Raw genomic sequence first — 72,089 nt, forward strand, 5'->3', positions numbered from 1 at the left:
CTCCTAGTAAATTTGTGGAATATGGTAACTTACTTTTCTGAGAGCAGCACTGGGCCCATAGTTAGTGAAATACTGTTGAGGTTTTAATCTCCCCAAAATGAGAAAACTCAGGGTTAAGATTTGCATTGTGACAGTATATTTACCTCCTATACTTGTGCAATATTGCAGCTTTTAATTACATGAAGGTATAAGTCAGGAAATGTAACATAGTAGCTGCAAGTATTTATATTAAAAGTATAAGTCAGTAATGCAGGTTCAGAAATTATCACTTGAAGGATGAAATCTTGAAATGGCTTGAAACTTTCAGTAATATTGAAGGGCTGTATATTAAAAATTTGCTATATTTATAACTGCAAATATTTAGCCATTGTTTTCTGGTAAAATATAACTTCCTTTGGTTTCAGATAATGAATAATATAACATTGATTGATTGTAAATTGTATAGCTGTTACTGAATTGAAATGCATGACAACTTAGTTTGAGATAAGCTCCACCCAGAGCCTGCACCCCTGAGCCTCTCCCACCGCCCCAACTTCCTGCTGCAGCCCTGATCCCCTTCCCGCCCTCTGAACCCCTCATTCCCAGCCCGGAGCACCCTCCTGCACCCCAACCCCAGCCTCATCCCAGAGCCCGCACCCCCAGTCGGAGCCCGAACCCCCGCACCTTACTCCCCTGCCCTAGCCCAGAGTCCCCTCCCGCATCCTGAACTCCTCATTTTTAGCCCCACCTTGGAGCCAGCACCCATTTTTTCCACTTAGGAAGGAACAATCAGTTTCACACATACAGAATGGGAAGAGACTGTCTAGGAAGGAGTACGGCAGAAAGGGATCTAGGGGTATAGTTGACCACAAGCTAAATATGAGTCAACAGTGTGATGCTGTTGCAAAAAAAGCAAACATGATTCTGGGATGCATTAACAGGTGTGTTGTGAGCAAGACACGAGAAGTCATTCTTCTGCTCTACTCTGCACTGGTTAGGCCTCAACTGCAGTATTGTGTCCAGTTCTGGGCACCGCATTTCAAGAAAGATGTGGAGAAATTGGAGAGGGTCCAGAGAAGAGCAACAAGAATGATTAAAGGTCTTGAGAACATGACCTATGAAGGAAGGCTGAAAGAATTGCGTTTGTTTAGTTTGGGAAAGAGAAGACTGAGAGGGGACATGATAGCAGTTTTCAGGTATCTAAAAGGGTGTCATAAGGAGGAGGGAGAAAACTTGTTCACCTTAGCCTCTAAGGATAGAACAAGAAGCAATGGGCTTAAACTGCAGCAAGGGAGGTTTAGGTTGGACATTAGGAAAAAGTTCCTAACTGTCAGGGTGGTTAAACACTGGAATAAACTGCCTAGGAAGGTTGTGGAATCTCCATCTCTGGAGATATTTAAGAGTAGGTTAGATAAATGTCTATCAGGGATGGTCTAGACAGTATTTGGTCCTGCTATGAGGGTAGGGGACTGGACTCTGACCTGTCGAGGTCCCTTCCAGTCCTAGAATCTATGAATCTATGTTCTCTGTGTGTATATATATCTTCCTACTGTATTTTCCACTGCACGCATCCGATGAAGTGGGCTTTAGCCCGTGAAAGCTTATGCTCGGATAAATTTGTTAGTCTCTAAGGTGCCACAAGTACTCCTGTTCTTTTTGCTGATACAGACTAACACAGCTACCACTCTGAAAAACCATTAAGTATTGCTGTGTTGTGCCCAGGTTCTACTATTTGCATTAATTTCTAGTTTTATGTTTAATAAATATCCTAAAACACATTGTTTAATCGTCATGAGAAGCAAATCTCTCTTGCTTTCCACCTATCCTGTTCACAGATTAACAAGCTATACAGTAACTCCTTGCTTAACATTGTAGTTATGTTCCTGAAAAATGCGACTTTAAGTGAAATAATGTTATGTGAATCCAATTTCCCCATAAGAATTTGGGGGTTAGGTTCTAGGGAAATGACGATTGTGAAGCTTGGCTGAGGTGGAGGAGTCAGAAGGTGGGTTCTTTCCCAGAGAATGCCTTGCTGCTAAATGATCTAGCACTCGGCTGAGCCCTCAAGGGTTAACATGTTAATATAGTCTCACATTCTACAAGGCAGCACAAATGGAGGGAGGAGAGACAGCAGAGAGAGAGTGTGTGTGCGCGCGCGCATTACCCCTTTATGTACACTGACCCCACCTTAAGTAGATCAGCAAGTTGAGACAGCAGCTGCTGCCAGCAAGCTCCCTCTGTCCTGAGCCCTGTCATGTCCTGTCCCGCCCCCCCCATGCCCTGCTCTGTGGAGATGGGATAAAGGAGCGAGGGCAGGGGGAGACCCTGACATTAGCACCCCTTCCCCCCACCGGCACAGCAAGCAGGAGGCTCCTGGGAGCAGCTCCAAGGCAGAGGGTGGGAGCAGCACAGGGCGGTGGGGGGAGGGACAGCTGAACTTGCCCAGCAATTGATAGCCTGCTGGGCGGCTGCTGCACAGGGAACTTAGGGGAGCTGATAGTGGTGCTGCCGGTCCACCCTGGCTCCAAGCCCCCACCACCTAGCTCCAATGGGCTGCTCTTCCTGCAATCAGTGGACAAAGCAGGTGGCTGTCAAACAACGTTGTAAGGGATCATTGCACAACTTTAAACGAGCATGTTCCCTAATTGATCAGCAACGTAACAACGAAACGTTAACTGGGATGACATTAAGTGAGGAGTTACTGTATAAAGAACTCTGTTGTGATGTGAATATGTAAACAAAAAAACAAGTCCTACCCAATAAATAGATTAATAGAATATTAGGTTAATTAACCCTGGAAGTGCACATTTGCATGTCACAATTAAAGAGATTCCACCATTATGTCAGTTCCTATCTACTGATGTGGCTCTACTGTGCTGACTATGCTTCTTTCTGATCCCACTTAATCTTATAAATGGTAGTAAACACTTAAAGGTTAATCCCCATTAGACCTAGTTGGCAGTGACATAAAATGTTCATACTTATAGACACGTATCCACTCCAGGATCAGCTATTGAAGGACTGTTGCAACTCATCAGTTTCTCTAACTGGATTTTCTCTTGTGACAGTGAAACAGATAATTTTAATTAGCGTCAGATAATGAATTTAAACTGCAGTGAAGTGTTTCCAAAGTCTCAGTTACTGCCCTAAATAACAAACCTGATGGAACCATGTAGCAGCATTTGTGACCGAGTGCTAATGATAGCAATGATGGAATAATAGAAAAGGCTCCTTCAGTCCGATTGATCATTAGCTACTTTCTTCAACAGCCTCACAATCAAAGAAAAACGTCTGGCATATATGAATATTTCTCTGTACGAGAACTTACAGGCATTAGAGTAAATAAGATACCACTAAAGATAACCACTGGTAGATTGAATTGCAAAGTTGTATCCGAATATTTGCTTACATTGTCCTGGTTGGTCTTTACTTTCTTTATTTCCATATACCAGTACCTCTGCCTGAACATCCCCCTATCTTTCTCTCCCCCGCCTCAAAATTATCCTAATGCCTCTAGAACGGATTGCTGTTATTTGATTCATAATTTGATTATATATTTCTCATATCTTGTTTCTCTATCTAGAGACACTTTCACTCAATTCTTTCTCCTGAATTCCTATTAGGTTAGGTTAGGTCCTTTTGTATCCCATGCAAATATGACCACTTGGCTTGAAGCTTGTTTTTGTTTTCGAGTGTTTGGTTTTTATTAGAACGTCTACTGGCAGCTACCAAGGAAAGTTGGAGTACAAGCTCTTTGGAGCAAGGACTGTCTCTTACCAAATGTTTACAGCAGCTAACATAAAGGGGCCTCTGGGCACTGCAATAAAATGTTGTTTTGGTTATGCTAAAATTTCTACTGTTTTCACAAGAGAAACAGGTCAAACTTCTGTTAGTGTCACACAACACCACTGAAAACTGATTGAGATGGGGAGGAAGATTTTCACATCTGTTATGAAAGGGGCTTTTTTGAGGGTTAAAGAACTAGTCATATGGAATATGTAAATCATAACTTATTTATAAAGAAAAAGGATTTGACACTGGGGGAGGGGGGTAATTTTTCCTGATCCCTGGTGAAACTAATTTAACAGACACCATGTTGTTAATTTCCTCGTCTGCTGTGGGACCTCCTTTGTGTGGAGATGGAGATTGATAGACATGGTGATTAAAAGACCTTGAGTATAAAAAGGATTTTGATAGTATTTCCTTGTTCTTCCCTCTCTGAAATATTGTACCTGGTAAGCCACTCATGTTAGATAATGTAACTTACAATATTGCCAATATTCAGTGTGTACTGTTAACAATTGTTTTTCTAATACAGTAGAAGATGGCTTATAACTCACAAGAATATTTCAGGAATTTAGAGCTCTTATTTGTGTTAAAACACCTAGCCAGAGGAAAAATGATTCTCCTTCTAGGTCAGTGACGCTCAGATCTCAGTGGTTCAAGAGCCAAACTACTGATCAACATTACCCAAAAGAGTAGTGTGAATTCATTGTTTCATTTACTATACTACTATACATTCAGATTTAAACAGTATGGTAGGGAAAATATTTAGTTTTATGTTAGAGTTGTCGATAATCGCAGTTAACTCACATGATTAACTCAAAAAAATTAATCGCGGTTTAAAAAATTAATCGCAATTAATCTCAGTTTTAATCACATTGTTAAACAATAGAATACCAATTAAAATTTATTAAGTATTTTGGATGTGTTTCTACTCATTTTCAAATATATTGATTTCAATTATAATCAGTAGTGCAATCTCTTCATCATGAAAGTGCAACTTACAAATGTAGATTTTTTTGTTGTTACATAACTGCACTCAAAAACAAAACAATGTAAAACTTCAGAGCCTACAAGTCCACTCAGTCCTACTTCTTGTTCAGCCAAATTGCTACGACAAACAAGTTTGTTTACATTTATGGGAGATAATGCTGCCCGCTGCGTATTTACAATATCACCAGAAAGTGAGATATGCTACCAGCAGAAGGTTGATTTTCTTTTTTGGTGGTTCGGATTTTGTAGTTTCCGCATTGGCGTGTTGCTCTTTTAAGACTTCTGAAAGCATACTCCACACCTCATCCCTCTCAGATTTTGGAAGGCACTTCAGATTCTTAAACCTTGGGTCGAGTGCTGTAGCTATCTTTAGAAATCTCACATTGGTTCCTTCTTTGCATTTTGTCAAATCTGCAATGAAAGTGTTCTTAAAATGAACATGTGCTGAGTCAGCATCTGAGACTTCTATAACATGAAATAAATGGCAGAATGTGGATAAAACAGAGCAGGGGACATACAATTCTCCCCCAAGGAGTTCAGTCACAAATTTAATTAACACATTTTTTAACGAGCATGGAAGCATGTCCTCTGGAATGGTGGCCAAAGCATGAAGGTGCATACGCATGTTTAGCATATCTGGCACATAAATACCTTGCAATACCGGCTACAAAAGTCCCATGGGAATGCCTGTTCTCACTTTCAGGTGATGTAAACAAGAAGCAGGCAGCATTATCTCCTGTAAATGTAAACAAACTTGTTTCTTAGCGATTTGACTGAATAAGAAGTAGGACTGAGTGGACTTGTAGGCTCTGAAGTTTTACATTGTTTTATTTTTTAATGCAGTTATTTTTGTACATAATTCAACATTTGTAAGTTCAACTTTCATGATAAAGTTATTGTATTACATTACTTGTATGAGGTGAATTGAAAAATACTATTTCTTTTGTTTTTTATAGCACAAATATTTGTAATCAAAAATAAATATAAAGTGAGCATTGTACACTTTGTGTTCTGTGTTGTAATTGAAATTATATATTTGAAAATGTATAAAACATCCAAAAATATTTAAATAAATGCTATTTTATTATTGTTTAACAATGCGATTAATCATGATTAATTGTTTTAATCCCTTGATAGCCCTAATTTTAGCATGGTGTTTTTCCCAGTATAGGCAAGGTCCATGCAGGGATCTGTATCTTAAAATTTATTCCCTAATATGAAATAACTTGAGAGCTTAAACAGATGAAAACATAAATCACACCCAAACTGTGCAGAGGGGCCTAGGGCAGTGTTTTTCAAACTTCGGGTCGCGACCCAGGACTGGGTCGCCACATGTCAGGCACTGGGTCGCTCTGGTCAGCACCACCGACCGGGACGTTAAAAGTCCCATCGGCGGTGCTGCCCAGCTAAGGCAGGCTAGTGCCTACCTGTTTCGACACCGTTCCGCACCCCAGAAACAGCTTCTAGGCTTCTAGGACTCTGAAGGGGAGGATGAGAAGGCTGAGCTTGATGCAGAAGACAAGAGGTAGCCATTGAAAGTGTTCAGAGAGGCATAATTTGTCTGAGCAATGGATGCTAAAAGCACTGCATTTTGGATGCTGGGTGCTTGGGAGAGCAGATAAGAGGTTTACATTAAATCAACACTGTCATAAAGGATTTTGTTCTGCTTCCAGTGCATGGAGACTTACAAATTCATATAGCCCCCATGCAGCAAAATAAGAATTTACCCAGACAGCCAGCTCATTTTGGCTTTCTGATCCACCATTTCATTACAGCCCCTGAGCTTGCCATTTGGCTCCAGCCATATCTTGTTTTAAAGCAGAGAAACACATGTTTGTGATTTTGAGAATGTGCATTGTTCGCTGCCTGTTAATCCCATCAGCAAAAAGATGAAGATTAGTGAAGCTGGTCTAAAGCTTAGTATGTTCAACCTACCATTAAAGTAACTTTAGCTTGTGCCCTCATTCACTGGTCAGTTGTGGTGTTTTTTGTTTCTTTCTTTCTTTTATTAATTGGGTTTTGGCACTTTTTTATGTTATCTACACTTCCTTTTAAACTTGGAAATGTGGACTCTGGCCTTAAAGGAGAAAAATTGGCAGTGAAATTGTAAAAACATTCACTGACCTTTTTGAAACATGCAAGCTGAATATTAAACAAATCCCTGAAGTTCCCTGGGACCAGTGCCTGGAATCAGTGCTGTTTTGTGCAGTGACTTTTGGGAAGTATTTAGGCATTGACATTGTCTTATGCAAGTAAAAAGATTGGGGAAATTCATCTCTGGTGTAATGTATATAGAATTAGACTGAGGGTTCATCTAATTCAGTGTGGTAACAGTGTGGACTTTACAATGCAGGTTAAAAAGTTACTTTTTAGTAGCGTCACCACTGATTGAATAAATATGGAAAACAGAACAGGGACTTTAAGTGGAGTTGCTTTTGGTAAATATGCTCATGTATTTGTCTTCTGTTTTAGCAGGACAGGAGTAGTGGCAGAAGAGGGAAATCAGACACGCTCACCCATTAGCCTTTTGATGACAGTTGTCTACTGTTCTCAACACAAAATACTTTGCCTAAATATTCTCCAGGAACTCCTGCCCTAGCACTTGTGCAATAAGATGAGGATAGCGCCCCCATACCACTACAGTCAGTGTTATAGCTATGTGTACATGATGATAAGATATTATATAAAGCAAATCTTCCTGACCTGTCAGAACATTTTTTCATTTGTTTATCCAGTATATAATAAAATATATAAAAAGGCTGCTATGTTTTAAGCACTGAGGACAGGATCCAGACACTAGATCTACCTGAGCAGACTCTTGCCCCCGCATGGAGTCCCCTTGACTTCAGTGGGGCTCCAGGCAGGCACAGAGATATGATCACATCGATTCTGTTGCAGGCTCTGACCCTTTGGTTATAGCTACACTCCACAGTTAACTCGAGTGATTGGCACCTGGACTAGCCCTAGCCCAGTGATGAGTGTCTCCACTGCAAAGTCCTGCCTGGTGACTGTGTCCTCACTATTTCTGCCCATGCTCACATAGCTGTGGGCATATCCCTTGGTTCTTTATGCTGAGATGCTCTATGATTCTTTCCCAGTCAGTTGTGTCAATTGCAGGAGAACTTCTCTGCCTTTCATTGGGGAATTGTTGGAAGGAGTTTGGAGGTCTATTAGCACTAGGGGGATTTTTCAGAGGCTTTTCTTGTGACCACAGCCTTCTGGGTAGTGATTCGGTGGGAGGGGGAGGACAGCGTTGGGTCCTGCCTCCTTCTGGAGCCATAAACACTGGAGGAGCAGACAGCTGGTGTGAGTTCCCTACCTTTCCGGGGGCGGTGGGGCTCTGGCTTCTGGCTTCAGCCCTGGGGGTGGCAGGCAGCAGGCTCCAGGCAGGCTCAATCCACAGGCTCAGGCCCCCCAGCCGCAGGGCCAGGTGGGCTCCATCCCCCATCCACCCCATCACCCCTGGCTCCCATTGCCTCCCTCTCTACCTCCTCATTCAAGGCTTAGGGGTTGTCTACACTACTGCGCAGGGTCGATCTGAGATATGCAACTTCAGCTACATGAATAGCGTAGCTAAAGTTGATGTACTTAGATCTACTTACCGCGGTGTCTTCACTGTGGTAAGTCGACAGCTGACGCTCTCCCGTCAACTTTGCTTGCGCTCCTCGTTCTGGTGGAATACCGGAGTCGACGGGAGAGCACTGAGCAGTCTATTTATCGCGTCTAGACTAGGTGTGATAAATCGACCTCCGCTGGATCGATCGCTGCCCGCCGATCTGGCGGGTAGTTTGGACAAGCCCTTAATTTGTGCCTGAGCTTGCCCTGGCTGAGTAAGTCTGCTGTGAAAAGTGATATCTGTATGTTTGTTAATATCACGTTTCACTGCCTCCCAGCTAGCTAACAAGTCTGCTGCTGTGAAAAGTGATATTAATAAACATAAAAATATAATTTTTTACAGCAGCAGACTTAGTAGCTAGCAAGTCTAAAACAAAAATGCAACCAAAAAATGCAAAAGAAACAATAAGACAAGAACATGCAAAGCACCTTATCTACGTTTCTATTCTGTTTAGATCTAGTAAATAACAGAGACAACTGTACATTATTTTTATTATTAAATCTGCAAAAAAACCCTACATAGATAGATTACAATGATTTGGACATCTATATGTTTATGTTTTTTCTAAAGTTAATTAAGTATTTTAGGAAAAATTATCATAGCGGCCACCAGCAAGAGTTGCACTCTGAGGCCACCAAAAATTTTGTTGTGCTAACTCCTGGCTTAAAGCATCTTCAAACCCAGGTCATAGGGTTTTCTGTTTCGACAGTAGTGGGATAGGCTAAAATCGGGCGTTAACTGTGCAGTGCTCTTAGTTATGGTTTCAACCCGCTTCCAGCATATGCTGTTGCCTTAAAGCAGTGGTGGGCAACCTGAGGCCTGTCACTGTAATCCACTGGCAGGCCACACGACAGTTTGTTTACATTGACCCGCGGCCACTGGGAGCTGCGGGCGGCCAATTAGCAATGGATATATTCCAGCCAGTTTCACCTACCAAAACCAATGAAGGCAATAGGATTACACAATGAGGAGAAAACTTAGCGTGCAAAATCTTTATTACTGGTAACGATGGATGGGAAGGAAAGAGCACAACCTGACTTTCAGATCCCAGCCTGGGTTTGCTTGGGCAGCAGTTAAGGGAGGAAAAAATTCTTTTGCTTGTAAACTGAACAAACTAGATGTGGAATTTACTGAGACAGTAAATATGGAACCTCACACTGCTATTCTTACAAAATCACTTTATGGAGTGGAACTGAACATCAACTGTCGTAGCTTTATAATGAGGTGTTTGGTAATCCCCTGTCTAAGGACACCTGGATTATTTTTAGGTTACTCAGACTATTTTTATTAAATTATTTTAAATAACATTCCAAGATACATTTAAAAAAACAACAACAACCTAGTGCCTCTGACTGTTCATTTACCAATCCAAGCTAAAGTCCTGAATGACTGTTATATATTGTACAATTTCTCTACTATTGAATAAGGAAGTTAATAAAGGTTATGTAAATAACAGATAAGCATGGCACATATATATTTTAAGGTACATAATAATAGAACAAACTCAGTTACCAAAACATCTAAAGATCTTTTTAAAGCTAGCTGAAGTGAGCAGAAGCGGTTTCCATTATCTTGGGTTTTAATAAAGTCCCTTCATTTTTTAAAAATTTGAACTTTTTTAGATAACTCTTTATGATTCTTAAACCTAAAACTGCCTAGTTTAAGATAAAAAAATTACTACTTGCCTTGGAGGCATGGGAGTAGTACCAGATTCCCATTAAATTATTATTCTTTGGTTGCCCCTTCAACAGCTATATTTCTACATTAGAAAAATAAACTTAGATGCTTAATTGTATCTATAGCGTGATGATCTTTTCAGACAAGCATCTCTACAAAAGCTCTTTCCAATGCAGCTTTCTTTTAATCCTTAATGTTGGGGGCTCACCCTTGGGAGGTCTGCCTTGCCTTTTAATCCTGCAGCGCTAAAATAAGGGAGGGGGGGAAAACAATAATTAATTGTTCTAATGGATGAGACCAGTCCATCTTGAACACTGGCTGCTCCCTTGAATGCTGGAGTCAAGATCTTCACTAAACCTGCATTGAAACATATGGAAAGAATGGATTTTTGGTCTCCCTCAAGGGCTCATTAGTATCTGTAATCGCTTAAAATGCAACAAACTCAAACATGGCACATTAACAGGACAGAATTTTAATTTCACAATGCCATGAAAAAAAGAAACACCCTTAACTATCCCAAACTCCCTCTTACACAAAACAAGGACTTCTAGCTAAGGTCTCATGCTCTGTCCCTCCTAGTATTTCCGCTGATGTCTACTACATGCATTGAACATTCCTTTGGTTATCCAACTACTGTTTTCTTCATGGTGGACAAATAACTAAGGTTGCACTAGATGATTTTAAGTTCCTTGACATACTGTACTTGACTTTCATTTTAGTAAGCTTAGTGCACTGAGTACACATACGGAGGCCTTTGTGAATGTGGAAGAGGCGGTGAGAATAATGAAGGCTTTTTATATGTATGCACCTAGGGCTAGATTCACACAAGGATTTAAGTGCCTAAGTGCTACTTCCTCTGCCTAATTAGTCTGTGTATCTGCATTCGATCCACAAAAATTATCTGCAGATATCTGCATATGTGGATTTCTGCAGATTTGCAGGGCTCTACACCGGGGGCCAGACTGAGGCTCCGAGGCATCCCCCCTCCCCGGAACCTGGTCAGGAAGAGATGCGCTGGCAGCTGTAGGGAGTCTTGGTGGACCCTCCGCCTGCCTTGGGCAGGGAGAGGGAGGGACGAGCAGCCCCCGGTCCCTATCCCTGCCCCTAGCTTCCCCGCCCAGTGTCGCTGCTCCTCAGCCCCACCCCACCCAGGGCAAGGGACCCAGGTTCCCCACATGGCTCTCCCCAACCTGGCTCCAGCCGGGGGTCAGCTCAGAGCCGCAGTCCGACCATGATAAGAGCTAGGTGGGCAGCTGTGGGGAGCTGTGGGGGATCCTCCACCTGCCCTGGGTGACAGGCCCGAGCAGGCCCCAGCCTGTGTCCCTGCCCCCGCCACCCAGTGTCCCTGTCCCCCTGCCCAGGACAAGTGGAGGGACCCAGGCTTCCCACAGCTGCCAGCGCAGTTCTCCCCTACCGGGCTGCGGCCAGCAGGGGAGGAGGCTCAGAGCCACAGCCCGGCCACGGTAAGAGCCAGGTGGGCAGCTGTGTGGAACTGGGGGTGACCCTCCACCTGTCCTGGGCAGGGAGCCCGAGCAGCCGCCGGCCTGTATCCCTGCCCCTCACAGGCCCTCTGCTGAGGGCAGGTGGAGGATCTGCACCGCAGTTCTTCACAGCTGCCAACCTGGCTCTTACCATCAGAGCCCTGCGTGGATACAAAATTTGAAGCTGCATCTGCACTGGTATCTGCAGAAACAGGTCACGGATATACAGCAGATACCCGCGGATTTGCAGGGCTCTTCCTGTGGGGCCTGATCCAGTAAGTGTGTTCAGAGCTCACCTACCGACTTGGCCCCATCTATGAGCTTACACAAAATGGCCAGGGGGAACATGAGTAGGATGAGGCCCTCCCTCACAGCTTTTAGCCTAGTGGTTAGGGCAGTCTCCCTGTGCCTCCAACCCCCTCCATGCCTACCAGCTCTGAGATGGGCCTTCCCTGTGCCTCCAGGTCCCCACCGCTCAGCTCCCAGGAGCCCCCTCCTGTGCCTCTGGGGCCCAGCCCCCCCCCAGCTCCCAGTAGTCCCATGCATGTGTCCCCAGGTCCCAGCCCCTGCAGCTCCCAAGGATCCCTCTTTGTGCCCCCAGATCCCAGTGTTCCTAGCTTGCGGTGCGGGGCCTTCCCTGTGCCTCCAGGTCTGCGCCCCACCCATCTCCTGGGGGGGGTCCCTCCCTGTGCCCCCGACCCTGCTCGATGCCTAGCCAGGTCCCAGGGGGCCCCTCCCTGTGCATCCAGGTCCCCATCCCTCAAGCTCCCGGGAGGGGGCTCCCTGTCCCCTTAGTCCTCCTCCATGTCCATCTAGCTCCCAGGAGGGTTCCCTCCCTGTGCCTCCAAGTCCTAGCCCACCCTAGCTCTCAAGAGGCCTTCCCCCCCGCCCCTTAGTTCCCATTGTCCCCAGTTCTCAGGGTGTCCCCCCAGGTCTTTGCAGTTCCCCCATGCTATTTTTCTGACCCCCCCATCTTCCCATTGTCCCTAGTTCTCAGGGGCTCCCCCTTTTTTGTGCTTATCCCAAAGGGAGGTGGTAGTGCAGCAGGTTGGAGATATTTTTGGGCATGAACCTTCCACCATCACCACCCACCTGAGCTACCTTCAGTGTGCTAGGACATTTGCATTTGAACCTCCTCCATCCTCCAATAACCCACCTTCCCTGGGACTGGGCAGGAGCACTTGAAGGGGGATGCTCAGTATTGGGGTGTGGGGAGAGATCTGCCCTTTTGGCGCCCCCATGACGCTCTACCCCCTGCCCCTCACATCCCCACACCAGTGAGACTCTGTACGCCTCTGGTTCCTGCCCGCTCCCGCCCTTTTCTGGGGCTCTCAGGTCACCATACTCCCCTGCCACCATACCCCTCTGGTGCTCTCTAGTTGCTGGGCCTCCCCTTGAACTGCTGACCTGTTGTTGGGAGCCTGGGCAAGCAGTAGGGGCTGGGTGGCAATGGGAAGCAGGGCGCACCAAAATACAAATTCACCCAGAGCGCTATTTCCCCTATCGCCGGCGCTGGTGCTCTGAATACGGTTTTTGAAGTGAGAGTTGAGAGGTGAGGTTATAACAGGTTTGTCTGATGAGCGAGAGTAAGAAAAGCAACTGGGTTGCTAATTGACTTCTCCTTTGATAGAAAAATAGTTCTTTCTGCTTAACACCACGGTTAAATTTTCATGGCTATGACAGAGTTAATACCCTTCCCTTGTGTTTCTCAGCTGTCTGAGAGACTGCCTCACACTGAGGTCTCCAGTGTCACTGTAAGACTTGAACTTGGCAACTTACATTCAGCAGTACAATGCAAACAGCAAACAACAAGCAAAAGCCGACCCATTTAAAATACACATCCCCTGTCAGGTTATTTTGCTATGAAATGACTGCTGTGCTGAATAGCAGCCCTTGATGGCATCAGTCATCATTACTTCCTCGAAAGAGCTGACCACTTTCCCCATTTTAAGCCCTATGTGAAGGCATACAAATAACATTTCTAGCTTTCAGATCATTGCCCTCATTCCTATTTTAACCCCCCCCCCTATGATTTGTCTTATGTGAAAAGAATGTTCCCAGTGAACTAAAACAATGAAACCCTATGTCCACTTGATTTTGGCTATAGCTAATTTAGAGTCAGATTCTGCTATTCTTACTAATGGGGCATTAGATAGACCTTGTTATGCAAATAATCCAATTGATTTCAAATGATGTTCTCATGGAATAAAATACTACTGAATGTGACCTGGGGTGACAGAATTAGATCCTCAGTAGGTACATGATTCTATCAGGAGGATCAATGTATACTCACATCTCCATTTATTATGATTTTATCAATATTGAAACAAATTCAAATGCTTCTTGTCTTACTATTATATTTTCAAAACTACTGGAAGACCTATTGATAAAATCCTGAGGATGAACATGCCCTATTAGCTAACCATGTCCTTTCCCTTCTGATGGGCAGGGATGGTGTTCTTAGCCTCTGTTTGCCAGACGCTGGGAATGGGAAACAATGGATGGATCACTTGATGATTGCCTGTTCATTCCCGCTGAAGCACCTGACATTGGCCACTGTCAGAAGACAGGCTACTGGGCTAGATGGACCTTTGGTCTGACCGAGTATGGCCGTTCTTATGTTCTTCTCACTCCATTTTGGCTGGTTTTGAGAACTTTATTTTAACTTAGATCTGAACCACAACTAACCCATATTGTTCTTAACACACTAATAGAAGATATTCACATTAAACACTGTTGCTCATATAAAGTACATTTAGTTTACATCTGCATTCTTAAACAGATTTTTGCATTAAAATGGGCTTGGAAATCTATCACAAACATTTAGCCAAACTTACTCACCAGTTCTTTGCCATTTTGGAGGATATTAATTGAAAAAACAAAAACAAAAAGAATAAAATCAACATTTTCCTCACACCTAAAGTTACTCGCTCTGAGCAAGGAAGCAAGTACAATTTTGCAAGGCTGCATTAAAAAATAATATTGGCAAATCGAACCATGAACTATGTGTTATAGCACAAATAATGTCCAAAAACCTAAGAAAGATGTTGTTTATATGTGAAAGCAACTGATGTAGCTATAGCGGGTACATACTATCTGTGTCCTCTCCATGTTTAAAAGCCTAATACCTAACCTATTTCTGCACAGCAAAGCAATATATTGCCTTTCCCCCTTCTACATCTGTTTAATTTTTGAGGTTAAGAGTCATCCTGCCTATTGCTGAGTAGCAATATATTGCTCAGTTTCCTTTGGTTTGGCCATGGTGGGTCATTACTGTAGGATGTATATTGGGCATGGCATTAGAGCCCTGAGTCAGCTGTACAACTCAGAGTCTCTGGCTGGATAATTCATCGAGCGCCATCGATACTGGCGTCACACATATAAACCAGGCGCATTGCTGCTCTAATAATGAGCACCAGCAAAAAGGTGAGAAGAAACTGTAGTAAAATAGAGCTGTAATTTTTTTAAAAGACAAAAGCTTGAGATTCGCTTTCAGTATTTTCTTATTCCTTTTAGAGCTGTTGCTTTATCTTTATTTGACTTGGGTGATCCGTTGTAATAATGTTTTCTCTGCTTTCCCCTTCTGCTCCTCTGTCCCTTTATATTTCCTGGAGCATTAATTGTATCTAGATCTTGGTAAATAATGGGCCTTCTCCACAGCACTCGGACATTTTCTTCCTGGCTCTTCGTGTAAAGTCAATCTTGCCTCTTTCCTTCCTTACAGCTGTATACTCATAGGCTTTCAGTTTGCTGTAATAGTCTGAGAATTTATTATAGAGGATGGAGATGGGCATTCCATTCAGAATTATTCCAAAAGCAATGCAGAGGAAAGCAAACAGGCACCCGAGGTGAGTTTCTGGACACATGTCACCATAGCCCACTGTAGAGATGCTGACCTATAGGCAAATCAATAGTAATTCATTATCCAAACAGAGGAGCGGAAATACTTTTCTTTAATCTATCCAGCTGGGGATATAGCTTTTCAACACAGTTAAGATATTTTGAACACTTGTATACTAAAAGCCTGAATTATTACACACTGGCTCTACATTGTTCCCCTTCTCTCCCCCCGCCCCCCGGGTACCATCCCAAAGTGTAAAAACTATCTTTAAATAATTAACCCCACTATTGTAATTAGGAAGTCCTCTGGCTTCTGCTGTGTGCTGCAGACCGCATCCCTGAGCCAACCACACGCAGGTCTGCATAGATGGTCGTGTGCGTTAGGTCCAAGGGAGTGGACACAGCTTTATGACCTGACCCATCCAGTAACCCTACCACTCTGTGCAACTAGCTGCAGTAGAGGCTGGGTTGAAGCTGCACGGCAGCCTTGTGCCCTTACCCTGTTTTTAAGGAATGGACTGGTCCTCACCCCCCCACCCCCATTCACTTCAGTCCACTAACTTGGCGGTGAAGTGTGTGTGTGAAGTGAATTTTACCTTTACCTGTCTGGTGCATAAAGTGGTGAATGTGGTGAAGAGCAGGACCCAGACTTGGGGTGTGTCCTCTAGCAGTAAAATACATTTTAAAACACTTGCCTCTGAGAAGAACAGTCCATTACTCATTTTAATATGGATTTTTTTTAAATAAGGAGACTAAGGAAATGTGTAAATAACAAAGAGCCTTTTCAGCTGCTTAAAAGTTTGTTTTGTTTGAAGTGTATGTCAGCAAGTGAGTGATTATCTTTCCTGCTCAAATTCTGCCATGTTACAGGCACAGAGAGGATGGTGATGAGTGCATAGGACTGCTCTGGGTGTTTTAACTGAAGTTTGGGTACTGGGAAACCTTTTGACATCAGATCTCAGTGACAACTCTAGCTGTTTCAGCGAAATCATTTTTAAAGTTCAGGAAATAATTTTTAGGCATCACCATATTACGTGAAAGTGTGAATCCTGCCCTCTCTTTATCCATATCTCGTCTGAGACTTTAATGACCGCCCCTCTTCATTCAGTAGCATATTTTGCCTGCTCCACCATACACAGATGGTGGAGGTGTTATGCTGGCTTTTACATTGACACGAAATACTGCAAGAGTTAGAACTGCATCAAGCGTCCCACTAACATTTGGTCTAGCATAAATCCCAAGTGGGCATTACCAGTCTGAGTCTACAACATACATTTTGGGGTGGGGTGTGTGTGTGTGTGTGTGTGAGAGAGAGAGAGAGAGAGAATAATAAACATGCTAGCAGAAACCAGTGCTCTTGTGATTGTAGCACTGAATTAATTTTTGAACATTATGGCAGGCAGTGTGCCAGCCTCTCACCTTTTAGACAGAATGTTATTTCAGATGAATGAAACAGTAGATTACATGGGGCTGTACCTGGTGCTTCCTGTACCATAAAAGGCATTAGGCATTTGGTTTAATGGCACTTCAGTCACTGGAATTGAATGATCATACAGGATCAATATCTTCAAATACTGAGTTGAAAGCAAGATACATATCTACCATAGCCCCTACAAGATTTTTATCCTGTGTTAAGGGTCTAGTCCTCTTACATTCACTCTTGTGTTAGAATTTTGAGGAAATAATCATTTGTGTGTGACTGACAAAACTATCCACTATTTAACTTATCTGAATCTCTTAATTTTTTCCTATAATGCATGGGGGTAAAAGAGATCCATGCCACATAATTGCTATTTGCACATTAAAGACAGTCCTGCAAATCCTTGCTCTTATGTGCAAACCTTTTTTTACAGAAGCCCATTAAGTCTAATGGGAATCCTTGGATGAATAAAGATTATTCGCATCAGTTAGCATTTGCAGGATTGGGCTGTATTTTTACTGCTTCCGAACTCTATGAATGATTGGATATATGCAGCAAAGGGAACCCATGGATCTAGGTCTACTGTCATAATATTCCACTGGCGTTTTCGGCATGAGATTTATAACCTCTGGGTGTACTACGTCTATTGATTAAACGGGACCCCGCAAAGGCAAAATGCTGCATTCCAGTAATTTTTCCAATATGTGCTGGGCACCCCCGCAGCCAGGCTCAGAGGGGCACTCAGCACATGAAGTTAAAAAATAATGGGGCTAAATTTTTCTGCTGGTAGCTGGAGTGATGCAAAGGGACTGGAAAGGAGCTCGGTATCCCCTGCTAGAGCTTCCACAGCTGGCAGAGAGTCAGAAAAGAATGCACAGCTGTAGCCCACGGTCTGGGGAGCCTGTCACGGATGTGGCCAGCACACTTGCAGTTTGGCTATTCTCAGCTGACCCGTGGCTCCTTAGAGGCCAGAGTCAGCTGCTGTAAAAAGGAGTAGCCCTAAGGATGCACTGGGGCTAGGACTGGCCCTAGAATCAGGGAACTGCAAGCAAATCCTTTGCACCCCTTCTCCCCACAACTGCTCCTCCCAGACAATACTGGCTGCAACTGAGATTTGAACCCTTTGTTCTTTTAGCACTAGCCATATTACCATGTGGTCTGTTTCTCACTCTAGTCTGACAATCTAGCATGCACCATGCTGTCCTGCCACAGCTATCACAGAATAACAATAGAGCTGTGGCCTTCTCGCTCTTTCATTCTGCAGACCACGTCGCAAAGGAACAACCTCTTCCTCCCCAACTCCCAGACTGAGTCCCTGCATGTTTAATTCTGCGGCTGAGAAGAAAGGATCTGTGGGCCACTGCTAATGCATAGGATCTCCTAGCTTGGCTTTTAGGAGTACTCAGTCAGCACCTAGGAGTAAAGTCAGTAGTGGTGCTGTAGCCTTTGCAGGTCACTGTTAAGGAGAGAACAATCATTTTGACATCTCTATTGTTTGAGACAATAACGTTAGTGCTCTGTAAGGGTTCTGTGTGACTGTATTACTCTGCGGAGGTGGCACAGGTGTGGGATTGGATTCCTTTCCCACACTTCAGAAGTTTGAGCCCCCACTTCAGGAAAATGAAAGCAATCGTGCCAGCCTTCAACCCTGCCATGATAGTAGGGCAGCATGTGGAAAATCTGTATTGTCCCATGTCTGTGCAAATGGGCCCTGGTTCAGCCTAAGAGAGTGCGTCCCACATTTTGGGAAATGCTGGGCAACAGACTGACCTCCTCCGTATAGTCACAAGTACAGCACAGGCAATGGCTGTGAAAGGTTCCCCATGTAGACTTGCCCCTGTGCCTCAAACCTCATCCACAAGGTAAATGCTAAAGATGAAAAGGTCCCTCAGGTTCCATGTGAGATCAGTCTCTGGCCTCTCAGCTAAGACCACCAACAACCATGCCACTGGTGATTTTGCAGTCTAAATCTCTGCCCACTAGGAACTAGCCTGAGACCCCCTATTCATTCCTCCTAAACAGCCACGAAATGTCATGTCACCAACTTCTTGTCACTACTGACCTATACTAGATTGAAACTAGTGACCTAGATGCAAAAGGCTCTGTATCCAATTACCAATCCCTTGGTCATTCAGACCTCACCTGATCTATTTTTGTCTGCCACTGATATTATATAAATAACAACCAAATGCCATTTTGAGTGTGTTGTAGAGATGCCACCTACTGTTGGAGAACTGCCCATTAGAAAATATTTTACGAGGTCAGACCTCTGCAGCTACTTCAACTCCCATAAAGTTGGAGGAGTTAAATGTTGAGCGATGAAATCAGAACAATCTTTTTTCATGCTGGGTCAGCACAGCCTTTTACAAACTCCCCCCAAAAAGGGGGGAAAAAACCTTGTACAATATATTTATCACAAACTACTAGCAGTACACTTCTCTGCAATGCTGACACTAGAAAGAAATGATACACTTCCCCCACCCACATACAAGTCCTCCCCCTTTCTTTAATGAGCAGCAGTGGAAGCAGGAGTGTGTGGCATAGCCACCGACTTCCAGCTCTGCTTCACTGATTATCCCCTGATGCAGTAACCGACGTAAACTTGCAGCAGAGAGGTGTGTGTGTGTGTGCGTGCGCGCATGTCCTGTAAAAGCAAAGCTCTGAATTCGGAACAGATGTTCACAAATCTGGGATGGCCCTCCTGTTTTCAAGACAGGCAGCAACTCTAGCAGGGGAGGGAGCGATGGCTACCTGGCAAAATGCAATGCATTTACTTACAGCAGCCCACCACCACGCATGGGGGATGCTGGTGAAGTTGGTGCTGGAGATGTCGTGCTCCACAGAGTAGACCATGGCGGAGAAGGCGAAGATGCCCATGGCAATGAAGAGCAAGAGGCAGCCCACCTGTTGGTAGCACTGGCGCAGGGTAAAGCCGAAGGCGCGCAGGCCTGTGGAGTGCCGGGCCAGCTTGAGGATGCGGAAGATCCGCATCAGGCGCATGATGCGCAGCACTTGCCCTACTTTGCTCACCCGTCCCACCTTCTCAATGTCATGCTCGTGCTGAGAGCCCCGGCCCCGAGGCTGGTCGTCGTCGGCAAAGCACTCCAGCAGCAGCTGGAGGTAAAGTGGGAGGATGGCAATGAGATCCACGGCATTGAGGGGGCTGCTCGCGAAGCGGCGCAGGTCTGGGGTGGAGACCAGCCGCAGCAGATACTCCAGGGTGAAGAAGGCGATGCACAGCGTCTCAACGTGCTCCAGCATAGGGCGACTCTCTCCGCTTTTCCTGTCCACCTGCTGCATCTCCTCCACAGTGTTGAGAGCCAGTGCCACCACAGAGACGAGTACAAAAAGGCTGGAGGCCACCCCCATAGCCTTGGCACTGACAGAGGAGAAGGGCTTCTCCATTAGGTTCCAGAGGCGCCAGCGCTGGGGGCCATAGTAGCGCATGTGGTGGAAGAGCTGCTCGCTCTCCTGGGACTCTGCTTGGGCACGCAGTTCCCGCTGCACCTTCAGCTGCTCGCTCAGCTCATCACGCCGCTCCTCAAAGCAGATGCGGCAGCAGCGCGGCGTATATTTGAGTCGCACCCCCCAGTAGCTCAGCTCCTCCAGGAAGCTGAGTGGGCACTGCTCATCTCGCACCCGCAGCACCCCAGAGGCGTAAAAGTTGTAGACCAGCTGGAAGACAGCCGGGTCCCGATCAAAGAAGTACTCATCCCCCTGAACTGCATAGTCATCGCACAGACCCAGCTGGCGACGGCGATCGGTAGAGGTGGCCAAGCGGCCCAGACGGGTCTTGGGGTAGATGGCCACTGCCTGGTAGGTGAGGCGGTAACTTTTGCCACCTACATTTATGTTCAGCATAGAAGAAGCAGACGCTGCTGTTCTGGAGGAGAAGGCAGGGGGGTTGGGAAAGGGTGTTGAGAACTTGCTTCCCTCCTGAGAGGGATTTTGCTGTTGCCTTTCATCTTCCTCTTCTTCTTCCTCCTCCTCCTCCTCATCCACATAATAGTGGTAGTTCCCCTCAGTTCCCACAGGTAGCACAGACTGAGAGGCCCATGGAGCAGTAGCAGAAACCCCACCCTTCATCTGTGAGCGCATTATTTCTTTCTCCTCTCCCGCATTGGTTTCTGTGGGAACAGTATTTGTTGCAGCTCTTTCCCTTCCTTTACAGTCTGAGAATGGGAACAGTCTCCTTTGGTTAAACTTCAACATGATGCTTCTCTCTCCTCCTCCTCCTCCTCTCCTTCCTTTGCCTCCACGAACACCAGTCCCCACTGCCACCACCACTGAGACAAACAATGCTTCTTTCTTTCCCTCTGGAGCATCAAACACAGCTGCAGTTTCACATTTCTCTACTGTCCAGCCACCACCTCCAGTTGTTGTTAAAGCTCAGGCTGGGATACAGACACATGGGGACTGCTGTTGACCGCTTTAATCTTGCTGACAGGGAAGATCTGAATGCTTAGAGAAGGGGATTTAAAGGCTATTATCCTGTTTCAGCCCCGGCTCCCTGAGTCTGTGACGTGAATGATTATGGATCCATAAATCTGTGGATAATCAGGAGAAAAAGACAGAGTTTTATTGCTAATAAAAAAAAGGGCATTTCCCAACCCCCAGTTTGTATGTGCACAGGATATTCTGAACCTGAAAAAGGGGGGCAATGGGGAAATAGGGAACAGTATTGATGCCTTTCACCAGACACAGCTACAGATTGTCTGAATATTCCATAATAGTAATAAAAATAATTCATCCTTAATACATTGACCTTATTTAGTGATCGTTGCGCATAGCTCTTAAAGCTCTTTGCAAAAGGTGGGTGAGTATATTTATTCCCGTTTTCCCTTGGAGAAACGAAAATGCAGTTGGAGAATCAACATACCACCTATTCGGTTAAGGGCTGAGAAAACTCACTGTACATACAACCCCTCCAAGGACTGCTCCAACAAAACCAGAGAAGCTCAGATTTGTCACTCCTGATATTTCTAAGATAAAATAAAAGGCAGAAAAAAAAATCCCCCCCCTCCCCGATTCTGTCCCTCTCTTCCAACTTTCAAGCCTTTTTTTATACATCATAGAGAAACAAGAGGGGTACAAGGACATTTATGTTTCCGGTACCAGTCACCTTTAAGTGTAAAATTACACTTTTCTGGGAACCATTCAGGACAAAACTCTCCTCTTTATTATTCTGGACCCACTGAAATAGATCATAGGCCAGATCTTTGGCCCTGATCCAGCAACTTCACATAGTGCCAGCAATGCTAACCAGCCTTAATGCCACATTACCTGGCCCAATGAGGACACTCCCTGCTTTGGGGAATCCTCAGCTAGTATAGAGCTGCTGTAATGCAGGGGGTTAAGGGTGTGTCCCTATACTCTGAATCCCTGGATGCCAGAATGGCCCCTTAGGGCCTGTTAACTATAAATAGTTATCAGAGAAATAACAATAACATGCTTCCAAATATAAAACTTAACAGACTAGCCTTGGTTCCAGGTGAAGTCCCTTACCACATATTCCCAGTAACACTGCTGACCAAATTCTCAGGCTCTGCTCCCAAAGACCAAAGGCTTTTATCTTTTTGGGTGAAGGAGGGCATGGTGGATAGGGAGAGAGAACTTATGGTGTTTTGCCCCTTGCTTTTATAGTTCAGCCCCCCCCCCCCCCCCCGAAATGCATTTTCCTGAGGGGTACCCCTAGATAAATGTCCTTCCTGCTGGAAGGACAGAGACAAGGTGCGGTGTGGTGAAAGAGGTTTCATGCTGTTGTTTGCTAAGATGCAGAACTGTTTGTTCCTGGACCTTTTCCTTGCCAAAGAATGGGCACTAGACAGGTGATGGCCCATCAGCTTTGCTGACACTGGGCTAGAGGCATCAGTTTGTCCTTTATCTTTGAGAAACAAGTTTATCCACTCCCCAGACTTCTGTGGTAAACACACTTGAATTGTGATTTCAGCTTACGTTTATAACTTTACTTATAATGCTGCTACGTACATCTCACCATGGTATTATTGACCAGCCAGGGATTAGGTTTCGAATGCTAATTTACAAGCCATATTTTGTATGAAGATTATTACAGTGCGGTGCAGAGTGTGTGAATACAGGAGCTTTAACTCACACCAGTGATTTCCACCAGGTCAGCGATTTCACTTTCTTTAAAATTTGGCAGCAAACGTACTGCTTAATATTATTTTTGTATTTAATTTAAATGATTAATATGTTATGTTGAGGCCCAAACTCATTATACATCGTCAATGTCAAAGTTAATTTTAAATAGTTTTTTTAAACCGTGTATTTAATTTAAACAACAAAATCTGGGCTTTTTTAAATTAAAAAAGAATTGATTTTTATCCACACTCTGTGGCTGGCAGGGATCTCTCTGGTCTGGCCTTGGACCTTTGGAACTCATTTCATCCCTATGTTTGTCAGACTGCTGGGTGTCCTTTTCTTCCTGATTGGTGAGGAGATGTCAGGAAAGGGTAGCAATGGCAGTGGACTTTGGGGATTGTGTGCAGGGTCAATTAATTACTTGATTACAAATAATCAAGTTATATTAATGTTGGTGCTGTGTATTTGGTTGGTGAGGGGGATCAGACAGGTCTATTTATTTTAATGAAATTCTCAAGGACAATCAGAACTTCGTATCACTTTCTTTTCTCTTTATCCTCCTGTACCTGCAGATGCATAGGGCATCCAGCAGTTTCCAACATTTATTTTGGTCTTGTGCTGGTCTGTTCAGGCTTCCAAGTGTCATGTTGATGGATTTAGCTTGTCTCTGTATTGACCTTCATAATGTTTCTCTAGGTCACCCTCTTTTTTGTCTTTCCAGCTGGTGTCCATGTTGTCAGTTGACATGGAAGTCATGTTGGTGATACCCTTAAAGCATGTCCTAAATATGTGCATTGTCTTCTTCTTGCCATGTTTGATACTTTAAGGTGGTGTACTCTACTTAGAATTTCAAATGTTATAATAAACTCTTTCCAATAGACTCTGAAAATCTTTCACAGGCATTTATTGTGGGATGAGTTGACCTTCTTATCAATTGCTGTTGTGGATTTCCACGACCCTGCTCCACAGAGGACAGACTTGATGTTAGTGTTAAACATTTGTATTTTTGTGTCAATGCTAATAATGCTACTTTTCTAAATCTTTTCAAGAGGCTGGTCCCCAAAGATATTGCCAGGATTCAGAGTTTTGGATGGATGCTCTTTTATTACACTCCGTATAAATCTAAATATATTAATAAATACACTTATTCTGGTTTTACAGTGCTGTAACTCCACTGACTTAAATGGGAGCTTCATGCTTTCAGAGCCACTTAAAAATTAGGTTGGTTTTATGTAGGTGTCAACATAAAAGAGTCATACAGATTTCAGTCCCTAATTCTAGGCATGCAAATTTAGACAATGTTGGCATAATTAATTTTTACTATTTGTTTAAAGTAGTGCTCAGTGTGCTAAAATAAAATACTGTGCAAAAAATTAAGTAAGGCATGATCACTGTTCTGACAGGCTCACAACCTAGAATGACAGGCTGAAAAGTAAGGGAAAGGGACTTATGAAAGTTCAGATCTTAAATTAAATCTTCTCTTGCTCAAAGTTTCTAGATATTAACTTGCATCATTAGTATCTTTCAGCTCTGAGATCAAACACTCTAGAGACCACTGGGAAGAGGCAATGCTGCCCGCTGTTTCATTAGCAATAAGGAACATGAGAGGCAGGCAGAGCTGTAGGAAAGAGATCTTTACTGAGCCTTAACATAGGCTAATGTTACCTGCTGAATGGTAGCATGGTCAGATCTTACATTCCTCAGCCACAGATAATGCACTAAATCATGTCCCTCCTGAAACCTGATCCTCTTTCTCCACTTCCACAGATCATAGCATACTAGTGATGTTGTTAAGTTTGCCCTCTGTCCAGGTTTTTCCAAGATCATCCCCTTTTGGAGGTAGCTGTCACGTGAATTCTGTACAGGTGCTCAGTACACAGTGCTAGCTGTCCAGTTTAATGGACTCAGGATCATCTCACATATCCTGTTTTTTGTACCTCATAGGTGGCACCCTAGATGTTATCCAGTGGGGGCTTTACAGCTAGAAGGAAGAAAACCTGAGAAGTATTGGAGAAAAATTCAGTCTGACTGGCAGATGCAGGAACAGAATTCCTCTGAACCTGTACCACTGCTGTGATGGAAGCAAAAGGAACCTACTTCTCATCTGCCACAGAGACAGCAAAGTCTTGTCCCTCACAACTCTTTCTGCTGAAAGTCATTTTGGGGAAATATGGTCACTCTATGTAAACTGAGTCAAGCTCCAGGCCTTTTGAGTCTCCTGCAGCAGCAAATCAAGCTCAGGACAAGAAACACAATGTCCTCTTTGAAATAATTTGAAACCATTCTTACAAGAAGCAGTGATGGCAATACTAACACCAGCAGCAACGATCCTTGCCCTAGGCTTTTATAAAAGCTCCATACAGTAGTATGGGCCAGATCCTCAGCTGGTGTCAATGAAGCTACACTGATTTACACCAGCTGAGAATCTGGCTCTATGGGTCTATGTGTTTGTCTCAGTATGTCTATCTACAGAAGCTGTTTACCTCTCACACAAAGGAATTCAGAATCGTTAACTGGAATCAAGTTTTGGTGCACACTGGATGTTTCATTTGGGGGGAGGGATAGCTCAGTGGTTTGCGCATTGTGAGTTCAGCCCTTGAGGGGGCCATTTTGGGATCTAGGACAAAATCAGTACTTGGTCCTGCTAGTGAAGGCAGGAATCTGGACTCGATGACCTTTCAGGGTCCCTTCCAGTTCTAGGAGATGGGTATATATTTCAAGGGTCCTTCACTTTTATGGCACTGCAGCTCTAGAAAGAAAGTCTTCAGTGAACATCAAAGATCCTATTTTGTATTGTACATTCAAGCAATAGTTCTGAACTTTCTTTAACATTCTTTGTAGATTTTGGGACTGATAAGAAAGACTGTTTGAAGATAGATGGCAAACCTTCGGCATCTGTGTCCATGTATATGATCACATCCCAGAAGTGCATGCAAAAACAATGACCAGGCATTCCTTCTCTGTTCAAGCATATAGTTTTGTGTTGTTGGAGATGGTCCCCTACAGGCAAATGCTACAGGCTGACTATTTTATAATACCACTGCTCCCAATCTGCATCATGTGCCTTGCACTGAATGGTTATAGTTTCCTGTACATCACAATATCAGGATTGGATTGTTAGCTACTAATTTTTGGATTTGTATGAAAGCATTTTGCTGTTGGATTCTTCCTAGCTGCTAAAAGATAGAGTAAGGCCTCTATTAACAGGGACTGCCAACACCTTCTTTGTAGAAGTAAATCCACCTAACACTTTAAAACATGCAGTACTCCATCACTTGACACCAGCAACCTTGCAAATTAATGCCCAGTTTCCAGGCTTATTTTTTCTAAGCCAGCTAACTGAGAACTAGCTAAAAATAGCCTACAATGCCACCTTTCTGCTGCCAAAATCCTGCATCCTTCCTAATCAGGCTTCAAGACAGGGCACAATACAGAGACAGTACTTGTTGCCCTGATGAATGACCTCCTTTCATCCACAGAGAAAGAAAGCACCTCCATACTCATCCTGCATTCTTCTCTGTGACACTCAGTGCTGTTGATCAGTAAACTCCCCTGTTCCAGCTCTAACAGGCTGCAGGGGTGAATGGAAATGAAATGGCTCAGGTCTTTCCTCTCAGACTGAACCCAAAGGGTTATTATGAGCATCTGCTCTTCCACCTCCAGGACCCTTACAACTGAGCTCATGGAAGGCTCTGTAGTGTACTCTCCATCTTCTTATTCAATATCTCTATGAATCTGTTAAGGGCGGGGGTGAGACAAGACAGGCTGACAGGCAGATTCAAAGATGATGACACCAGCTCTATGTCTCCTTTACCATAATCATAAACAGCACCACCACACAGCTGTCTAATGGCCTGTGATTAGGACCCAGGCAGACAGCAGCTGGCTGAAGCTGAACCCAGACTAGAGTGGGGTGATGCTGATTGGGGAAGGGAGGGGAAAACACATGCTTAAAATGTTTTCATTCTCCATCACAAGACCATTCATTAAAGATATCTGTCCTCAGATTGTTAACACACTCCATGGCTTGGGGGCTCTGGGAGCCTCAGACTCCATACTGCAGTTGGATACCCAAATAGGTATGATAGCAAAAAATGCCCATTCCCATCTGTGATTGGCCAGAAGACTGTGCCCAATACTATCTGACACAGATCAGGCCACAGTGACAAATATTTGTAATTTCCAGGCTTGACTATTTATCTTTATATCTAGGAATCATAGAATATCATAGAATGTCAGGGTTGGAAGGGACCTCAGGAGGTCATCTAGTCCAACCCCTTGCTCAAAGCAGGACCAATTCCCAACTAAATCATCCCAGCCGGGGCTTTGTCAAGCCTGACCTTAAAAACCTCTAAGGAAGGAGATTCCACCACTTCCTTAGGTAACCCATTCCAGTGCTTCACCAACCTCCTAGTGAAAAAGTTTTTCCTAATATCCAACCTAAACCTCTCCAACTGCAACTTGAGACCATTACTCCTTGTTCTGTCATCAGGTACCACTGAGAACAGTCTAGATCCATCCTCTTCGGAACCCCCTTTTAGGTAGTTGAAAGCAGCTATCAAATCCCCCCTCATTCTTCTCTTCTGGAGACTAAACAATCCCAGTTCTCTCAGCCTCTCCTCATAAGTCATGTGTTCCAGCCCCCTAATCATTTTTGTTGCCCTCCGCTGGACTCTTTCCAATTTTTCCACATCCTTGTTGTAGTGTGGGACCCAAAACTGGACACAGTACTCCAGATGAGGCCTCACCAATGTCGAATAGAGGGGAATGATCACGTCCCTCGATCTGCTGGCAATGACCCTACTTATACAGCCCAAAATGCCATTAGCCTTCTTGGCAACAGGGGCACACTGTTGACTCATATCCAGCTTCTCGTCCACTGTAACCCCTAGGTCCTTTTCTGCAGAACTGCATCCTAGACATTCAGTCCCTAGTCTGTAACAGTGCTTGGGATTCTTCCGTCCTAAGTGCAGGACTCTGCACTTTTCCTTGTTGAACCTCATCAGGTTTCTTTTGGTCCAATCCTCTAATTTGTCTAGGTCCCTCTGTATCCTATCCCTGGATGACTGAAACCCCGTCCTGAAAAAGCTCCAGCTCGAACACAACACAGCAGTCTGAAGGCTAACTGCAAAGCATTACCCTAGGCCGACACTTGGCTGAAGCTCCCCATTCGAGATCTCTGTCCTGATTTGCAAAGCTGTAATAGGGGTTGGGTCTAGCTACCTGAGAGATCATCTCTCTAAAGTAACCAACTCACCAGGCAGCTACATTCCACTAGAACAATAAAACTGTTGACTACTAGAGGGTGACTTGTGGGATACAGACTCTTCTCAGGGCTGGACCAAGACCATGGAAATGCCTACTAGAAAGAGGAAGAATTACCACTCACCTATCCTCTTCCAGGAATAAATGTATAACACACCTCCTTGTCTCAGCTTTTCTCATGAGCTTTACTCTTACATACACCAGTGCGCACACATTTTTATATACAATTGAAAGAAAATACACACCCTTAATCTTGCTTCCTGTTGACTGGGGAGGTTGAGAGAAATGCTATTGGTGTGATTCTTACACTTGGGAGTTGCTCGGGTATTAAGGTGATAAGTACCAAGCCTATGTGGATAAGATGGACAGTGGGCTTGCCATCTCTGAGAAAATAAACTAACATAAAACAAATTTTCCTTTCTTGTTAGCCACTTTAGTCAATACTTTCTGCAGCTGTCCACCATCAGCTTTTATTACAAGCCGACATTTCCTTGTGGTTAAAAAAAAGAATAAAACAAGTAAAAGGAATGGGGAAAAAAAGAAAAAGATAAAAGCCTGATGTGTTATGTTCACAAATCACAAAATTAGCATCCTTTTGTCTGCAAGAGACGGTGGGAATTGCAGCCTATGATGAAATGGTTTGCAATGTCTCATGTGACAGAATAGTCCAATCCGAGATTTGCATGATCTTTGGCAGTTACTGCAAATGTATGTATATTGGTTGGGAGCTGCTTGCTTCCTATGGGTTCTTTTCTTACTTTTGCCAGGTGCAAGGTTCCTGTCTGCCTTTCAACTTTTGGTCTAGCCCCACGCACCCCATGAGGCAGACAGACCGTGGCGGGTTAGTACCTAACTGTCCGGGGACTGCACGTCTTTGTGGCAGGCTGTGACTGACCAATGGAAGCAGTGATTCTTCCCGCCATCAAAGGTGACCCTTTGCGCCCGCCCTACGCCAATCAAGTGAGAACTTATAACCCGTAACTGCCACCTTCTGTGTTGTGTCAATGTTGCAAGCAAGGATGGAGTGTCCTCTCCATGTGATGTGGCTGCAATAGCCTGGGCAGTTGATAAGGAGGCACTGCTTTGCCCAGGTGTCAAAATACCCCTCTTGATTTCACTGGTTTGGACCAAAGGAAGGACGGGAGTTGAGACATTTGGAACCAGTTGCACTGCAGGAGTTGCCAGTGCAGATGAGATCTTCCATCTGCCTACCTTTTAGGGCTCCACTCCTAGATTGGTTATCAGCCACCGCTGAAGGGCCCAATCTGTCCTGTGTGGATGTCGTTGGCAAAAACACTGAGTGAGTTTGCTCAACCACCTTTTGACGGGATTTCCTCTATCAAGGTTTCCACTACCCCGCTCAGGCACTCATCAGCCCGAAGCTGTTGGCACTTCCTGAGGCTTCTGGGTTAATTAACCGCCACCCAGCACTCAGCGTTGACCAGTACGGTTGTACTGCTTATGGTCATAGTGGTAGCAGGTTTTCAATTATGTGCAGTAATTATGTGTGTGCAGATTTTTTTATGGGCTGGAGGAAGAAGAAAGTAGGCTTAGGTAACCAGGCAGTGGCCAGCATCCCTTGAGAAAACGTTGACTGATCAATCAGATGATACATTTATAACAGACTTCCTGAAAATAGCATTTTTACAAAAGGTAAAACTATTTAGAATTAAAATGGACAAAGGCCATGGGAAGACAAAGCTGAGCAAGCAAGCCATGAAGTGCGCCTATTCCTCCTTGAAAAGTGACTGTATAAAAGTGGCATTTTCTTACTGAGCAGATCTGCTCTGTGGGTGTATTCAGAGCCAGATCTGCTTACTTGGTTGAAAGAAAGTGTGATTTTACTACTTTTTACTGCCCCTGGCCCTGCACAACCAGCACAGCTCTGTGAAAGTGAATTGGAAGGAAATATCAGTTCATAGATGTCAAGGCCAAGAAGGACTGTTAAGATAATCAGGTCTGATTTCCTACCCAACACTGACCACAGAATTACACCCCGACCCTGCAATCCCTGCATTGCAGCCAATTGTAGTTCAACTAAAGTTAACACAACTTCCATTAACATGAGTCTTTGTTCAACCCTAGGGGCTTCAAATTATGTGCTCAGTTACACTTGCAGAGAGACACTGAAGTGCAGCACGTGTAATGGAGAGCAGCATTTGGTCTGCAGGACCTTTGTTTACTTGTGATGCACAAACCAGAAAGAACCCAGCTTGGTTCTCAGATCCCAGGGAGACTCTGCTAGGTTGGCAGTTAAAAAAAACATTTTTACTTGTAAACTGAACAAGGCACAAAGCTGTTTTCACAAAATCACCGTACAGCATAGAATCACACTTTTAAGACTGAATGTGGCAAGTAATTAAAAAAATTCAATCTGTCAAGGAGGTAAGTTCCAAGAAAAGGGTATAATTATCAAAATAGCTAGGGCCCCAACTTTGCCCTCAGATATGAATGCATTTACTATTGACTTCAATTAGATTTTTACCAGTATATGTGAGGGCAAGAAATGGGCCTTTAAGCTTAATTTTCAGCCACTGTATGAACAATCTCTCAGGCTTAGTGAGTGGGGAATTCTTTGGAAAACTCACACTAGGTAATGCTGATGAACATGATACACCAAATCTTTGTATGTTTAGTTTCACTGTAAGCTCTTTCACTTAGTCTCAGTACGGGGTAATGGGCTTGGAGAGCTCAGGTGAAAACCTAGCTCCAATGGGAATTTTGCCATTGACTTAAATAGGTCTGGCTTTCACCATTAGACTCCAGTGAGAATTTGGACAACAGAAGTTCTACATGAGCTGTAAACACTCACAAGGCAGAGCAGGGAGCAGGACTTAGACAGAGGGTTGTGTGTGGGGAAGGGCCCTCACAAGGAGGAGCATCATCAGCATTCTGCTCATGCTTGCTCTTCGCTTCTCCTCCTCCACACACCAATCCATTATAAGGAGTGATTGTGAGGGGAAAAAAAAAGTCCTCAACTAGAACCATGCCAAGACTTAGATCCCCTCAGCACTGAGAACCTCCCCCGCTTCCAGTTACGTAAGACATGAAAACAAGCCACAGTGGGCAAGGGGATGTTTGAAGCTTTGGGTTGGGGAAGGGTCAGTCTCTTCTAGTTCCCTGCTGTCCTCAGCTGAAGACTTTCTCTGCTCCCAGCTCTTTATGCTGCTGCTGACTTGGGGTTTCCTCTGTGGCAGCTTCCTCCTCCTCCATGCATGCTCCAGCTACTGCTGCCTCCAAATAGAGACTGTCACAAGCGCCCCCTCCTGGCTCCTTCACACTACACCCACTTGGAGATTTCCTCTGGGGCTTGTCTCCTCTCCCTCTCCCTTTCCTCTGGGGCTTCTGTCCTCTCCCTCTCCCTTTCCTCTGGGGCTTCTCTCCTATCCTTCCTCTTCCTCCTAAGTCCAAACCCTCTCCAGGTGCTTTATGTTTTCCTCACTTGGGGGCTTCACTGCTGTCTACTTCTTCCTTTTTCTGTTTCAGCACACAATTCCATCCAGACAGCCCATCCTTGTCCTTATCCGTTTCTTTCTCCCTCCAGTCTCGGCCAGCTGGCTCTGTAGTGCCTCTTCCCTGCCCCTGTTAACCTGTCCTGATCTACAGAAGTTGCACATATTTTAATAAAATAAAACCATACTATACAATTTTAATCAGAAGTGGACCCCAGATGCACTTAAAAGAGCCCAGTAAGGGACATACACAGTCAGTCATTCCCTTTGTGATATCATCCAAAAAGCATTTATAGGTAAGACATTATCTTCAAAATAGAAAGTGTGAGCTGGTCATTGGAAAAGTGAGTAATGTGAAGTATGTTACAAGCAATGGGCTATTTATTCTGAATTAGACCTAGCTCACACAAAGCATATGATGCTGGCTACAGAACAGAGAACTCTGACCAAACCAGGATGCTTGAAAATATCAGAAGGATATCAGAATATCATTGTGCAGATAGCATCAAAGGAAAACAGAATAAAACAATTCTTTGGCAAACAAAGGGATTATGAATAAGTGGGGATGGGAAGAAATCAAACCTATGGGGAGTCGGCGCCATAAGCATAGGCAGGTAAGGATCATTGTCCCCATTTTACAGATGGGGAAACTGGGCACAGGAGGTGAAATAATAGATCCACAGCCACAGGGTAGGCAATGGCAGAGCCAGGAATAGAATCCAAGTGTCCTGAGTCTCAGCCGAGTGCTCTTTCCACTAGGAAACAGAAGTGTTAATGCATCATTCCACAAAATATTACTAGGTCCTTTTGAAAGCACACATCCACTTACAGGACTCTGTGTCCCTCTGGTGTGCTGGAGCCTTGGTACCTGGCCACTTCACCGCTGTAAACCCGATTTGAAAGAATCTCATGAATCCATTCACCACATTTATCATACTGCTACTCTATGTTTGCCTGCCAACAGCCCTGCATAATCACATCTGACACCAAGAACTGCTCATCCTGATAATGGCTACTTGGGTAGTGGCTGTAATTCTGACGACAGGTGCCATAAATGCCAGGCACACTGTTGAGCCATAGTGTCAGGATCCAGACCCCACCCCCATCTCTGCACAGAAAACATCATAGCTGGGACAGTGCATGTGATCAGCAGGCTGTGGACTCATTGTGGTGAAATGATGGTGTCATGCTGGACAAGATGGTAGAACCACAAGGTACACACCTACCTGCTTTGGGTTGAATAGACACTCCATGAGTTCAGAATGCCTGTTCTCATTGTTATAATTTATTCCATGCTGCCTTAGCCAGAGACTAGAGGCACCAATATTCAGTATAAGAGGCAGTCATCATGGAAGTTGGATAGTAACAGGAAAAAGGTAACTCATGTGGTCTGCAGCAGAACCCTCTAGGAGTGGATAAAGCATCAACAAGGTCTAGCTCTACTAACATTGGGGGACCTGCTGACAGACTTTTCCTCCAAGTCTTGCCTCCCTTGACAGACACTTCTGTCCTAGTCATGCCCCTAGGTAAGCCCTTCCTCTCAGCTGGTAGGGATGGACTCTTTTTGTTCCCACTCCTGGGTCCTTGATTTTCCTGCTGAGTGAGGCACTCCACCTAGCAATTAGTTGGCATCACTCACCCTTGTGTTCTGCCCCATGGTCTTCTGCTTTGCTGTTGAACTTTGTGTCCAGAACCCTTGTAACTGCAAGATACTCATCCCAGGGATCCTGTCTTGGTCCCACTGGGAGCAGAACCTAGCTTCCTTATTATGAAGGATGTCACCGATATGTTTGCTTTCACCTCAACCCATTTGTGGACCCCTTTGACTCCACTTCAGAGATGGAGCACTCTGGTGCTGCATACTTATGTGGATTTTCTAAGCTCACATGGGGGTTTGTGCAGCTGTTTTTTTTTTCATGCATGTGGATTATTCATTTGCACAAATGACACCACTTTGTGCCATTCTACAGGCTCACACATCAGCTGCAACATAACTGCTTTTATGCCACTTGTTTCTGGAGTTGGTAATTGACTACTTATTCTGCACATAGTGCTCTTGTCTTATGCTGCCTTGAATCGCTCACTCCACTTGCTCTACCTTGCATATGCGTATGTGCAGTGGCAACCAAGATTTGCCCCTTCAAGTATAACCAATGATTTGAGTGTATTTCAGTTGTGGCTTGTCTGTATATAGAATGAAATATACTCTATATACAGCACACTGAAGGGCTTATCTCTCAGATTCATTATGAGACTTTAATATGCTGTCAGTGTGAAGTTCACTCTGTTGAGTTTTAGCATACAAATTGAAATATTTGCCTGCAAAATTATTTGCACTTCTTTACACAAAAAAAGCTGTTTAAAAATAAACAAGCTACTCAGTGGTCTTTTCAGAGAAAATGTATGGTATTAAAGAATTCATGCTGCGGAAGAAGAGATTTCACTCCTGATGAAGACACTTCAGTCAGTAATAAGCTCTGATTTAAGTTGCAGGGAGGATTTTCTGAGAGCAAATAGAATGGCATACTTCAGCTGACAGAGCTGTGTACCGAGGCATACATCAGTCTATATGGGCAGAGAAAAGTTTTGCAACCTGGACTCCTGTCATATTTTGTGTGTGTGGTTCTCTGTCTCCCTCACATTCTCAGAATTGTTATCCATACCATAACCATGTGCCATTTGTCAGTCACTTTAATAGCCTGAACTCTCATCATGCATTTCATGAGTTTATAGGTGAGTGGTTTTAAAAGGTTATTTGCATTGTCTGTTAGTCTCCCACACCCACTGAACATTATGTACTGCTTGTTTGATTTACAGTCTAGACCATTCTTTCTCGGATAAAAGTTCAATTTCTAATTCTGTACTCCTCTGCATTCTCAAGGTATTGTAATTATCCAAGAGTTCAACTTCTGTGTCCTCTACTGCTCTCAGAAATTGTTTCCTTACATTGTTCTGAGAGTGAGAGACAGAAAAGACATTTTGCCTGTGCTGTCTCTGAAGGAAAGGAGAAGCATTAATATACCCTTTATTAAACTTCCATTTTCTGTGTCGTTTGGAAAAGGCTGTAGCACCCTCAGGATAGCCAGCAGGAAAGAAAGGCAGACCAAGCTGCAGTTGAATGATCTGCAGAAGGTCACTGGAAGGGGAGGGGAGAGCCAACCTGTTTAACCTCATTACCACCATCATAAAATACCATTTAGAAAAATCATACTGAAAATAATTCCTTTGAGAAAATATAGTAGGCACAACTTTTTGGAAACAGGCCCCAAAGCCTGATTTATTAATACTGAATGCTAATTTCTGATGAAGACTTAATGACAGGTTAATTGCATGATGCTTTATATCATACCAGAGTTGCCAGGTTATCTCAAACCGCCACATGGCAAGGTAGTTATTCTCAGATTTACCTGGCAGACAGTATTTACCAAGTATTCTGTAGGCACATGCTGCCGGTACTGCAGGGAGTAATTATGGGCTAGATCACTGATTCTCAAGCAGAAGCTCTGAGGGGGAGGAAAACTTTGTGAAAGTCCCTTACAGGAGTTTCCTCTGAATTCTACCACCACTGAGGTGGAATTTGCCCCACTTCCTCTGCTCCCTAGGCAGGGTTCAGCTCTGTTGTAGCCATACTGCCAGGACTTCCCCCACTGGGATATGCAGGGGGATTGATCCCCCCTCCACTGTGGTGTTTATGCTCTGCAAAAGTAGGTGGGCTAGATCCTCAGTGGGTGCAAATTGTCAGAGACTCATTTGTTTCGAAAGAGCGGAGACAATTTATACCTGTTGAGGATCTGGCCTGGTGCCTTAAAGGCAAGTGTTCCTTCTTTTCACTGGACCGAGGAACTGCATCAACTTAAATACCGTGTTAAATATCAGGAGCCAGGCAAATAGCATTAGGGAGGATAAGAATTAACATGGAGTTTTCATCCTTCATTACGCATTTCCTTGCCTTTAGCTTCTTTTAAATATTTTATTCAAATATGTTGAAATTAGAATAAAATCAAGAAAGTATACCAGCTGTCCGCAAAATGAGGGTCATGTGAGAATTCTTAGTAAATACAATATTGGCACATGATATGTTGCTTCCTGGACACTGGGATAAAAGATATCAAAATCAGGGTGCCAGATAGCCTAAACGTGCTGGAAATCTACCACTGCTTGTAGTTCTAGTGGGAATAAATGATACCAGAGAAAGATGATTTAATATAAATCAGTATAATCAAGAATTACTTCAGGAGCCTGGGAGAGAAGTAAAAACAAGCCAGGCCCAGATGATCTTCTTAGAGAACCCTCTGGTGCCAAGTACAGAGTGACGAGAAGAGAAAACTGACACTAGAGAGCAACTGACAGATGTGCAGGTGGTGCAAAGATGCGGGATATGGATTCACACAGCAGTGGAATGCATTTTGTGATGGGACATGATTGTTGGGACTAGACAGTCTCCACTTAAGCAGATGGGGTGCTATCCTTCAGGATTCAAAACTGGCAGGGCATGTTAGGTTGTCTTAAAACTAAGTAGGAAGGAAGGAGGGGGAAATTTTTTGCTTAACTCAAATGATCAGGCATGTACTGCCCACACAGAAAATGAAACAGAGGATGGAGTTGTTCTGAAACAGCAAATGAAGAATAAGAACAGCAGTAAGGTACCAACGTGTGCAAATTATTCACAAATATAAGAGGGATCTCGGGGAAAACAAGCTAACAGTGTTCATAAATGATAAGGACGACTGTATAATCAATTAGGCATAACTGAAACAGTGAAATTATTTTCCTAACTAGAATGTCACCATGCAATCTGCATCAGGAGATAGAAAGGGAAGAAAAAGTATAATTATTATTTATTTGTAAAGATCATGGTATATTCAGCACTTTACAGAACATATTTATAAACATTCCCTACCTTGAAGACCTTACCAGTCTGTGACACATGACCAGAAAGGGTTAAGCAGTTTGCAGGCTAATTGACCCAGATTCAACTTTTAGAGACATGTCAGAAAAGTATGTAAATGGTAATTAGGGCCATTCCATGTTAGATAGGCTAGAACTTTGAAATGCAAACCTCTATTGTTAGAAAATTAGAGGTGATACTAAGGCTATGTCTATACTACGCACCTTTTAGCGACACAGCTGTGCCGCTACAGCCATGCTGCTAAAAGGTGTGCAGTGTAGTCATTCTTTGTTGGCGGGAGAGAGCTCTCCCGCTGACAAAGTGTTGTTCATGCTGGTGCTTTTCGTCAGTAAAACTTTTGTCATTCAGGGTGTGTGTGTGTGTGTGTTTTTTCACACCCCTGAATGACAAAACTTTTACCGACAAAAGTCCAGTGTAGACAAAGCCTAATTGTATGTGTTTACTTATATCTTGTTAGATGTTAGACAGGACCTGGCTATTACTGTCTCTATTGATTCAGAGATCAAAAGGGAATATTAACATTTAGATGAATCTTGGGTAAAATAATGTCACTGTCTATGTGTCTCTTTAAAGTTTGTGATAAACTGCTAAATGGATAAATTACCTTATGTTAATACATGTAGTTAATTACCGGTGATGTTTGGGAAACAGAAGGTTACATCAAAAGCCTATTGTTCACCCAGGACTGTATGGTCAAGAGCTGCCAGAAAACTATACAAAAACTCTTGAGACCTGATCCTTTCATCTCAGATCTGCTTGCTACTTTATGCAGGGGAAGCTTGAGTTGTAAGACTGAGATCTCCAGTCCCAACTAGATCACCCTGCATATAAACACTGGACTATCACCTAAGGACTAATTCTGAAAGAACTCTTTGCAACTACAAAGCTCAGTGAGGTTTTTACTCACGAAAGCTTATGCCCAAATAAATCAGTTAGTCTTTAAGGTGCCACCAGACTCCTTGTTGTTTTTGTAGATACAGACTAACACGGCTACCCCCTGATACTTGACATCTCTATTATGAAACTTATCTCAGAACTCCTGTCTGTATGTATACTGATCTTTTAATCAATACTGTCTCTCTTTTCTTTTTAAATAAAATTTAGTTTAATTAATAAGAATTGGCTGTAAGTGATTTGGGTAAGATCTGGAATATTCATTAACCTGGGACATAATGTGTCCGATCCTTTTGGATTGGTAGAACTTTCTTATATGATGAATAAGATTTTCAGTAATCTTCATCATACCTGGATGTCTGGGTGGAAGCCCAAGGCTGGGTTGCTAAAGGGAACTGTGTTTTGGCTTCTGGGTAACCAGTAAGGTATTACAGAAGATGTTTTCTGCTGGCTGGGTAAATCTAAGTATTGGAATATCCCACAGCTTTGGGGATTGTCTGCCCCACTCTTTGCAGTTTGCCTTAATTGAGTGACCTCAGCATGGCTCCCCTGGGACCTGGGTCACACAGTCTAATGTGAGACAAGGTGCAATAAAGGAGAGCTACAGACAAATCAGGCAAATAGGAGGATGGGTGGATGAGGTTTACAAATATAAGGTTGTGGTTATTTAGGTGTTATGCATGTGTCCTATCACTCAATAAGTTCCACAATATGCATGTGACAAATGGAGGGTTTTGTCTGTACCACTTCTGAATGTTGGATAATGTTATGAAATTGTATCATGAAATTACTGTGTCATGGAAAGCCGCTGTATATATGGCTCTCGCCATTGTTAGCAGGGTTGTGTCATGTCTCTGCCAGGCCAGAGCCAATAGTGAATAATCAGCATTCCATGATCATCTATTCAAAGCAGGTTTCAGAGTAACAGCCGTGTTAGTCTGTATCCCCAAAAAGAAGAACAGGAGTACTTGTGGCACCTTAGAGACTAACAAATTTATTAGAGCATAAGCTTTCGTGGACTACAGCCCACTTCTTCGGATGCATATAGAATGGAACATATATTGAGGAGATATATATACACACATACAGAGAGCATAAACAGGTGGGAGTTGTCTTACCAACTCTGAGAGGCCAATTAATTAAGAGAAAAAAAACTTCTGAAGTGATAATCAAGTGAATAAGGACTGGGAATGGCTGAGCCATTACAAACATTGACTCTATCTCCCCTTGTAAGTATTCTCACACTTATTATCAAACTGTCTGTACTGGGCTAGCTTGATTATCACTTCAAAAGTTTTTTTTCTCTTAATTAATTGGCCTCTCAGAGTTGGTAAGACAACTCCCACCTGTTTATGCTCTCTGTATGTGTGTATATATATCTCCTCAATATATGTTCCATTCTACATGCATCCGAAGAAGTAGGCTGTAGTCCACGAAAGCTTATGCTCTAATAAATTTGTTAGTCTCTAAGGTGCCACAAGTACTCCTATTCAAAGCAAAATACCATGGGACAATAGGTTTGTTCTATCTGGGGAAGACACGTTCTCCTCTTTTCTGAAAGGAGGGTGAGGTGGGGCGTTTGGAAATAATGGAAAATTACCAAAGGCAGAACAAAGAAGCAGGTGATCCCAGTCTCAGTCTATAAAGGGCCTCACAGGTGGAAACTAAGGGAGAGTCATTTTGCACTGGATTCAGATGAGGGGGGCTGCTGCAGGGGCGGGGTAGGCAAGGGGGTAGTGGACCCTACTTGCCTGCTGGAACCAAGATGATTCTCCCAAGGCCAAGAGCTCCCAAGAGAAGGGTGAGTTAGTGAGGGACATTGTGTTTAGGATGTTTTATTGTTTTGCATGATCTGTATTCTCCTACACTTTGTGTGATTAAACATAACGACCATAAAGTTGAAATATAGTACAAAGTGTACATGTGTGAATATGCTTCACAACTACCATGTGCCAAAGGGTGTTAACTGTAAACCAGAAGCTTTACCCCTGGTGAGAGCGGGGTATGTAAGTAGCCAGGGCTCTGCCCAGAGGGGGTAGGGGTTTGACAGCAGGTCCCAGTACTTGGAAGGGGGTGCCAGATGGGTCTGCACCCAGAGCGTGTGGCTTGGGACCCTGAGGCTCGGGCAGCGGTTGAACTCCGTTCAGGCTCCAGGCGCTTAAAACAGTCCCTGGAAATCCAGAGGCTTGGATTCCCCTTACAGTAATACCAGTGAGTGGACAGCAATGGGCACTCACTAGGACCTGTGACAACATACAAAACACTTCCACCCCAATAATCCACTAGAATCCCCTTCCAGGGTAAAGTGCCCCTTAAAAAAAAAACCCATCTCACCATTAGGTTGGCCACTCACACATTCCTAGAATACTGGATATTCCTTCTGGGAATGGCCTGGGTCCACCCTCCAGGTGTGACCTCACACACACAGAGCATGTGAAGTCACGCCACAGGGGGTGGGGGGACGACACCATTTTTAAGAGCAGGAGGAGGCAGAGCGGCATCCCCTATCCCCCCAGAATTATGTGTGTTTTTGTCCCAGTACCAGATGAGGACAAACCTTTAAAAGAGAGGACATATGGTCTAATACTGGATGAAGGACCTTCCTAGTTACCATCCTCTTTCATGAGCCCAGCACCCTCCCAACTCTGTCATAACTTTGCAGGCCAAATTCTCTACAGGAGTAAACCAGTGCAGTTCCACTAACGTCAATGGTGCTGTGCCAGTGTAGCTTATGTTTTACAAACACACCCAATCTTGATTTAAAAATTGCAGTTCTGCAATACAAGTGTCCCATGATGAAAAATCCACCACAGCCCTTGCTAAGTTATTCCATTGGTTAATTACCCTCATTATTAGACATTGCACCTTAAATTTGTCTAGCCTCAACTTCCACCCATTGGATCTGGTGACATCTTTGTCTGCTAGACTGAAGAGCCCGTTATAAAATGTTTGTTCCCGAAGCAGGTACTTATAAACTGTGATCAAGTCACCCTTTAACCTTCTCTTTGTTTAACTGAATACAGTGATAGACTCAAGGAGCTCAATCTAAAGACTGCCTTCTATATGTTTTATGGCTATATGTATGTTTCTATAATTTTGTAGCAGTAAGCCAGACAGGAAGGAGACTAGGGAAGATATTAGCTAGGCTTACTAAGGTGAAGTAGAGTAACAGAAATAATAGTTTTAAAAATAACACTGTTTTCCTTATTCAAATAAAGATCCATATTCAGTGTTAGAAGAAAATAACTGTTTCTGTGATGCTTTATCACAGTAATATGACAAACATGTAGGGGTTTAACTATTCAGATATTTGTTGGGTAATATAGCCAACCATACATCCTACTAGAGCAGGGTTTTTCAAACTTCAGTGCATCATGACCCCCTTCTGACAACAAAAATTACTGCATGACCCTGGGCAGGGAGACCAAAGCCTGAGCCCCGCTGCCCCTGGCAGGGGAACCAAACCCAAAGTCTGAACCCTGCCACCCAGAGTGTGTGTGTGGGGGGGGGGGGCAAAGCCAAAGCTTGAGGGCTTCAGCCCTGGGCAGGGGGGCTGTAACCTGAGCCCTCTGCCCAGGGCTGAAGCCCTCGGGTTTCGGCTTCAGCCCTGGGTGGTGGGGCTCTGACTTTGGCTTCAGCCCTGGGCCCCAGCAAGTCTAACGCCAGCCCTGGTGACCCCATTAAAACAGGGTCCCGACCCACTTTGGGGTCCTGACCCACAGTTTGAGAACCGTTGTACTAGCGGGTCTTATGCTACACAAAAGGCAACTTTATAATCCCAAAAGTAGAGAGCAAAGCCACAAAAGAAACCTTCTATGATCCACTTCCTTCCTGATAGAGACCAACAGGTTACAAAGAATAGGGAAACTTGGACCCAGTGACTGTGAACTCCTTGCATTCAGTATAGTCAGAAATATGTTTACAAAATACAAGAGTATTAGATTTCAGGAAAGCAGACTTTGAAGAATTAAAGAACTGTTGAATATGGAGCAATGGGAAGAAGTATTGAAATCCATCTGTGTCAAAGGAGGCTGCGGGATACTGTAAAATATCATAATTAGGCTCCATCCCAAAAGATATTATCTATGTTTGAGACAGGTAGATATGACAAACAGATGGGTGTAGCACAAGGTAACAATGAAATGGTGGTGATCACTCAGATAAGCAGCAGTCAGAGCTCACCAGCTGCCTAAACATTGAGTGTTTTGTAGACATCACAGCAGAGGTGGGTTTTAAGGAGAAGGGAACAAGTCAAGAAACAATGATATACTATAACAATCTGATCCCATTCCCAGAAATAGAGAATTCATCTCTGTTATCCCCTGAATGTTCTTTATGACCAAAATCTGGGAACCTTTTAAACATATATAGCAGGGGTCAACAACCTTTCAGAAGTGGTGTGCCAAGTCTTCATTTATTCACTGCAATTTAATGTTTTGCATGCCAGTAATACATTTTACATTTACAGGGGCTGGCAGATGGAACAGACAGGCAGCGGGCTGAGTGGGACCCGCGGCTGGGACCGCAGGCCAGCAGTGGGCTAAGCCACTCAGCCTGCTGTCCCTGCCAGCCAGGGTCCTGGCCGCCGGCCCGGCTTAGCCCACTGCCAGGGTTCCTGGCCACCGGCCCCGCTCAACCCGCTGTCGGCCCGGGGTTCCATCCATCCAGGCCGGCAGCGGGCTGAGCAGGGCCGGTGGTGGGGACCTAAGGCCGGCAGCAGTGTGCCACTGTAAATCAGCTCACGTGCCATAGGTTGCCGACCCCTGATATATAGACTCATTCAACCTATCCTTGTGAGTTTTATCTACTTCATTAGACCACCTTGCTTTTGATAGTTGAAGACTGATGCTTAAGAATTCTTATGTTTTTAACCTTACATTTTATTAATTATGGGGACACTAATCATATGTAGGTGTGTGTGCACATGCGTGTGTACGTATATGCCAATGGATGTGTAACAGTTGGTTGAAAAACCAAAATACACTAAAAGGTCACTCATGAACAGCTCTCAATTAACATCTGAGCTCACATGATTCTCACTGCAGGGGCCAGAGTCCATACATGGTTTTCATTTTAAGGCTTGTTTTCAAACTGGCAGAATTTTCTTTTCACCACTAATGCTGGGTTGTTGTTTTTTTAAAAACTTTCTCCATTCTTTCAACTTGCACCATGAAAATAGATCATTTTCACTTTTGTCCCTCCTCAGTATAATTTTCAGACTGCCCAGCGGTAGCAAAATTCTGCAATGTCTATGTTGCCAAGTGTGTTACAGGGCTAGCTGCACCTCTGTCTCCTTTCTGGTCCCTCTGAGTGCACTCCTTCAGGTGTCAGTCGTGTGCTTCTACTTCTCCCAGCGTGAAATTTCACAATGCTCTCACTTTTAGACTGGGCCCTGTGCATCAGTTGTACTTACCCTGCAGGTCTGAATGCAGGCTTCTGTGGCTTTTCTTTTAGGGAGCCTGTGGCCAGTGGCATCCAGTGATCAGACAGCCTACTTAAAACAAACAAACAAACAAAAACCTTTATATTTTATCAGCAGGAACAAAGGATTAGAGAAAAAAATCTTTAAAGAACAAACCATCCACACACATCTGTCTTATCTAAAGCCTTACCATCCTTTGATGTTGCCCTGGGCAGGACTCGCTTCTTCAGATGTCCCTGACATGTTCCTGAAACTCCCTCTGGTTCTCTCTGAAAGACTCTTTTGAGAATGTTCCACTTTAAACGCGGCTATCAATCTTTGTTCTTCTGTGGTTTTTGGCCTTTTCTGTTCCTGGTCTAAACCAGTTTTGTAGATTGATGATTTTTTTTTTCTGTCTCCAGCCAAAGCTACTAGTTCTGGCATTGTCTCTTAACAACCCTTATGTGTTTGCTGAGAGGTGACTTATCTTGAACCATTCTTTTCTTTCCCGCCTGTTTTTCTAAACAGGCTCATATTGAGCTAAACCAATATGTTCATATAGTAAACACACCAATAACAGGCCAACATAAGTATTCAGAAATTGTCACAGAACAGCTCCAATTCCATCACACCAACATTACAGACAAATATTTGTTTATTTCAAATAAACCATAATTATTGGAATTAAATAATTAAAAGAAACAATTCTATTGACTTAGATTTTTTTAAAACTATGCTTTTGTAAAAGCGAAGTTTTGATCTTAAATTGCCCTGGCAATGTCAGTTTAAGTTAGGAATTTATTTACTTCCATTTCCTTTTTTCACAGCTATCTTTTCAGAAAATGCAGTAAGAGCAAATAAATATCCATTCCACGAAGGCATGAACACTTACAGACTAAATGGTAATGATTTCTCGAGAGATGTTATAGTCTATTAGTAACTGCAGAAGCTTAAAATTAATACTGTTTACTTGACTGTAGTCTAATTTATACAGGCATAATTGAAGATACATATTATTTTCTAACACGTCTCCCTCATTGCAACAACAGTACTTAGTATGTTTCAGGCTTGATTCTCCTCTCATTTAAACTAGTCTACATCATTATGCTATTATATGTTATAAAAATTGCATGGACTTCATTGGAGTTACAACATTTACATCAGTTGAGATTCTAGACCAATATATTTACATCCCATATTTAAATCAGAATTGAGGCATTATATGTGCATATTATATATGTATAATAGTTTGCATAACAGATAAGATAAATAATTACAAAGCAAATTCCTTTTATTTTTTTCTCAGGCAAAATCCCCTGGAAGTTTTGCCCAAGTAAAAATAAAGTAAAGACCCTCAGGATTTGATTCTTCATGTATCATTATTATGGGCCAAATCCTGCTCATTTAAGTCACAGAAGTAGCCCAGTTGAAGCCATTGGGACTACTGTATTTGGATGGACAATGCAAGCATGATCTGGCCCTGGAGGTGAAAGATGGCGCTATATATGTAGATAATACATAAAGAGAGGTTTCTGTTGGGACAAGATACCAGGGTGACTGGGTGCAGAAAAAGATAGATGGGTTAACTTGATAGTGGCTTTCTATGGCATAAAGTGTCAGTTCAGCTAAGGGTTCCCCTTTCTCCCTACACTCTAGTGAGCGCCAGCACAGCACGTCCATCTAGCTGGCAAGACATTGGAATTTTTATTTTTAATCAGTTGTATCTGGCCTCCTGCCAACAAGCCATGCCTGAGGGCTTTCTGAGGATTCTCAGTGGAGAGCCTGTAATGTCATAGCCCAGATACGTTTTATGGGGAAAAGGGCTCCTAATGAGATCCACAGAAAGGGGAATCTTCCTCTAAGCAATTTGGAAGCATGTAAGGGTTTGGGATTTGCTGACGGAAACTCAGCACTGTGCTGGATGGAAATGTTACACTTGTCAGTTTTCATAAGTAACGCCCTGAAGGGAAGTTCCAGCTATCAGGCCTGCTCACAGGATAGTTTGTGCCCTATCTAATGAACTGAAAAAAATGGATTTGTTTCTGTATTTTAATTTGCAGTGTTGGCTGTAAAGTTAAATTATATTAATGGATTACTGTGTTTCTGAGAGCTGAAGTACTTTAGGTAATTAATCACCCTGGAGTTATACGCTGTGCACAGTGTGATGAGTGTAATATTTAGTATGTTGATGAGACCAGACAGAGTCTCACTTCTTGCCTGAATGAATATTGTGAGATGTTTAAGGAGAGAGACCTCACAATTTCCCTGTCTGTAAGCAATGTGTTAAGTAGTGAGTATATGTACGGCTACATTTGAGATAGCTGTGTATTAGAATTCCCAATGAAATACTGGAAATTTCATAGCTCAAAAAGTACAAGGCATAATATTGTCTCAAATGCAGAGCCGATTGTTTGACTGCACCTGTGGTTCATTCTTCAAAATGTTCAAGAGATCAAATAACCAAGTTTATTATCTAAAGACAAAGCAGTACAATATGAAAAGGAGACCGGTATGGCCCCCCCTTCCGGGACGCAAGTTGTCGCAGCATGTTTGTTTTACGCAATAGGTGTGCTTCAAAGATACGCATTTCAGCCAGTAGCATTCATTGTATGATTTTACAAGTTAAAAAACTCTTTACACATCACTAAAATCCAACCCACCAGTTTGTACCAGTTCCTTAACTTGTTTTGTTCTGTACCTTGTCCTGTGTGCACAATTTACCAACTGCAGCAATTGCTCCCAAGATGCACAAAAACATGTGTATGGTTAAATATAATATCTGCATATATGTAGAATTTAAGCCACTCAACAGTCCAGAAAAATGAATCACAGTGTCTTGCAAAGTCAGCGTGCCATGTCAATTACTACCGGTACTACAGAATCAACATCCAAGATGAAATATTCTCAAAGGAGCATTCTGTCATGAGACACCGTATGGTTCTGTCTCCCTCTTGCAGCACATAACCGAACTACATAACAACTCGTTCACCAAAGTACTGAAGAGATGTTGCTGGAATGGCAAGAGGAGAAGAACTGCTGGAGAAACTGGAAAGCAAAAGACAGTCCTAGGCCCTTTTCAAAATGGTCCCTGTCACACTATCTAGAGGGGCTCACGACTGAGTACCTGCCCCTGAGCAGACTGTCAGAAAACAGAGCAGATACGCTTTCCTTGTTTTCTCTTTCACTAGGGTCCGTCTTCCCCTTTTCTATCTCGCCTTCTCCTAAGGGGGCAATGCCTCTTTATATGGACATCCCCCTGGCACCATAAGCAATCTCTCTGCCTTGTCTTGGGGCCTCCCATTGTTCTTCTCTTGCTCAGCCCCTTCCCCTGGGCATGCCTTGACAACATAACTCATGTATGAGCATTCTCTCTGCAGATGTCCCTGTTGCCCACAGGCCCAACATGCTCATCCCTTCCCTGTTCTCTTCACAAGTCAGACTCTCTTGGGCTTTCTCTTCTTCCCATTCTCTGGGTGAGGCTTCTGTCCTCCATCCTGGCTGGGGGCACTCCCTTCTCAAGGGTCGCTGTTGCTCACAGGTGTAACACAGTCCTATTCCAGCAGACAGCCTCCTGGCCCTGGTACCTTGCTTCTTCTCTTGCTCTCTGCTGCTTCTATTGGCCTCTTCCTGCGGGAGCTTGAATATATACAGCTGCTGCTCAGCTATCTGTGCCAAATAGGCCTGTAGCATAAAGTCAGTCACTGAAGGTACAGTAAGCATTCATCTGTAGATACTTCAAATATAACAGAGCATGCTTCTCAGTGAGACTATTCATAGAGAGTGAAATTCAGTCCTCCTTAGAGAGCACCACAAGGCCTATGAACCACATAAAGTTCCACCAAAGGCCTCAGAGTAGGGTTTAAATAGAGTTTGACTGGTGCACCAGACTTGTGCTGGCTCTCTGCTCAGGGGATAAATTCCACACAGAAAGGAAGGGGGTTCGTAATCCAAATTAATTAGTGAATTTGTATAGAGAAAACTGTGTACTAGGAAGGGATCAGATTTTCAAAAGTGGTTAGGCACTTAAAACCGCAGATAGGCGTCTAGTGGGATTTTGAAAAGCACCCAAGGAGCTTAGGCACCTAAGATCCATTGATTTCAATGGGTGTTAGGCACCTAACTTGCTAAGGCACTTTTGAAGGTTCCTTAGGTGCCTCCTTAGGCATCTTTGGGTGCCTAAACACCTTTGAAAATCTGGTTCACGGTGCTTAACAGAGAAGTGTGAAAACAAGCTTCCTGGCCTGAAAAGTACCTAGAGCGCTGCATAGGCACTGAGAAAAGAAAAGGAAAGAAAAGCTTGCAACCTCAAGTGACAACGTACAGAAAAAGGATAGCGGATGGGGCACCAGAGAGACCAAAGTGAGAGAATAGAAGAGTTAACACACTTGTTAGCTATGCTGTGATATTTGCTCAGATTTGTTCAGTATTGTGCTAGCACTTCTCTGGCCTAAGGACAAGAGTTTGCTGGCTTTTAGGAAGAAGTGTGTTTTAAGAAGGGACTGGAAGGTGCAAAGGAGGGAGCATGTTATACCACGTGAAGGAAAGAGTTCTAAGCATGCTGGAGTTCATGAGATGAAATGAAGTGTGGAGATGTGTTCCAAAGAAGTACATGATGTGTGTGTGTGGGCTGAGCCAAATAAAAACTTTCAATAGTTTTAAGTTACATTTTAGTTTGTTCATAGGAGGAAAATATCCAAGGACAGAACTAGCAATTAACATACTGTAGTGATCAGGCTTGCGTTTTTATAAGCCATTTATATTACTGTTCTTACTACTTAATTACTTCCCACATTTAAAACAAATGGGAAGGAAAGAAAGTGGGTAAAAATGATCTGTGGGTTTGATTATTTAATTTTTGTCATTTACTCATCAAACATTTGCCATTCTTGCCATTATTTAATTTTTTTAAAAAAAAGGTATCAGCCTCAGCTGCAAGATACAGATTTCAATCTGGATTTTAACCTCTTCACTGTTAAGGGGCATTCAGATTCATGGCTTTGTTTCAGCTCATTATAAAAGTGGGATATGAATGTGACCTTTGGATTCACACACCAAAACTGTGGTTCTGCTGCAAAACTGCTCAGATTACAAGTAAAAAGGTATTTTCTAAACTGCCAGCCTTGCAAACTCATCCTGGGATTTGAAAGCCAAGCTGCTTTTCTCCTCTCTTGCACATCATCACCTGTAATAAAGATTCTGCAGGTCAAATTATGCCCTCAGTAACACCCATGGCACCTTATTGCTTTCAGATTATGCCCAAAGGGACAAATCCAGCCTCAGAGTTTGTCTTAAACAATCATGGGTGATGCATGGGGAGGGCAGGAGTGGGGGCGTTGGATCCTTTAAACATTCTCACCTGGAAAAATATGGAAGTTTTGAGACTGTTATCCTATTACAAGTACAAAGACGCAAGGTGTATATTATATCACAGGAAGAGGTGATCAGAATTGCACTGGATTTGCTGTATCTGATTTGATTGGGAGTCACGCAGGCCAACAGCATCACTCTGTGCAAAGGTTCAAACTGCTAAAGTGAACATCAGTCTGATTTTGGTTATTTTCATGTAGAGAGGATTCAGAAAATAAAAAGGAAAACAATAATTATCTCAGCAGTCATCCCATTGTCTGACTGCAGTTATCTAGATGACACCGTGCAAAGTTAGTAATTATTCAGAAAAATGTTTCCAAATCATTTGTAGAGACGGGAGGTAAGTCTGTTCTGGGCACTGTCAAGACAAATAATGAAGGTCATAAAAAAGGCCTGGGTAGAGACTGTCGAATCATGGAAGTCAACGAATGGCTACGCAGGTGGTGTCAGAGAGAAGGCTTTGGATTCTTTGACCATGGGATGGTGTTCCAAGAAGGAGGAGTGCTAGGCAGAGACGGGCTCCACCTAACGAAGAGAGGGAAGAGCATCTTCGCAAGCAGGGTGGCTAACCTAGTGAGGACGGCTTTAAACTAGGTTCACCGGGGGAAGGAGACCAAAGCCCTGAGGTAAGTTGGGAAATGGGATCCTGGGAGGAAGCACAAGCAGGAGAGCACAAGAGGGGAGGACTCCTGTCTCATACTGAGAAAGAGGGATGATCGATGAATTATCTTAAGTGCCTATACACAAATGCAAGAAGCCTGGGAAACAAGCAGGAAGAACTGGAAGTCCTGGCACAGTCAGGGAACTATGATGCAATTGGAATAACAGAGACTTGGTGGGATAACTCACATGACTGGAGTACTGTCATGGATGGATATAAACTGTTCAGGAAGGACAGGCAGGGCAGAAAAGGTTGGGGAGTTGCATTGTATGTAAGAGAGGATTATGACTGCTCAGAGTTCCGGTATGAAACTGCAGAAAAACCTGAGAGTCTCTGGATAAAGTTGAGAAGTGTGAGCAACAAGGCTAATGTCATGGTCGGAATCTGCTATAGACCACCAGACCAGGGGGATGAGGTGGACGAGGCTTTCTTCTGGCAACTAGCAGAAGTTGATAGATCACAGGCCCTGGTTCTCATGGGAGACTTTAATCACCCTGATATCTGCTGGGAGAGCAATACAGCAGCGCACAGACAATCCAGGAAGTTTTTGGAATGTGTAGGGGACAATTTCCTGGTGCAAGTGCTGGAGGAACCAACTTGGGGCAGAGCTTTTCTTGACCTGCTGCTCACAAACAGGGAAGAATTAGTAGGGGAAGCAAAAGTAGATGGGAACCTGGGAGGCAGTGACCATGAGATGGTCGAGTTCAGGATCCTGACACAAGGAAGAAAGGAGAGCAGCAGAATACGGACCCTGGACTTCAGAAAAGCAGACTTTGACTCCCTCAGGGAACAGATGGGCAGGATCCCCTGGGAGAATAACATGAAGGGCAAAGGGGTCCAGGAGAGCTGGCTGTATTTTAAAGAATCCTTATTGCGGTTGCAGGAACAAACCATCCCGATGTGTAGAAAGAATAGTAAATATGGCAGGTGACTTGCTTGGCTAAACAGTGAAATCCTTGCTGATCTTAAACGCAAAAAAGAAGCTTACAAGAAGTGGAAGATTGGACAAATGACCAGGGAGGAGTATAAAAATATTGCTCAGGCATGCAGGAGTGAAATCAGGAAGGCCAAATCACACTTGGAGTTGCAGCTAGCAAGAGATGTTAAGAGTAACAAGAAGGGTTTCTTCAGGTATGTTAGCAACAAGAAGAAAGTCAAGGAAAGTGTGGGCCCCTTACTGAATGAGGGAGGCAACCTAGTGACCGAGGATGTGGAAAAAGCCAAAGTACTCAATGATTTTTTTGCCTCTGTCTTCACGAACAAGGTCAGCTCCCAGACTGCTGCACTGGGCAGCACAGTATGGGGAGAAGGTGACCAGCCCTCTGTGGAGAAAGAAGTGGCTTGGGACTATTTAGAAAAACTGGATGTGCACAAGTCCATGGGGCTGGATGCGCTGCATCCGAGGGTGCTAAAGGAGTTGGCGGATGAGATTGCAGAACCATTAGCCATTATTTTTGAAAACTCATGGCTATTGGGGGAGGTCCCGGATGACTGGAAAAAGGCTAATGTAGTGCCCATCTTTAAAAAAGGGAAGAAGGAGGATCTGGGGAACTACAGGCCAGTCAGGCTCACCTTAGTCCTTTGAAAAATCATGGAGCAGGTCCTCAAGGAATCAATTATGAAACACTTAGAGGAGAGGAAAGTGATCAGGAACAGTCAGCATGGATTCACCAAGGGGAAGTCATGCCTGACCAACCTAATTGCCTTCTATGATGAGATAACTGGCTCTGTGGATGAGGGGAAAGCAGTGGATGTGTTATTCCTTGACTTTAGCAAAGCTTTTGGTACGGTCTCCCACAGTATTCTTGCCGCCAAGTTAAAGAAGTATGGGCTGAATGAATGGACTATAAGGTGGATAGAAAGCTGGCTAGATCGTTGGGCTCAACAGATAGTGATCAATGGCTCCATGTCTAGTTGGCAGCCGGTTTCGAGTGGAGTGCCCCAGGGTTCAGTTCTGGGGCCGGTTTTGTTTAATATCTTTATTAATGATCTGGAGGATGGTGTGGACTGCACTCTCAGCAAGTTTGCAGATGACACTAAACTGGGAGGCGTGGTAGATACACTAGCGGGTAGGGATCGGATACAGAGGGACTTAGACAAATTAGAGGATTGGGCCAAAAAAAACCTGATGAAGTTCAACAAAGACAAGTGCAGAGTTCTGCACTTAGGACGGAAGAATCCCATGCACAGCTACAGACTAGGGACCGAATGTCTAGGTAGCAGTTCTGCAGAAAAGGACCTAGGGGTCACAGTGGACGAGAAGCTGGATATGAGTCAACAGTGTGCTCTTGTTGCCAAGAAGGCTAACAGCATTTTGGGCTGTATAAGTAGGGGTATTGCCAGCAGATCGAGGAACGTGATCATTCCCCTTTATTCGTCATTGGTAAGGCCTCATCTGGAGCTCTGTGTCCAGTTTTGGGCCCCACACTACAAGAAGGATGTGGAAAAATTGGAAAGAGTCCAGCAGAGGGCAACAAAAATGATTAGGGGTCTGGACCACATGACTTATGAGGAGAGGCTGAGGGAACTGGGATTGTTTAGTCTCCAGAAGAGAAGAATGAGGGGGGATTTGATAGCTGCTTTCAACTACCTGAGGGGGGGGGGGTTCCAAAGAGGATGGAGCTCGGCTGTTCTCAGTGGTGGCAGATGACAGAACAAGGAGCAATGGTCTCAAGTTGCAGTGCGGGAGGTCTAGGCTGGATATTAGGAAACATTATTTCACTAGGAGTGTGGTGAAGCACTGGAATGGGTTACCTAGGGAGGTAGTGGAATCTCCTTCCTTAGAGGTTTTTAAGGCCAGGCTTGACAAAGCCCCGGCTGGGATGATTTAGTTGGGAATTGGTCCTGCTTTGAGCAGGGGGTTGGACTAGATGACCTCCTGAGGTCCCTTCCAACCCTGATATTCTATGATTCTATGGTTCTATGGAAAAGCATGATTGTTCCAACAGACTGTAACGTGTCAGGCTGGATAACCCTGCTGACCTCTTTGCCTCAGCTACCTTAGGCTCTATGAAACAAAATCGTACTTGTATTTAATTAGTGCTATAGAAGGCTCTCAGATATGCAGTTATCTCAGTTCTCCTGGGGATGCAGTGAAGGTTCAAAAAGTGAGATTGCTAAACTCAATTCAGTTCCTGTATCAAACTTTAAACCTAGAGCTTCAGAGACGAAAGACCATTGCACACCTGGACACCTTTTTCTTTACAAAATGGCTAACCTACTGCAAACAGTGCAAACCTGTTATCTGTAAGACCTGTGGTGTGGTAAGCATACAATGTATTAGAATCACTGATCTAATTAATGTTATCCAAACTCCACTATACCCACCTAGCCAGATCCCCAGCTGGCATAGATCAGCATAGGTGATTAATGGAGTTGCACTGGTTACACCAACTGAGGCTATGATCCAGTCAATTTAGACCCCCACACTGCTATAGAAACTCATATAAACTATGTAAAGGGATTGTTTCACCCTCAGTGAATCACAACTGCTTCCAGGTGGCTGAGAGCATGTATTCAGCTATTTAAGAGCAGACAATAACTCTATACAAATGTGGAGGGTAGGACATGAAAAAGAACACAATACCCTTTGGCACTGCACAAAGCCTTTTTTTCTTTCCTTAACTTGCAGATACTCTGCAAGGAAGAACCTGCAATGGGAGAAAAACAGCATGTTGCCAACACCACCACTAGCTCTTCCTCTGGCTGTACCCGCCCCCTCACCCGCCAGACCGGCATCCTGACCCTGGAGGCTTCCATTTGGGCCCTGGTCTTGAATGAGGAATGGGAATGTGGCCTACATGCTCCCATTGACGAAAGCCAGGTGGGGGAAACCACCATGTGAGAGGTGTCTGTTGTTAAAGTGCTTCAGGAAGCGGTTAAGAGAGCTGAAAGAGGAGGTGGCTCGTCTGCGTAGCATCTGGAAGCACAAGGACTTCATAACAGAATGAATATCAAAACATCTGGGATGCAGGATGCTAGCCAACTACAGATAACAACAGTGGCATCAGAGGAGGAAGGAGAATCAACTGCTTTAAGGGGAAGAAACTGGCTGTTGGCCACCTAGGTGCTCCATCTCTCACCCAGGTCCTCCGTCCTTTGCAGTCAAGAACTGATATACTCTACTGGCAATTGGAGGTGAAGAGCAGACCCCAATGGCTGAGAAGGAGGAGCCACCTGTCCCCAAGGCTGGGAGGATCATGACCACCACAGCCAAGAGGAGAAGGCATAGGGTGCTGGTGGTTGGGGTCTCCCTTGTGAGGGGGATGGAGGCATTCATCTGCTGACCTGACACAGTGTCCGAGAGGTATGCTGTCTGACCACAGCTTCCATCTAAGATGTTACAGAAAGGTTGCCGAGGCTCATCCATCCTTTGACCACTACCCTCTGTTGCTCATCCATGTGGGCACTAATGATGGGTGGGCACAAATTGTGGGCACATGACCCTCAGCAGATCATCAGTGACTACAGGGCTCTGGGAGCAAGGATGAAAGAGTTGGGGGTGCAGGATGAGTTCTCGTACATCCTCCTACTTAAGGGTATCAGTCAGTGACATGTACATCTTGGTGATGAATTCATGGCTGCACAGATGGTGATGATGGGAGGACTTCAGCTACCCTGACCATGGGATGCTGTTCCAGGAAGAAGGACTGCTGTGAAGAGATGGGATCTACCTGACCAAGAAGGAGAAGAGCACCTTTGTGTACCGACTTACCAGCCTAGTGAGCAGGGCTTTTACTACCTACAAAGGGGGCACGTGACAAAAGTCCACAGGTAAGCATAAAAAAGGTGACCTTAACAGACAACTAAATATTGGGTGGGGACATGGAAAGTTATAATAGGGTCATAGGAGCAATTAGTGGGGGGAATCGGCTCAGCAGACTTGGTGGGATAAATCTCATGACTGGTATAGAGGAGTATAGCTTGTTCAGGAAGGACAGGCAGGGAGAAAAGGGAGGAGGTGTTGCATTATACGTCAAGAATATATACACTTGTTCTGAGGGCCAGAAGGAGGTGAGAGGCATACCAGTAGAAAGTCTCTGGGTAAAGATAAAAGGGAGAGAGGGGGGAAAGAAATGTCATAGTGAGGGAGGGTCTACTACAGACTGCCAAACCAGGGAGAGGAGGTGGATGAGGCATTTCTAGAACAAATAACAGAAATATCTAAACCACAAAACTTGGTAGTAATGTGGGACTTTAACTATCCAGTCATCTGATGGACTTTCTTGGAATGTATTGGATACAACACTTTGTTTCAGAAAATAGAGGAAGTAAGCAGGGGGACAGCCATTTTAGACTTGATTCGGATGAACAGGGAGGAGTTGGTTGCAAAATCTGAAGGTGGAAGGCAATTTGAGTGAAAGAGATCATGAAATTATAGATTTCCTGATTCTAAGGAAAGGAAGCGGAATAAGGAAAATGGACTTTAAAAAAGCAGACTTTAACAAACTCAGGGAACTGATAGGCAGTGGCATGCTGTCTATGTAAGCAAAGAATGCACTGCATATCGTGTGTGCCATACCAGCTGTGTGCACCATATGTGAAAGGTCTTGCCACATGGAGGATGCCATTTTGGACTGCTTAAGGCATGCCTTACTAAACCTGTCATGGCACTCTACTGCTGATAGGTAAGATCCCATGGGAAGAAAATCTAAAGGATAAAGGAGTTCAGGAGAGCAGGCATTTTCTAAAGGAGACAATATGGAAGGCACAACTGCAAACTATCCCACTGAGAAGGAAAGATAGGACAAATAGTTAGCGGCCAAAATGGCTCCATCGGGAGTTCTTTAATGATCTGAAAATCAAAAAGGAATCCTACAAAAAGTGGAAACATGGATGAATTGTTAAGGAGGAGTACAAATGAATAGCACAAGCATGCCAGGACAAAATCAGAAAGGTTAAGGCACAAAATGAGTTATACCTAGCAAGGGGAAAAAAGGCAATAAGATGTTCTTCAAATACATTAGGCAAGCAAAAGATGAAGGAAAATATTGGTCCTTTACTTAGCAGGAAAGGAGAGCAAATAACTGATGACATGACGAAGGCTCAGGTGTTTAATACCTATTTTGCTTCAGTCTTCCTTAAAAGAGTTAATTGTGACTGAATGCTTAACATAATTAATATTAACAAGGAGGAAGGAACACAAGCCAAAATAGGGAAAGAACAGGTTAAAGAATATTTAGATAAGTTAGATGAATTCAAGTCAGCAGGGCCTGATGGAAATTCACCGTAGGGTACTTAAAAAACTAGCTGAAGCAATCTTGGAACCATTTTCAATTATCTTCAAGAACTCATGGAGGACGGGTGAGGTCCCAGAGAACTGGAGAAGACCAAACATAGTACTTGTCTTTAAAAAGGGGGGAAAGAGAACCTGGGGAGTTATAAATTAGTCAACCTAACTTCATTACCTGGAAAGATAATGGAATAAATTACTAAACAATCAATCTGGAAGCACCTAGAGGACGGTAAGGAATAGCCTAGCACGGATTTGTCAAGAACAAATCATGCCAGATCAACCTAATTTCCTTCTTTGACAGGGTTATTGGTCTAGTGGATAGGGTGGAAGTAGTAGACATGATATATCTTGATTTCAATAAGGCTTTTGACACAATCCCAGATGAAAGTCTCATAAGAAAACAAGAGAAATATGGTCTAGATTAAATTATTATAAGATGAATGCACAATTGATTGAAAACCCATACTCAAAGAGTAGTTATCAATGGTTTGCTGTCAAACTGGGAGGACATATCTAGTGGGGTTCCACAGGGTCAATCCTGGGTCTTGTTGTATTCAATATTTTCATTAATGACTTGGATAATGGAGTGGAGAGTATGCTTATAAAATGTGTTGATGACACTAAAATGAGAAGGGTTGCAAGGACAGTATTAGAATTCAAAATGACTTTGACAAATTGGAGAATTGGTCTGAAATCAACAAGCTGAAATTCAGTATAGACAAGTGCAAAGCACTACACATAAAAAGGAAAAATCAAATGCACAACTTCAAAATGGGGAATAACTAGCTAGGTGGGAGTACTGCTGAAAAGAAGGGGAGGTTAGAATGGATCACATATAATATGAGTCAACAATGTGATGCAGTTGCAAATAAGACTAATATTATTCTGTGGTGTACTAACAGGAATGTCTTATGTAACATATGGGAGGTAATTGTCCCACTTACTCGGCATTGGTGAGGCCTCAGCTGGAGTACTGTGTCCGATTCTGGGTGTCACATTTTAGGAAAGATATGGATAAATTGGAGAGACACCAGAGGAAAGCAACAAAAACGATGAAAGGTTTAGAAAATCTGACTTATGAGAAAAGGTTAAAAAAACTGGACATGTTTAATCTTGAGAAAAGGAGGCTGAGGGGGGCTTAATAACAGTCTTCAAATACATTGAGGGCTGCTATGAAGAGAACAGTGCTCAATTGTTCTCCATGTCCACTGAAGGTAGGACAAGAAGTAATGAGCTTAATCTACAGCAAGGGAGATTTAGATTAGATATTAGGAAAAACTTTCTAACTATAAGGGTACTTAAATTGTGGAATAGGCTTTCAAAGGAGGTTGTAGAATCCCCATCGCTGGAAGTTTTTAAGAACATGTTGGATAAATACCAGCCAGGGATGGTCTATGTTTACTTGGCCCTGCTTCAGTGCAGAAGGCTGGACTGGATTACCTCTCGAGGGCTCTTCCAGCCCTGCATTTCTATGATTCTATATAGCAGGGGTCGGCAACCTTTCAGAAGTGGTGTGCCAAGTCTTCATCTATTCACTCTAATTTAAGGTTTCATGGGCCAGTAATACATTTTAACGTTTTTAGAAGGTCTCTTTCTCTAAGTCTATAATATATAACTAAACTATTGTTGTATGTAAAATAAATAAAGTTTTTAAAATGTTTAAGAAGCTTAATTTAAAATTAAATTAAAATGCAGAGTCCCCCGGACCGGTGACCAGGACCTGGCAGTGTGAGTGCCACTGAAAATCAGCTTGCTTGCCACCGCCGTACTTATTCTCTGCAGAACGGGAACCAGGTGGGTAAGCAAAAGTGATCTAAATGGCAACACAAATCACCTATTCATATGGCTAGAATCCAGCTGAACAAATATTTGAAGGGCTGAAAAAGCATTATTATTATTACTCATTCTGGATCAGTGCCCACAGGGCTAGGGCCCACAGGAAACTGTACAGAGTTTCCTTAAAATTAATATTTCTCTAACTAGAGATGAATCAATAAATTTGGGGGCAACTTCCACATGTGGATCTCTGTAGGATTATAACCTATAGGAAACGGAATAGTGAAGAGGAATACTAAAGGAATTCAGTACCTTCTGCCTCTGGATTATTGCTTCAGACTCAGCTCTGGCCAGGAGATGACCAAAAGTCATTACTATTTGCTGGCTGTTTGGTGATCTATGTGAAATTAGTTGGTGTCTCAGTCTGTGTTCCAGAGAGCTGGTCTCTATATTTAAAAAAGCACTAGTTGGCACTGTCAGTAGCGATGACAAAGGCTGAGTGGTCATGGAGACCAAACAACTATATTGCTAATGGGATGAAGCATAAGGGCATGTGGGTATATAAAGGACTACGGTTACCAGGTCAGCAACTTTCACCCACACTAAATCCACTTAAAAAAAAAGTTGAATACAATCTCCCTAAATTATAAGTATAGCCTACAGACAGTGTCTGATAATGATTTGGTTAATTAAAGATTGGATTCCCTGAAAGCAACTCTTATATCAATCAAGCTAAAAATGCAAGGAGAGAGAGAGAGAGAGAGAGAGAGAGAGAGATGTTTCCCGACAGGAGTTGACAATGGAGGGACATTATGTGCTTATTATAGAGATAATTAATGACAATAAAAATCTGCAAAATAACCCAGAACTTATAGACAAAACTGAATTTAAGAACAGGAGGGTAATCAGAGGTTCAGTATTCCTAATAATTTCACCAGGCACAATCATTTTAATAAAGAAATAAATATTTTAAAAATTGCCTGGGGCCCCGCCCCCAGTAATTTATCAGATTTGCTACATTTTTTCCTCCACTAGATTACATGCCAGGCAGGACAATGGACAGCCACATGGCCACCAACATATCACTTGCATATGCATTGCCTGCAATATCCCTTTGTTCTAATCAAAAGAAGACAAAGCAGGGATGTTAAATCATGCACTCTGTACTCTCACAGTCATAGAATCATAGAATATCAGGGTTGGAAGGGACCCCAGGAGGTCATCTAGTCCAACCCCCTGCTCAAAGCAGGACCAATCCCCAACTAAATCATCCCAGCCAGGGCTTTGACAAGCCTGACCTTAAAAACCTCTAAAGAAGGAGATTCCATCACTTCCCTAGATAACCCATTCCAGTGCTTCACCACCCTCCTAGTGAAAAAGTTTTTCCTAATATCCAACCTAAACCTCTCCAACTGCAACTTGAGACCATTACTCCTTGTTCTGTCATCTGGTACCACTGAGAACAGTCTAGATCCATCCTCTTTGGAACCCCCTTTCAGGTAGTTGAAAGCAGCTATCAAATCATTCAAAGTCATTCCAGGGGCCCAGATCCTTGCCTGATTTGTCTTAGCAGTGGTGTGTGGAACAGCCTTAAAGCTGGCTTAGCCAGCTCCTGGAGGATTTCCTCTGCATAAGGGTGTCCTTGGGTGTTGTGGAGACATTATAGTAGCTCTTAAACCTTCCCATCCCCCACAGTTGTTGGCATGGGGGAGTGGCTAAGGGGATGATGATGGTGCAGGGGCATCCCGGTGAACCCTAGGCTAGTCCTAGTAACTGCTAGCAGCATGTACAAAGTCTGCTCTAATTCATGCCCAGTGTAGAGTTGCCCTACAACTGCAAAATGCAAAAGGCACCTTTGTATCATCTACCCCTGCAGCTGTGCTGAGATCTGCTCATTTGTAGCTGAGGATCTGGCCCAGTGTTTCATCTCAGACTTTGGAGTGATTCATAGTATTTATTTTGGCCCTCATTACCCTGTAATATCTGGGCATTTCTCATATACTAATCCTTCAAGGGAGCTGAGGGCGTTCAGGGTGCAGAGAAATGAGCTCTTGGAACAGTTCAGAATTCTGGGGCTACTTCCCTGCTGGCACCCAAAGTTATGTTTTGCCTCCATTACTCTCCTGGCCACCTTACAATAAAGGCTTTGGTGGATGTTACAAATTCATCTGAAATTCCTCCAGCTGTATTGAGTTAGTCATGGGGATGCATATTTTGCTCCTTTTAAAAAAGTCACACTGCTGAAGCTGACTCTAATACAGCCAGCATCTCCCTTCCCCCTTGTTTGCATGTCTTTATAAGAATGTTTGTGTGATGATTTGTTAATCACTTCGCTGATTGTTTTACACAGCCAGCAGTATTCATAATTTGGAAATAATTGCACTGGATGAGTGGACAGCTTGTGGACCTGGTAATGTGTATGAGACTTTCACTGCAACATTACCAATGAAAATCTGTCCCAGCCTGATGATGAACAGAAAGGGTTACTATTGGTGGAGGAAGAAGGCACTATGACTCAGAAATACACCTCTAAGTCACAATTTCTACACTTACAGTATTTCTCCTTCTCCTGGTGTGGTAGAAACCTATGGCAGGGTACACTGCTGGTGGCCAGTGAGTAGAGGCTCTACTCTATTCCCTGCCTCCTCCCTTCTCCCTGCTCCATGTAGGGAGTAAACAGGCACGTGACACCTGCCTTCTTTTGCCTTCCCAGAGCCAAGATCTTGGTAACCCACACAATGGCATAAGGCGAATTCTTACCTCCTTGTGCAGGCATGTAGTTCAAGTCACAATCTAGTCTGGAAAGCAAACAGAATACCATTACCCGGGAAAAATAAATATCCCTGTGGTGGTTTCAGTGCTATTTGCAAGATTATAATCACAAAGACATTGAGTTGCACAATACATGATATGAAATCTTAAATTGAAAGTTCAAGATAAGTTCTATGGTTTAATTCCATGTGAAGATAAACCAAAATAAAATTAGCATCCTCCATTCCAAAAATCTCTTCCTCTTCTGGAATCTTCCTATACTTAAAAATGACCACTCAGCCCAATTAAACCCAAGCCTCATTGCTTACAAGAGAGAAAAGCATTCAAATTAAGAGTTCAAATTTTCTGAAAATATCATTTTGTACCTAACCAAGACTTCATTGAGACCTAGAAAACGTGAGGAAGTCTGATATCTGTGACCTGGCTTATCCCTGATCGGTGACAATTTCTTATTCCTAGTAGACCATAGGTGCCAGGGTTGGAGCACCCCACAGGGAAAAAATCATAGAATATCAGGGTTGGAAGGGACTTCATGAGGTCATCTAGTCCAACTCCCTCCTCAAAGCAGGACCAATCCCCAGACAGATTTTTATGCCAATTCCCTAAATGGCCCCCTTGTGGGCTGAACTCACAACCCTGGGCTTAGCAGGCTGATGCTCAAACCACTGAGCTATCCCTCCCCCCTGAACACCCACTGGCAGCTCCCCTATTAGCTTTCCTCCACCTCCCCAGTGCCTCCTGCCTGCCAGCATGCCCCATGGATCAGCGCCTCTCCCTTCCTCCCAGCACCTCCTGCCCACTGCTAACAGCTGTTTTGCGGTGAGCAGGAGGGTGGGAGGGAGGAGCAAAGACACGGCATGTTCAGGGGAAGGGATGGAACTGGGTGGGAAGAGATGGGGCGGGGGTGGGGCGGGAGGGGGCGGGGCGGGGCCCAGGGAAGGGGTGGAGTGGGGGTGGGGCCTGTGGCAGAGCTGGGGGTCAAGCACCTCCCGGAACTTTGGAAAGTTGGTGCCTGTGCAGTAGACAGTAATTCACAGGTCACCAGACTGTCAGTGGCATTGTTGTAGTAGAAGTTTTCATATTTGGCAGGCTCCATGTAAAAAACAATGTGGTGCCACTCATTATCACAGGATCTAATCCAAGCAGCCAATGAAGCAAATAATATCTTCCTGTATTGCTCATTCAAAAATATTAATCAGTCTAAGATGTTTCATAGCCTGTATGCCAGTATTATCCAACTCATCAATTCTTGAGATACTTTTCAATTTCTCATTCATTCCAAGAATCCCTATGTGTTCCAGAGTTGGGCTAGAGTTCTCCAGACCTGCTATATAACCTCCATCTGTTACATCAAAACAATTGAAATATTGCTGTCAGTCTTTCAAAACCATAAAAGGACAACATAAGAACAGCCATGGATTAGACCCATGGTCCATCAGTCCAGTATTTTATCTCTGTCCATGGCCAGCAACAGATGATGGTGAGGAAGCTGCATGAAACCCAACAGTAGGATAAGAGAGAACCTGTCCCCCACGAAAGTCCCATCCAAATTCCTAATAGTTAGCAACTTATTGGGTGAGATTTTATATTCTTTCCAAAATTTTATTTAGCATCAACTATTATAACTTTGGAGAACCTTGTTGTTCATGTAAATGTCCGATCCTTCCTTGAATCCTGCTAAGTTTTTGGCCTCAGTGACATTCCATGGTAACGAGTTCCATAGTTTAACTAAAATTATATGAAAATGTATTATTGTTGTGTTTCTTTCCATCTAGTATGTAACAGCACTTGGTAGCACCTGTTAGACTCTAGCTAAGGGTGCAAAAAAGCTTCCATTATAGCCCCTCCCCTTACATTATTCTGAAAATATTTCAAAACATTCCCCTTTTTGGGTTGAGATTTTCCATTTTTGGTGGCTGCCAGAAGGTGACTATTTCTAAACAATTTGAGTAAAATCTCTTCCGCCATATATGAGTTTAGCAAGGGTGAAATAAGTAAGTAAATTATATTGAAAAAGGACTAATAAGCTGACATTTGAAACTTGCCTGCATCATCGGGTAATATCTGAAAATTGAATCATGTGCAGTAGAATATTTCCATCAAGTGTGCACCAGAGCCAGAGTTTGTAAACCTGGCTCCCACAGTTAACTTCTAAATAAAAGTGACTTTCAGAAGCGCAGTGCACCAACAAATTCAATTGAAGTCAATGGAAGTGGCAGGTGACCACCACTTTTGAAAATCAGGTCACAACTTCAGAATCTAAATGTGGAGCTTAACTTTAGGCAGCCAAGTTTGAAACTGTTGCACTGAGCATTTGTGCATAGTTGGTCAGGTGCACACTTGTTTCAGAGAACTTACCAGCTCTGTGGGCCAAACCAGTGAACTTGTAATTTGTGCAAGGTGGACAGTTGTGGAGAAAGGAACTCAGAAGCACTGCATGTAAGTCTGTAAGGTGCACAAGTGGAATAGGCAAAGATCAAAGAATTTAGGAGTTTGGTAGCAAAGGCAATGGAGCTTGTAAACTGTGCAAGGTGATTACACCACTACCTCAATATAACGCCACCCGATATAACACGAATTTGGATATAACGCGGTAAAGCAGTGCTCCAGTGGATCAAAGCAAGTTCAATATAACACGGTTTCACCTATAATGAGGTAAGATTTTTTGGCTCCCGAGGACAGCGTTATATCGAGGTAGAGGTGTACTTCTAGATTTTCTTTTCCCTGCCTTCCTGTTTCTCCTAAGGGACAACAAGGACTTTAATGCTGCGTAAAGGTACAATATAAAGGTTCCAAGATCAAGAAAAACACAAGTATGGTTACTCTAGTAACATTAACTTTAGTAACATTAACATCAGCTACATTGTATTTATTTTTGATTCCCTGTTCCCTTGTTAAATGTAAATATTTGTTATTACTATATACTATGACATATACAGGATGTAAAATGGAGAGGTGTTAACATTTTGGAAGTAGCATTAACATTTGTGATGAGGAGAGATTAATAAGACTGGGACTTTTCAGTTTGGAAAAGAGACGACCAAGAGAGGATATGGTAGAGGTCTACAAAATCATGACTGGTGTTGAGAAAGTGACTAAGGAAGAGTTGTTTACTCCTTCACATAATACAAGAACCAGGAGCCAGCCAATGAAATTAAAAGGCAGCAGGTTTAAAACAAACAAAAGGAAGTGCTTCTTCACAGATCTGTCAGTCAACCGGTGGACCTCATTGCCAAGGGATGTTGTGAAGGCCAAAACTACAATGGGGTTCAAAAAATAACGAGATAATTTCATGGAGAATAGATCCATCAATAGCTATTAGCCAAGATGATCAGGTATGTAATCCCATGCTGTAAGTGTACCTAGCTGCTGATTTCTAGAAACTGAGAGTGGACAAGAGGGGATGCCTGTTCTGTTCATTCCCTCTGACACCTGGCACTGGCCATTGTCAGAAGACAGAATTCTGGGCTAGATGGACCACTGGTCTGAACCAGTATGCCGTTCTTATGTTCATATGTCCTGATTTTTTGAGTGCCCAATCCTGCAGTTTTAGCATTGCATTAACATAGTTTTTTGCATTTAATTTTCTAGGCAAAAAGTGGAGGAAAATCAGAAAGGATACAATCATCATGAAAGTAGTTTTTGGACTTTCCTTTTTCTATTTGTCCTCCTTCAATGTTGAATAGCACTGTCTTCTTTTGGATGAAAGCCAAGGGTTGTTTTATTGTGTGTTATTTTGTTCCCCTCTAGTGGCTGAATACAAGGAACAGTATTTTCATCTCCAAAGTGTATGTGCGTCATCATTTCAAACTCTAGTGGCTGCAGCCTGCAGAAGATAAAAGCCTTAATACTACTTTGCAAGTGTGACAACTTCTAGGTTACTGCTAGTAATTTGTTGTTATTTTTCCCCACTAGTTGTTTATAATACCATTTAGGCAGATAAAAAATAAGGTGGGTTTTTTACCATTATGCTTTTTTATTTCACAAAATTTGAGTGTGTGTGTGTGTGTGTATATATATTATATATATATATATATATATATATATATATATATTATTTTTTCTGTGGAGCTGAAATGAAGATGGCAGGTTTGGTTTGTTTCCTACTTTTGCGAGCCAACATCCTCCAGGTCAGCTATGCCAGAAGGAGCATATGAACACAAAACTTTTTTAGTAGGATCCGTTTATTTTTTAAAAAATGTGATAAAGGTGGATAATTTTAGTCAAAAACTTTAGTTTAAAAACTTGAAGATATACCCTGTCATACTAATAATTCAAAGTAAGGTTGAATTTTGCAATGGTACCATTTGATTGTTCTGAATCCTTTATAATAGGATTTTATTACCAGAAACTCAAGCATGGGATCCCCTATGCAGCAGAATGTCAGTGAAACACAGTATGCTAACAATAGATTGCTAAACCCATAAAACCAGACTGAACCTTTTTTTCTTAAAGGCAGAGGGAAATTTCCCTCCTATCTGAGGCATATTCAATCTCACCGAGCATGACTTTAAAGCTTCAATAGTCTCCTATACTCATTCAATTGTTACAAAACCTATCAAATCAAGCAGATTAAATTGTTACACAGTAAGTACATGCTCCAGACCTTTACAGTATCATATAAAGTTCCCTGTTGTACAAAGTTGTATTATATCCCACACAGAACATTCAACCCAATACCTCATAATTAAACAAAATGGCAAACATTTTCTTGAGAATTTAACTGACACCTTTTAATAATTGTTTGGTGGTGTTGGTCCCAAGATGTTTTAGAGAAAAGATGGGTGAGGTAATATCTTTTATTGGACCAACTTCTGTTGGTGCAAGAAACACGCTTTCAAGCTTATACAAAGATATTACCTCACCCACCTTGTCTCACATTTTTAATAATTCACTTAATTAGCAAGGGCACGACTGAGGCAATTGTGTGTGTCCTGGAGATTCAACATACCTAAAATGTGTCCCTTGCACTTAATTTATTATTATACAGTGATTGTTACTGTTGTTGTTAAGCACTTATATTGAGATAGCACCTAGAAGCTTCAACAAAGTTGTGTTCCCATTGTTTCAGGCACTATTCAAACATACAAGAAATGACAGTCCCTGCCTCAAAGAGATATATATGTTTGACTTAGTCTCATATATGTTGTAACAAACACATATGCTCCATTGTGATGGGATGCACCTCTGTATTTACAACCTACAAATTATTGTAATAATCTTTCTACAAAATATGCCTTGTAAGGTATCATTTGAAAATTAATAACTCATAGGTCAATAGAATCATGGTGAATTGCATATAATTACATTGTGTGTAAAGTTATGAAATTCCCCCTGTATGATGTTAAAGGCACATGCTCAAACTCACGTAGACCCACTTAGGTAGAACTGGTCTTAAACAAAGGAAAGTGTGTTTACCTCATTGTGCCTATAAATTGTAAAAGAGTCTTCAGAAGTGAGAGGGAGTGAAGAAAGAAGACAATCTGCATTTCAGCAAACACAGGTGAAAAGCAACAATCTTCTTCCTACCAGACTACATGTCTCCTTGCTCTCAGTTGGAAAGAACTTTATCTAGGGGTCACTCTCAGGAAAATGCATTTCAAAGGGTGACTGAACTATAAAAATGAGGGGCAGAAACACCCCAAGTTATCGCTCCCTGACCATCCCTTTTTTTTCCACCGAAGACGACAAAAGAAACAGCCTATGGACTTTGGGTGCAGATCCTGACCTGAAACTTTGTCAGCAATGATACTGGGAACCTGTGGTAAGAACTTCACTTTAAACTAAGTCTAGTTAGTTACGTTTAGTAGTAGGAAGCATTTTACCTTAATTTTGCTTGTAACCATTTCTGATTTTAATACCTTAATACTTATACTCGCTTAAAATCTCTCTCTTTGTAATTAAATAAACTTTTGTTGTTCTTCAATCAAAATTAATCCAGTGTTGTGAACTGTGTGGGAACTACATTTAAGGTGGCAAGTTGTTGTAAACTGTTCCTTTACAAGGACAATGGACCTAAAAATATCTGACCTGTCCAGGAAAGGGCTGGACAGTAGAGGACACACATTTTGGTGGGGTGGGGGGTGGTTTCAGGACTGGGCGCGTGTTAGAGTCACCCTGAAAGTAATGATCAAGGCTGGTGGGTGCCAGAATGTAGCTGGTATTTGCTGATGGACTGTTGGCATCAGAGTTGCTGAACCAGAACTGTGGCCATACACAGATACTCAGGTGTGACCTGGATGTGGGAGCTACAACAGCAAAGCACTGTGAGGCATCCAAGGTTGCAAGGCAGGGGTGACACAGCCCCTAACTGGGGATTGCAACTTGGAATGTCATACCCATATGTACAATTTCTTACTATTTTTCTCTCATAATCAAGTCAAGTGTGTGACATTCTACCCACCTATTTGCGCAAGGCAAGTAATTTTTTGAGGATGAGTGAGGGCAGTAGTTTTTTTATTATCTTGGCCATATGTGGTGAATAGGTTTTGTCTCTGGGCTGAGACATTTTCCTAACAATTTTGCAAGGCTTTTGTCAAAAATACATCTGTCTATCCATGAATTTTTAAGCTGATTTTTCTCTGCGGTGGTGGCAGGGCTGGAAATATGGATACTGATCTTTAAACATCACAATTAAGTACCTAGCTCAGTCATGAAGCCATGGAAAATGTGAATTTCCCTATATTCCATTACTTTAAAACATTATACCGTGTGGCTAGTTGTTTTGCTTTTTGTCTCTCTCCATTGACTCCAGTAAGGAGTGAGTTCAGGTTAGTTCACTTCTCAAAAGTGGGATGGGAGCTTGAAATGGGGACAGATTAGGTTGCTACTAGGTGTTGGGGGAGATAAGACATGAGACTCCTGCCTTTTTATCATGGCAAATTTGTGCATTTTAGGGTTTCGAATTGGGCCTTACCAAATTCACGGTCCATTTTGGCCAATTTCATGGTCATAGGATTTTAAAAACCATAATTTTCATTATTTCAGCTATTTAAATCTGAAATTTCACAGTGTTGTAATTGAAGGGGGCCTGACCCAAAAAGGAGTTGTTGGGGCAGGGAAGGGGTGTCACAAGGTTATTGTAGGAGGGGATGCTACCCTTACTTCTGTGCTGCTGCTGGCACTGCCTTCAGAGCTGGACAGCTGGAGAGCGGCGGCTGCTGACCGGTAGCCCAGCTCTGAAGACAGAGCCGCCATCAGTAGCAGCGCAGAAGTAAGTATGCATGGTATGGTTTTGCCACCCTTACTTCTGTGCTACTGCTGGTGGGGCGCTCCCTTCAAAGCTGGGCGTCCAGCCAACAGTTGCTGCTCTCCGTCTGCCCTGCTCTGATGGCAGAGCAGAAGTGAGGGTGACAGTACCACAACCCCCCTAAAATAATCTTGTGACCCCCCCTTCAACTCCCTTTTGAGTCAGGACCCCCAGTTGGAGAAACACTGGTTTCCCCTGTGAAATCTGTATAGTATAGAGTAAAAGCAGACCCAAGACCAGATTTCACAGGGGGAGACCAGATTTCATGGTCCGTGACACATTTTTCATGGCCGTGAATTTGGTAGTCCTACTTAGGCTACATCAAAATCAGAGCAAAACACACATACATGTGTAGTTTGGTATCTACATCTTAAAATGTGCCTTATAAGATGACTGAAAATTGAATATTTTGAAATTCTTAATTAAATGTTTTTCAGGCAGACCACGTGCTGTAACCTCCCTGCCCACTTTGAGATTTTTCCTAGGTAGGTCTGATAAAAGATGATCCATTGAAACTTTTTTCTACAAAAAAGTCCTTTTTTTAAATATGAAATTTTTCATAAAAAAATTTTGCTTACTTCAAAATTTTCCAGGTTTTCCAAGAAAAACCCCAACCTAACATTTTTCATTTAAAAAACCCTAAAATTTTTCAATGTTTCAAAAACCAAAAATATGTTTTCAGTAATTTTTTTGTTTTTTCAAAACAAAAACACAAAATTTTTACTAAAAACCAAAAAATATTTCAGTTTTTGAACAGCAACAAATATTCAGATTGTTCCTTTTTTAAAAATGAAAAATGCATGTTTTTTCATGAAAATGTGCAGGAAATTTTTGGGTGTTGCTTCTCCCTTCTCCCCCAAATATTCCTTTAAAATACCATTTTCTGACCTCCCCTACAGGAGGTGCTCCCTCACTCTGTTCTGTCTAGGCACAATTCTGCAAAGACTGTATACATGTGAGTAACTAGAAATGTGCCTCTCTCGATGATTGGAGGCTATGCTATGCAGTAATTTTCAATATTAGTTTTTCAAAAAATATTTCCCCTTCAAATAATTATTTACATACTAGAATGGAATATGGATGGCTTTGGAGCAATTGTGACATTGTGTATCAGGTGCACTCAGGCCCTTATACACCATGCTAGGATACACTGCCCCCTTTTTGGACCTGATTCCATCTTGCCTGGTGCACCTTCTATTGTCATTTACTCTTGTACAAAGCAAATGCAAAAGGTGAATTCTGTTTGGTAGTGTTTTACCCGCATTTTCCTCTCTCTTTATGAAATGACTGCTCAAAATGCAAAACAGTGGAGAATCAGGCCCCCAAATCTGTATTTTGGCTGCATAAGTGAGTCTCCAAGTTTAAGAACAACCAAATAAAACCCACTGAGTTATCTGGATTTCTGGGGAACAGGAATGCGTAGCCCCAGTACAGAGAGAATGAACACAGTGGCTTTGATCCTTCAGTCTAGCCACCTGAGCTTGGCATGTGACCCAAGTGTGGGGAAAGGGACAAAGCAAACATGACCTTTGTGCTCCCCTGATTCCTGGGGGCCAGTTAATCCTCCAGTATAAATCAGAGCAGCTCTATTTAAACTTGTGATGCCCCAAAGGGCCGTTATGTTGGCCAGGGATTGCCAAAGTGCAGACATGCTTTGGCCAAATGCTATCCCTAGCCACATAATCCTCTACACATGCCTCCAATTCTGTGGGACTTCTCAGCTGCCCTGTTAGAGCAGGTTTATATCTCTTTTGCACAACTGGAGCAGAGCAAAGGGGACAGATATAATCCAGGACCTGGCTCATTGTCCGCAAGGGGACAGCTAATTGTAAACCTTTAATTTCCAGAATATGATATAACCAAAAATATTATCAAAACAACTAGAAAGTCCATAGTTGTTTACTAGTTTCAGCAATTTTTGACTATTTTAAGCAATGCATGCTTGGCCTAACCACTGATAGGAGGTTGCCTTCTGTTTCATAAAACATTAATTATCCCAGAATATTCACTCTTGTTAACGATCTAAGAGGACTGTTGAGAGGTGAAGTGGCACTCGGGAAATTAAATATGAAAGAGTTATGAAGGCAATGCAAACACAAGAGCAAACAAATTTAAAAGGAAACCATTCCATTGTGCTTGTCTTAAAGATTAACAATTAGTGCCCAAATCCTGCTTGACCTTAGTGGGACTCTAATTTTCTGAGTAAGTTAATGCTGGATTTGGCCTGTGACCGGCAAAGTGAAAGTTACAGCCTTCTTGAATCAGGAAGCCAGGCATGTATTCAATAGTGCAGCATTAGCCAGGGTCTAGCAAATTGCTGCTGGTTTTTAAATACTGTACCATCAGACAGTTTTCTGACAGCAGATTTTACTCTACTTGCCACTTTTAATGTAGCAACAGATGGTCAGGTGGGTACAGTTCATCCAGCTTCAGTGCCTATGTCCTTTGTTAATAAGACAAAATGGTTCAGTAATGCAAACCATAATCATTGGATTTCACTAGCTGGTGAATGAGCTGATTAGCCCCTTACCCATTTCCTTTTTCCATCATTCCCTACACTTTTGCAAAGTTCCTTCTCTCTGTTGCCAGACTTGGCCTCTCCCTCTCTATTCCTTAAGGACAAGAGGTTTTTGCAATGTGATCAGAGTCATGACCCCAGGAATACTCTGTGCATCTTTATATTTTGGAAGGATTGTAAATGTTTTCCAAGGGCTGCCTTGCTTTGCTGTTTTAAATTTTCCTCTCTCAGGCCTTGGCTACACTTGGGGATTCACAGCGCTGTGAAGCGCAAATGTAGTTGCGCCGCCAGCGCTGCGAGAGCTCTCTTGCAGCGCTGTATGTACTCCAGCTCTCCGAGGGGAATAGCTTGCAGTGCTGTGAGTGAGCGTGCAGCGCTGCAGGCGCGGATTATACTGGCGCTTTACAGCGCTGCACTCGCTGCGCTCGGGAGGGGGTGGCGTTTTCACACCCCATAGCGCAGCAAGTTGCTGCGCTGTACAGCGCCAATGTAGCCAAGGCCTCAGATAGCCCCATAGAATAGAACATGAATACCCAGAGATCAGCAGCTTTACTGTTTTATGCCATTCTTGGCTGGCTGCTTTGGGAACTGCTCTTAAGCTGTAAGAGGTCAATCTATAATAAATCAAGTGGGTATGTATGAGTGACTTTCAGACAACACAAAGAAAGTCTGTATTATTTTTGAGCTTCCTATTTATCCTGAACAAATTTAACAAGTCATTCCTTGGAACTATTGACAATGGCCCTGATTCGGCAAAGCACCCAAGTCAATGTGCTAAAGTAGTTTACTGAATAGCAATGGACTTAAGCACATACTTAAGAACTTTAGTCCTGAAGTTTTATTTACAAGGTTAGAAGCCTAAAGTCAGCAGCCAAAATCAAGAGACTTCCCCATTTTATTTAATGACTGGCCATTCTACACAGGTCCTACACTTTGAAAATGATGATTAAAAACTAATTTAAAAGCACAATCCTATGCTGTTTATGCCACTTTAAATATACAGAGAATACTAATATTCACTCATTGGGAAAAGATTTTCATTTGAGTTTAAAAGTAGAAGGCAGATTAAAAATTATATACTCAAAAATATTTCTTTCAGACCCACACCCAGTAACATATTCCATACAAGAAGATTTTGTTTTTCGGTAATCAAAAGCTTCTCTTAAAAGTAAGCTGCTATAGTAGGAGGTAATAAAGCAGTAGACTGTAGCTATTTGTAAGCTATAAAGTATTGAGGTAGAACCATGGAAGTATAATCATTTTTAAGGAAATATATGCAACTTTTTGTACAGATGTTTTTAGTTTACCAGAGAGCACTGTGCTCCAGAAGTCCTCATTCACCAGAATTCTTGTAAATTTCAGTTTTCTCCAGTTTACCTCTTCGTTTGCATCTCAGAATGGTGAAATGCCAATTCTGAGGAGCCAAGAGGCAAAAAAAGTAATTCTAGAAGTTATAATGTAACTACAAAGTACAGAGTTTTGTTTTTTGCCATGCAGCTTTCCAGAAAGCACATACTTTAAACATGTATGATTAATAGAGAAGAAAACGTCCAGATGGTGCATATCAAATCCACTACTGCTGGGGAGGAGCAGAGCTAAATGCTAAAAGAACTCATTTAACCCTTTTCACTGAGACCATTCAATGGGAGCAACAAGACATTTGTTAATACTATATATATATATATATATATATATATATATATAGTATTGCACAGTGTGTACACAGGCACATGCATATGCACACACACTATACTATATTATACTGTACTATAGAAGGATAACATATCATGTATCCACTTATATCTATACAGTTATCTATATATCTAAGGATCTTATTTTCCACCTGAAGATCTCGAAGTGCTTTACAAACGCTAATGAATGCTCACAATGCTCAATTTTCTTCAATTTACAGATGTGGAAAATGAGGCACGGCAAAGTTTAGTGATTTGCCTAAGATTACATGGGAGTTCTGTGGCAGAATCAGGAGTAGAACACAAATCACAGGACTCACCCTCCTTGAACCATCAGAGCAATCTATTGCTCCTTCCCATTTTCGAGTCTAGAAATCCAAAATAATCTTAAATGACAGGCTTGAACTGAGAAAATCCAGACTGCCACTCCATCCTTAATATTTCTTTTCTCCAAAAGTATTGCAGCTCATAAAATAACACTCAATACTGAGAGGAATCTCTGTGTTACAATGCAAAAGCTTGGTGAGAGATGAGTTAACACTTCGGTGGCAGCCTCTCCTCAGATTTTAACAGATTTTATGGAAACCAGATTTATTCTGCACAGCCATATGCATTACAAGTTTCACTATTCATATTTTAAAGCTGTAAATTACGTACAGGACCTCCCCCTCCCGTATAGCTCCAGGTCCCCTTGTGTCAACTGAGATGGAAGGATGCGGAACTGCTGACGTTGTACTGCACACTCATGAAGAGGGTGGGAGCCCAGGCCTTGTTCTCAAGGGCATGGTTCTCTGGAATTCTCTCTCCCTCAGTACACACCAAAGCACATCACTGGCAGGCAGCATGGAAACCTTCCAGAAGCTGATTTCCTTTTTTAGTTATCATGTTGTTTGTTGCATAGTTTTGTGTGGCTACTTGGGCAGTTGAATGTCAGGGTTTTCCATGCCTTGCTTGTGCTCTAACTTATCCAGACAATGGCTTTGGGTCACTGCCGATGAAGATTGAATT

At 43.0% G+C, this 72,089-nt stretch overlaps 2 protein-coding genes across 4 annotated transcripts in view; one reads left to right on the plus strand and one right to left on the minus strand.

Moving 5' to 3' along the window:
• PUM3 (pumilio RNA binding family member 3) overlaps positions 1 to 347 on the plus strand; it is a 37,607-nt gene extending 37,260 nt beyond the window's left edge. The window contains exon 18 of the mRNA XM_034773762.1: positions 1 to 347. This exon is cut by the window's left edge and continues 1,185 nt beyond it. The gene's annotated coding sequence lies outside the window, so the exon portion shown is untranslated.
• Positions 348 to 14,717: 14,370 nt separating this feature from the next.
• Positions 14,718 to 60,173, minus strand: KCNV2 (potassium voltage-gated channel modifier subfamily V member 2). 3 transcript variants are annotated; one of them, XM_034774616.1, is made up of 3 exons: positions 59,612 to 60,173; positions 19,568 to 21,336; positions 14,718 to 15,425 (listed from the first exon to the last, which is right to left on the minus strand). In XM_034774616.1, the coding sequence occupies exons 2-3, from the start codon at positions 20,999 to 21,001 to the stop codon at positions 15,156 to 15,158; spliced, it is 1,704 nt and encodes a 567-aa protein (XP_034630507.1). In that variant the 5' UTR covers positions 21,002 to 21,336; positions 59,612 to 60,173; the 3' UTR covers positions 14,718 to 15,155. The 3 variants fall into 3 exon arrangements, 2 of the variants coding, with proteins under 2 accessions (XP_034630507.1, XP_034630509.1); XM_034774618.1 differs by lacking the exon at positions 59,612 to 60,173 and adding an exon at positions 42,825 to 42,886; XR_004646266.1 differs by lacking the exons at positions 14,718 to 15,425; positions 19,568 to 21,336 and adding an exon at positions 43,523 to 46,493.
• Between the last annotated feature and the right edge of the window lie 11,916 nt (positions 60,174 to 72,089).

This window comes from Trachemys scripta, chromosome 6 (genome assembly GCF_013100865.1).
Source record: "Trachemys scripta elegans isolate TJP31775 chromosome 6, CAS_Tse_1.0, whole genome shotgun sequence".
In the NCBI taxonomy this organism is placed as follows: domain Eukaryota; kingdom Metazoa; phylum Chordata; order Testudines; family Emydidae; genus Trachemys; species Trachemys scripta.

Coding starts and splice junctions, on each gene's coding strand:
- KCNV2 (XM_034774616.1), bottom strand. CDS start 21,001: ATGTTGAAGTTTAACCAAAGGAGACTGTTCCCATTCTCAGACTGTAAA. Junction 15,426..19,567: donor ATGCGTGGTGGTGGGCTGCT/GTAAGTAAATGC, acceptor ATTTGCCTATAG/GTCAGCATCTCTACAGTGGG.